Source organism: Hyla sarda, unplaced genomic scaffold, assembly GCF_029499605.1.
Source record: "Hyla sarda isolate aHylSar1 unplaced genomic scaffold, aHylSar1.hap1 scaffold_1709, whole genome shotgun sequence".
In the NCBI taxonomy this organism is placed as follows: domain Eukaryota; kingdom Metazoa; phylum Chordata; class Amphibia; order Anura; family Hylidae; genus Hyla; species Hyla sarda.
The window spans coordinates 1-69,434 of NW_026608349.1; the positions used below are offsets into that span (position 1 = coordinate 1).

The 69,434-nt window shown below is 43.3% G+C and overlaps 39 pseudogenes; all 39 read left to right on the top strand.

Moving 5' to 3' along the window:
* The first annotated feature begins 1,633 nt into the window (after positions 1-1,633).
* LOC130312245 (U2 spliceosomal RNA) lies at positions 1,634-1,898 on the top strand (annotated as a pseudogene).
* A 1,481-nt stretch (positions 1,899-3,379) lies between these two features.
* On the top strand, positions 3,380-3,645 carry LOC130312247 (U2 spliceosomal RNA; annotated as a pseudogene).
* A 1,474-nt stretch (positions 3,646-5,119) lies between these two features.
* On the top strand, positions 5,120-5,383 carry LOC130312220 (U2 spliceosomal RNA; annotated as a pseudogene).
* A 1,480-nt stretch (positions 5,384-6,863) lies between these two features.
* On the top strand, positions 6,864-7,127 carry LOC130312231 (U2 spliceosomal RNA; annotated as a pseudogene).
* Positions 7,128-8,607: 1,480 nt separating this feature from the next.
* On the top strand, positions 8,608-8,871 carry LOC130312243 (U2 spliceosomal RNA; annotated as a pseudogene).
* A 1,471-nt stretch (positions 8,872-10,342) lies between these two features.
* On the top strand, positions 10,343-10,606 carry LOC130312250 (U2 spliceosomal RNA; annotated as a pseudogene).
* Positions 10,607-12,082: 1,476 nt separating this feature from the next.
* On the top strand, positions 12,083-12,346 carry LOC130312209 (U2 spliceosomal RNA; annotated as a pseudogene).
* Positions 12,347-14,276: 1,930 nt separating this feature from the next.
* On the top strand, positions 14,277-14,540 carry LOC130312210 (U2 spliceosomal RNA; annotated as a pseudogene).
* Positions 14,541-16,459: 1,919 nt separating this feature from the next.
* Positions 16,460-16,723, top strand: LOC130312211 (U2 spliceosomal RNA; annotated as a pseudogene).
* Positions 16,724-18,203: 1,480 nt separating this feature from the next.
* LOC130312212 (U2 spliceosomal RNA) lies at positions 18,204-18,467 on the top strand (annotated as a pseudogene).
* Positions 18,468-19,941: 1,474 nt separating this feature from the next.
* LOC130312213 (U2 spliceosomal RNA) lies at positions 19,942-20,205 on the top strand (annotated as a pseudogene).
* Positions 20,206-21,684: 1,479 nt separating this feature from the next.
* LOC130312214 (U2 spliceosomal RNA) lies at positions 21,685-21,948 on the top strand (annotated as a pseudogene).
* Positions 21,949-23,425: 1,477 nt separating this feature from the next.
* LOC130312248 (U2 spliceosomal RNA) lies at positions 23,426-23,690 on the top strand (annotated as a pseudogene).
* A 1,480-nt stretch (positions 23,691-25,170) lies between these two features.
* LOC130312215 (U2 spliceosomal RNA) lies at positions 25,171-25,434 on the top strand (annotated as a pseudogene).
* Positions 25,435-26,907: 1,473 nt separating this feature from the next.
* LOC130312216 (U2 spliceosomal RNA) lies at positions 26,908-27,171 on the top strand (annotated as a pseudogene).
* Positions 27,172-28,653: 1,482 nt separating this feature from the next.
* On the top strand, positions 28,654-28,917 carry LOC130312217 (U2 spliceosomal RNA; annotated as a pseudogene).
* A 1,485-nt stretch (positions 28,918-30,402) lies between these two features.
* On the top strand, positions 30,403-30,666 carry LOC130312218 (U2 spliceosomal RNA; annotated as a pseudogene).
* Positions 30,667-32,142: 1,476 nt separating this feature from the next.
* Positions 32,143-32,406, top strand: LOC130312221 (U2 spliceosomal RNA; annotated as a pseudogene).
* A 1,482-nt stretch (positions 32,407-33,888) lies between these two features.
* Positions 33,889-34,152, top strand: LOC130312222 (U2 spliceosomal RNA; annotated as a pseudogene).
* Positions 34,153-35,635: 1,483 nt separating this feature from the next.
* Positions 35,636-35,899, top strand: LOC130312223 (U2 spliceosomal RNA; annotated as a pseudogene).
* Positions 35,900-37,376: 1,477 nt separating this feature from the next.
* On the top strand, positions 37,377-37,640 carry LOC130312249 (U2 spliceosomal RNA; annotated as a pseudogene).
* A 1,486-nt stretch (positions 37,641-39,126) lies between these two features.
* Positions 39,127-39,390, top strand: LOC130312224 (U2 spliceosomal RNA; annotated as a pseudogene).
* Positions 39,391-40,864: 1,474 nt separating this feature from the next.
* On the top strand, positions 40,865-41,128 carry LOC130312208 (U2 spliceosomal RNA; annotated as a pseudogene).
* A 1,488-nt stretch (positions 41,129-42,616) lies between these two features.
* Positions 42,617-42,880, top strand: LOC130312225 (U2 spliceosomal RNA; annotated as a pseudogene).
* A 1,477-nt stretch (positions 42,881-44,357) lies between these two features.
* On the top strand, positions 44,358-44,621 carry LOC130312226 (U2 spliceosomal RNA; annotated as a pseudogene).
* Positions 44,622-46,106: 1,485 nt separating this feature from the next.
* LOC130312227 (U2 spliceosomal RNA) lies at positions 46,107-46,370 on the top strand (annotated as a pseudogene).
* Positions 46,371-47,868: 1,498 nt separating this feature from the next.
* On the top strand, positions 47,869-48,132 carry LOC130312228 (U2 spliceosomal RNA; annotated as a pseudogene).
* Positions 48,133-49,609: 1,477 nt separating this feature from the next.
* Positions 49,610-49,873, top strand: LOC130312229 (U2 spliceosomal RNA; annotated as a pseudogene).
* A 1,475-nt stretch (positions 49,874-51,348) lies between these two features.
* On the top strand, positions 51,349-51,612 carry LOC130312230 (U2 spliceosomal RNA; annotated as a pseudogene).
* Positions 51,613-53,097: 1,485 nt separating this feature from the next.
* LOC130312232 (U2 spliceosomal RNA) lies at positions 53,098-53,361 on the top strand (annotated as a pseudogene).
* A 1,482-nt stretch (positions 53,362-54,843) lies between these two features.
* On the top strand, positions 54,844-55,107 carry LOC130312233 (U2 spliceosomal RNA; annotated as a pseudogene).
* Positions 55,108-56,582: 1,475 nt separating this feature from the next.
* Positions 56,583-56,846, top strand: LOC130312234 (U2 spliceosomal RNA; annotated as a pseudogene).
* Positions 56,847-58,324: 1,478 nt separating this feature from the next.
* Positions 58,325-58,588, top strand: LOC130312236 (U2 spliceosomal RNA; annotated as a pseudogene).
* Positions 58,589-60,077: 1,489 nt separating this feature from the next.
* On the top strand, positions 60,078-60,342 carry LOC130312246 (U2 spliceosomal RNA; annotated as a pseudogene).
* A 1,491-nt stretch (positions 60,343-61,833) lies between these two features.
* On the top strand, positions 61,834-62,097 carry LOC130312237 (U2 spliceosomal RNA; annotated as a pseudogene).
* A 1,487-nt stretch (positions 62,098-63,584) lies between these two features.
* On the top strand, positions 63,585-63,848 carry LOC130312238 (U2 spliceosomal RNA; annotated as a pseudogene).
* A 1,485-nt stretch (positions 63,849-65,333) lies between these two features.
* On the top strand, positions 65,334-65,597 carry LOC130312239 (U2 spliceosomal RNA; annotated as a pseudogene).
* A 1,468-nt stretch (positions 65,598-67,065) lies between these two features.
* On the top strand, positions 67,066-67,329 carry LOC130312240 (U2 spliceosomal RNA; annotated as a pseudogene).
* Positions 67,330-68,809: 1,480 nt separating this feature from the next.
* LOC130312241 (U2 spliceosomal RNA) lies at positions 68,810-69,073 on the top strand (annotated as a pseudogene).
* Positions 69,074-69,434: the final 361 nt, after the last annotated feature.

Here is a 69,434-nt window from a genome sequence, read left to right on the forward strand (position 1 = left end):
TGACTTGTGAGCACATACTGATACATACGTTCCCTATCTGGGGACCATAAATTAAATGGATTTTTGAGAAAGGGAGCTGATTTGGAAGCTTGCTTCTGTCGCCCTATGCATTGACCCGATGTGGCAGTATCTTCGGGTAGTGAACAGTGCACCACCCCATTCCAGTGTTAAACAAGAAAGATTCTCATTTAATCCTCCGTGGGTGAGAATTTGAGTTTGAGAATTGGAGACCAAAATGATGAGTTGCACTGACTGGTTTATGAACGTCTATTCATTTAGCGTTTTAATGACCATGTTTGCACACTGATTGGTGTAAAAAAATAAAATAAAACTAAATAATAATAATCTAGCACACCTGTGCAGGTTTGACATGACATGACAGGTAGCTGTCTTGTGGGTGGTGCTGAATCCTGTTAAATGACATGAGGGTCTCATGCCTATACACAAGGGTGTGTCATTGCTGTTGCTTGACCATGCATTGGTTTCTGTGGTCAGTGAATGATAAAAACAAAATTTACCATCCATTGATGGATGGGAAATCCGCCATGAGGCATTTGTTTTTAGAAACTGCTGCTCACAACCAATGTTGCAATGGAGTGTCTCCATCTGCTGGTGGTATTGGAAAGGCATTAGTGCTATGACAGGGTCTGAAGAAGAAGAAGAAGAAGAAGAAGAAGAAGACGGAAAAAAATATATATAAAAAGAAAAAGAGAGAGAGAGAGAGAGACTGACTTAGTGAGCGAGTGAGTGAGAGAGTGAGAGTGAGTGAGAGTGAATGAGTGAGTGAGTGATTGAGTGAGTGAGTGAGTGAGTGAGAACAAATGAGTTAAAGCAAGTGAGTGAGAGAGATCGAATGAATGAAAGTCTGAATGACAGAAAGAAAAAAGGATGAAGAAAGAAGCATGAAGAAAAAAAAATGTATATGGAGTTGCTGACATGAGTGCAATCTACAAAGCCGTTGAGGCTGATCCTCATGGGAGGATTATTGCACCAGGACCCTTAGCACTTTTAAAATGCCATTCAATGCCACGGGCTAGATGTAAACTGCAGATGACCATGTTGTGGTAGTTACCATGGATACCCAAGTGATGTGTGAGCTAACACATAGGCCCAACAGATTCCAAGAAGGCCAGAATCACCAGCGGCACCACCATCGATTGTCAGGTCACCCGGATTCAGCAAATACCAGAGTCCAAAATGATGCAGGTTTATACTGTTAATTTTCAGTTTATCGTTACAGTTGGTGTTATTCCATGTCGGAAGGGACGCAGCTACAGCCAGTGGGGTAACTAGAGACAGGCAGGCAGCTATGTGCAACAAAGGTAGGCGTGTTGTTTTCATATGCAGATCTGAAATATTGTCTTATATGCAAGAGGAGGAGTGATGGGGGTTCAGGCAAAAGCCAGGCTATGGATTGCATTGCTAAATGCTCCATCAGAGTGCAATGGTCGCCTGTCCTTTTTTTAAGTGATGATGTGGGTTTAGCCTGTGCTGTATGTATGTATGGGTGGCTGACTGCCACCCACCCAGAAAGTGTATGGGAGGCTGGTTGGCTGCCAGCCTTCCTTCCATTCCTATGAGTAATGTGAGTGCTCATGAAGGGGACATGGTTGGGTCCACCCCTTTCCCGGTTATCCCCTCTAGGCCTTTTGGCTTAGATCAAGTGTAAAAAAAGAAAGGATCTTGCGACAGATCGCATCCTGAGGCACGTTTTTTTTTTGTGTGAATACTTGCACTTGGGTGACTTGTGAGCACATACTGATACATACGTTCCCTATCTGGGGACCATAAATTAAATGGATTTTTGAGAAAGGGAGCTGATTTGGAAGCTTGCTTCTGTCGCCCTATGCATTGACCCGATGTGGCAGTATCTTCGGGTAGTGAACAGTGCACCACCCCATTCCAGTGTTAAACAAGAAAGATTCTCATTTAATCCTCCGTGGGTGAGAATTTGAGTTTGAGAATTGGAGACCAAAATGATGAGTTGCACTGACTGGTTTATGAACGTCTGTTCATTTAGCGTTTTAATGACCATGTTTGCACACTGATTGGTGTAAAAAAATAAAATAAAACTAAATAATAATAATCTAGCACACCTGTGCAGGTTTGACATGACATGACAGGTAGCTGTCTTGTGGGTGGTGCTGAATCCTGTTAAATGACATGAGGGTCTCATGCCTATACACAAGGGTGTGTCATTGCTGTTGCTTGACCATGCATTGGTTTCTGTGGTCAGTGAATGATAAAAACAAAATTTACCATCCATTGATGGATGGGAAATCCGCCATGAGGCATTTGTTTTTAGAAACTGCTGCTCACAACCAATGTTGCAATGGAGTGTCTCCATCTGCTGGTGGTATTGGAAAGGCATTAGTGCTATGACAGGGTCTGAAGAAGAAGAAGAAGAAGAAGAAGAAGAAGAAGAAGAAGACGGAAAAAAATATATATAAAAAGAAAAAGAGAGAGAGAGAGAGAGACTGACTTAGTGAGCGAGTGAGTGAGTGAGAGTGAGTGAGAGTGAATGAGTGAGTGAGTGATTGAGTGAGTGAGTGAGTGAGTGAGAACAAATGAGTTAAAGCAAGTGAGTGAGAGAGATCGAATGAATGAAAGTCTGAATGACAGAAAGAAAAAAGGATGAAGAAAGAAGCATGAAGAAAAAAAAATGTATATGGAGTTGCTGACATGAGTGCAATCTACAAAGCCGTTGAGGCTGATCCTCATGGGAGGATTATTGCACCAGGACCCTTAGCACTTTTAAAATGCCATTCAATGCCACGGGCTAGATGTAAACTGCAGATGACCATGTTGTGGTAGTTACCATGGATACCCAAGTGATGTGTGAGCTAACACATAGGCCCAACAGATTCCAAGAAGGCCAGAATCACCAGCGGCACCACCATCGATTGTCAGGTCACCCGGATTCAGCAAATACCAGAGTCCAAAATGATGCAGGTTTATACTGTTAATTTTCAGTTTATCGTTACAGTTGGTGTTATTCCATGTCGGAAGGGACGCAGCTACAGCCAGTGGGGTAACTAGAGACAGGCAGGCAGCTATGTGCAACAAAGGTAGGCGTGTTGTTTTCATATGCAGATCTGAAATATTGTCTTATATGCAAGAGGAGGAGTGATGGGGGTTCAGGCAAAAGCCAGGCTATGGATTGCATTGCTAAATGCTCCATCAGAGTGCAATGGTCGCCTGTCCTTTTTTTAAGTGATGATGTGGGTTTAGCCTGTGCTGTATGTATGTATGGGTGGCTGACTGCCACCCACCCAGAAAGTGTATGGGAGGCTGGTTGGCTGCCAGCCTTCCTTCCATTCCTATGAGTAATGTGAGTGCTCATGAAGGGGACATGGTTGGGTCCACCCCTTTCCCGGTTATCCCCTCTAGGCCTTTTGGCTTAGATCAAGTGTAAAAAAAGAAAGGATCTTGCGACAGATCGCATCCTGAGGCACGTTTTTTTTTTTGTGTGAATTCTTGCACTTGGGTGACTTGTGAGCACATACTGATACATACGTTCCCTATCTGGGGACCATAAATTAAATGGATTTTTGAGAAAGGGAGCTGATTTGGAAGCTTGCTTCTGTCGCCCTATGCATTGACCCGATGTGGCAGTATCTTCGGGTAGTGAACAGTGCACCACCCCATTCCAGTGTTAAACAAGAAAGATTCTCATTTAATCCTCCGTGGGTGAGAATTTGAGTTTGAGAATTGGAGACCAAAATGATGAGTTGCACTGACTGGTTTATGAACGTCTATTCATTTAGCGTTTTAATGACCATGTTTGCACACTGATTGGTGTAAAAAAATAAAATAAAACTAAATAATAATAATCTAGCACACCTGTGCAGGTTTGACATGACATGACAGGTAGCTGTCTTGTGGGTGGTGCTGAATCCTGTTAAATGACATGAGGGTCTCATGCCTATACACAAGGGTGTGTCATTGCTGTTGCTTGACCATGCATTGGTTTCTGTGGTCAGTGAATGATAAAAACAAAATTTACCATCCATTGATGGATGGGAAATCCGCCATGAGGCATTTGTTTTTAGAAACTGCTGCTCACAACCAATGTTGCAATGGAGTGTCTCCATCTGCTGGTGGTATTGGAAAGGCATTAGTGCTATGACAGGGTCTGAAGAAGAAGAAGAAGAAGAAGAAGAAGAAGAAGAAGACGGAAAAAAATATATATAAAAAGAAAAAGAGAGAGAGAGAGAGAGACTGACTTAGTGAGCGAGTGAGTGAGAGAGTGAGAGTGAGTGAGAGTGAATGAGTGAGTGAGTGATTGAGTGAGTGAGTGAGAACAAATGAGTTAAAGCAAGTGAGTGAGAGAGATCGAATGAATGAAAGTCTGAATGACAGAAAGAAAAAAGGATGAAGAAAGAAGCATGAAGAAAAAAAAATGTATATGGAGTTGCTGACATGAGTGCAATCTACAAAGCCGTTGAGGCTGATCCTCATGGGAGGATTATTGCACCAGGACCCTTAGCACTTTTAAAATGCCATTCAATGCCACGGGCTAGATGTAAACTGCAGATGACCATGTTGTGGTAGTTACCATGGATACCCAAGTGATGTGTGAGCTAACACATAGGCCCAACAGATTCCAAGAAGGCCAGAATCACCAGCGGCACCACCATCGATTGTCAGGTCACCCGGATTCAGCAAATACCAGAGTCCAAAATGATGCAGGTTTATACTGTTAATTTTCAGTTTATCGTTACAGTTGGTGTTATTCCATGTCGGAAGGGACGCAGCTACAGCCAGTGGGGTAACTAGAGACAGGCAGGCAGCTATGTGCAACAAAGGTAGGCGTGTTGTTTTCATATGCAGATCTGAAATATTGTCTTATATGCAAGAGGAGGAGTGATGGGGGTTCAGGCAAAAGCCAGGCTATGGATTGCATTGCTAAATGCTCCATCAGAGTGCAATGGTCGCCTGTCCTTTTTTTAAGTGATGATGTGGGTTTAGCCTGTGCTGTATGTATGTATGGGTGGCTGACTGCCACCCACCCAGAAAGTGTATGGGAGGCTGGTTGGCTGCCAGCCTTCCTTCCATTCCTATGAGTAATGTGAGTGCTCATGAAGGGGACATGGTTGGGTCCACCCCTTTCCCGGTTATCCCCTCTAGGCCTTTTGGCTTAGATCAAGTGTAAAAAAAGAAAGGATCTTGCGACAGATCGCATCCTGAGGCACGTTTTTTTTTGTGTGAATACTTGCACTTGGGTGACTTGTGAGCACATACTGATACATACGTTCCCTATCTGGGGACCATAAATTAAATGGATTTTTGAGAAAGGGAGCTGATTTGGAAGCTTGCTTCTGTCGCCCTATGCATTGACCCGATGTGGCAGTATCTTCGGGTAGTGAACAGTGCACCACCCCATTCCAGTGTTAAACAAGAAAGATTCTCATTTAATCCTCCGTGGGTGAGAATTTGAGTTTGAGAATTGGAGACCAAAATGATGAGTTGCACTGACTGGTTTATGAACGTCTATTCATTTAGCGTTTTAATGACCATGTTTGCACACTGATTGGTGTAAAAAAATAAAATAAAACTAAATAATAATAATCTAGCACACCTGTGCAGGTTTGACATGACATGACAGGTAGCTGTCTTGTGGGTGGTGCTGAATCCTGTTAAATGACATGAGGGTCTCATGCCTATACACAAGGGTGTGTCATTGCTGTTGCTTGACCATGCATTGGTTTCTGTGGTCAGTGAATGATAAAAACAAAATTTACCATCCATTGATGGATGGGAAATCCGCCATGAGGCATTTGTTTTTAGAAACTGCTGCTCACAACCAATGTTGCAATGGAGTGTCTCCATCTGCTGGTGGTATTGGAAAGGCATTAGTGCTATGACAGGGTCTGAAGAAGAAGAAGAAGAAGAAGAAGAAGAAGAAGAAGAAGAAGACGGAAAAAAATATATATAAAAAGAAAAAGAGAGAGAGAGAGAGAGACTGACTTAGTGAGCGAGTGAGTGAGAGAGTGAGAGTGAGTGAGAGTGAATGAGTGAGTGAGTGATTGAGTGAGTGAGTGAGAACAAATGAGTTAAAGCAAGTGAGTGAGAGAGATCGAATGAATGAAAGTCTGAATGACAGAAAGAAAAAAGGATGAAGAAAGAAGCATGAAGAAAAAAAAATGTATATGGAGTTGCTGACATGAGTGCAATCTACAAAGCCGTTGAGGCTGATCCTCATGGGAGGATTATTGCACCAGGACCCTTAGCACTTTTAAAATGCCATTCAATGCCACGGGCTAGATGTAAACTGCAGATGACCATGTTGTGGTAGTTACCATGGATACCCAAGTGATGTGTGAGCTAACACATAGGCCCAACAGATTCCAAGAAGGCCAGAATCACCAGCGGCACCACCATCGATTGTCAGGTCACCCGGATTCAGCAAATACCAGAGTCCAAAATGATGCAGGTTTATACTGTTAATTTTCAGTTTATCGTTACAGTTGGTGTTATTCCATGTCGGAAGGGACGCAGCTACAGCCAGTGGGGTAACTAGAGACAGGCAGGCAGCTATGTGCAACAAAGGTAGGCGTGTTGTTTTCATATGCAGATCTGAAATATTGTCTTATATGCAAGAGGAGGAGTGATGGGGGTTCAGGCAAAAGCCAGGCTATGGATTGCATTGCTAAATGCTCCATCAGAGTGCAATGGTCGCCTGTCCTTTTTTTAAGTGATGATGTGGGTTTAGCCTGTGCTGTATGTATGTATGGGTGGCTGACTGCCACCCACCCAGAAAGTGTATGGGAGGCTGGTTGGCTGCCAGCCTTCCTTCCATTCCTATGAGTAATGTGAGTGCTCATGAAGGGGACATGGTTGGGTCCACCCCTTTCCCGGTTATCCCCTCTAGGCCTTTTGGCTTAGATCAAGTGTAAAAAAAGAAAGGATCTTGCGACAGATCGCATCCTGAGGCACGTTTTTTTTTGTGTGAATACTTGCACTTGGGTGACTTGTGAGCACATACTGATACATACGTTCCCTATCTGGGGACCATAAATTAAATGGATTTTTGAGAAAGGGAGCTGATTTGGAAGCTTGCTTCTGTCGCCCTATGCATTGACCCGATGTGGCAGTATCTTCGGGTAGTGAACAGTGCACCACCCCATTCCAGTGTTAAACAAGAAAGATTCTCATTTAATCCTCCGTGGGTGAGAATTTGAGTTTGAGAATTGGAGACCAAAATGATGAGTTGCACTGACTGGTTTATGAACGTCTATTCATTTAGCGTTTTAATGACCATGTTTGCACACTGATTGGTGTAAAAAAATAAAATAAAACTAAATAATAATAATCTAGCACACCTGTGCAGGTTTGACATGACATGACAGGTAGCTGTCTTGTGGGTGGTGCTGAATCCTGTTAAATGACATGAGGGTCTCATGCCTATACACAAGGGTGTGTCATTGCTGTTGCTTGACCATGCATTGGTTTCTGTGGTCAGTGAATGATAAAAACAAAATTTACCATCCATTGATGGATGGGAAATCCGCCATGAGGCATTTGTTTTTAGAAACTGCTGCTCACAACCAATGTTGCAATGGAGTGTCTCCATCTGCTGGTGGTATTGGAAAGGCATTAGTGCTATGACAGGGTCTGAAGAAGAAGAAGAAGAAGAAGAAGAAGAAGAAGAAGACGGAAAAAAATATATATAAAAAGAAAAAGAGAGAGAGAGAGAGAGAGACTGACTTAGTGAGCGAGTGAGTGAGAGAGTGAGAGTGAGTGAGAGTGAATGAGTGAGTGAGTGATTGAGTGAGTGAGTGAGTGAGAACAAATGAGTTAAAGCAAGTGAGTGAGAGAGATCGAATGAATGAAAGTCTGAATGACAGAAAGAAAAAAGGATGAAGAAAGAAGCATGAAGAAAAAAAAATGTATATGGAGTTGCTGACATGAGTGCAATCTACAAAGCCGTTGAGGCTGATCCTCATGGGAGGATTATTGCACCAGGACCCTTAGCACTTTTAAAATGCCATTCAATGCCACGGGCTAGATGTAAACTGCAGATGACCATGTTGTGGTAGTTACCATGGATACCCAAGTGATGTGTGAGCTAACACATAGGCCCAACAGATTCCAAGAAGGCCAGAATCACCAGCGGCACCACCATCGATTGTCAGGTCACCCGGATTCAGCAAATACCAGAGTCCAAAATGATGCAGGTTTATACTGTTAATTTTCAGTTTATCGTTACAGTTGGTGTTATTCCATGTCGGAAGGGACGCAGCTACAGCCAGTGGGGTAACTAGAGACAGGCAGGCAGCTATGTGCAACAAAGGTAGGCGTGTTGTTTTCATATGCAGATCTGAAATATTGTCTTATATGCAAGAGGAGGAGTGATGGGGGTTCAGGCAAAAGCCAGGCTATGGATTGCATTGCTAAATGCTCCATCAGAGTGCAATGGTCGCCTGTCCTTTTTTTAAGTGATGATGTGGGTTTAGCCTGTGCTGTATGTATGTATGGGTGGCTGACTGCCACCCACCCAGAAAGTGTATGGGAGGCTGGTTGGCTGCCAGCCTTCCTTCCATTCCTATGAGTAATGTGAGTGCTCATGAAGGGGACATGGTTGGGTCCACCCCTTTCCCGGTTATCCCCTCTAGGCCTTTTGGCTTAGATCAAGTGTAAAAAAAGAAAGGATCTTGCGACAGATCGCATCCTGAGGCACGTTTTTTTTTGTGTGAATACTTGCACTTGGGTGACTTGTGAGCACATACTGATACATACGTTCCCTATCTGGGGACCATAAATTAAATGGATTTTTGAGAAAGGGAGCTGATTTGGAAGCTTGCTTCTGTCGCCCTATGCATTGACCCGATGTGGCAGTATCTTCGGGTAGTGAACAGTGCACCACCCCATTCCAGTGTTAAACAAGAAAGATTCTCATTTAATCCTCCGTGGGTGAGAATTTGAGTTTGAGAATTGGAGACCAAAATGATGAGTTGCACTGACTGGTTTATGAACGTCTATTCATTTAGCGTTTTAATGACCATGTTTGCACACTGATTGGTGTAAAAAAATAAAATAAAACTAAATAATAATAATCTAGCACACCTGTGCAGGTTTGACATGACATGACAGGTAGCTGTCTTGTGGGTGGTGCTGAATCCTGTTAAATGACATGAGGGTCTCATGCCTATACACAAGGGTGTGTCATTGCTGTTGCTTGACCATGCATTGGTTTCTGTGGTCAGTGAATGATAAAAACAAAATTTACCATCCATTGATGGATGGGAAATCCGCCATGAGGCATTTGTTTTTAGAAACTGCTGCTCACAACCAATGTTGCAATGGAGTGTCTCCATCTGCTGGTGGTATTGGAAAGGCATTAGTGCTATGACAGGGTCTGAAGAAGAAGAAGAAGAAGAAGAAGAAGAAGACGGAAAAAAATATATATAAAAAGAAAAAGAGAGAGAGAGAGAGAGACTGACTTAGTGAGCGAGTGAGTGAGAGAGTGAGAGTGAGTGAGAGTGAATGAGTGAGTGAGTGATTGAGTGAGTGAGTGAGAAGAACAAATGAGTTAAAGCAAGTGAGTGAGAGAGATCGAATGAATGAAAGTCTGAATGACAGAAAGAAAAAAGGATGAAGAAAGAAGCATGAAGAAAAAAAAATGTATATGGAGTTGCTGACATGAGTGCAATCTACAAAGCCGTTGAGGCTGATCCTCATGGGAGGATTATTGCACCAGGACCCTTAGCACTTTTAAAATGCCATTCAATGCCACGGGCTAGATGTAAACTGCAGATGACCATGTTGTGGTAGTTACCATGGATACCCAAGTGATGTGTGAGCTAACACATAGGCCCAACAGATTCCAAGAAGGCCAGAATCACCAGCGGCACCACCATCGATTGTCAGGTCACCCGGATTCAGCAAATACCAGAGTCCAAAATGATGCAGGTTTATACTGTTAATTTTCAGTTTATCGTTACAGTTGGTGTTATTCCATGTCGGAAGGGACGCAGCTACAGCCAGTGGGGTAACTAGAGACAGGCAGGCAGCTATGTGCAACAAAGGTAGGCGTGTTGTTTTCATATGCAGATCTGAAATATTGTCTTATATGCAAGAGGAGGAGTGATGGGGGTTCAGGCAAAAGCCAGGCTATGGATTGCATTGCTAAATGCTCCATCAGAGTGCAATGGTCGCCTGTCCTTTTTTTAAGTGATGATGTGGGTTTAGCCTGTGCTGTATGTATGTATGGGTGGCTGACTGCCACCCACCCAGAAAGTGTATGGGAGGCTGGTTGGCTGCCAGCCTTCCTTCCATTCCTATGAGTAATGTGAGTGCTCATGAAGGGGACATGGTTGGGTCCACCCCTTTCCCGGTTATCCCCTCTAGGCCTTTTGGCTTAGATCAAGTGTAAAAAAAGAAAGGATCTTGCGACAGATCGCATCCTGAGGCACGTTTTTTTTTGTGTGAATACTTGCACTTGGGTGACTTGTGAGCACATACTGATACATACGTTCCCTATCTGGGGACCATAAATTAAATGGATTTTTGAGAAAGGGAGCTGATTTGGAAGCTTGCTTCTGTCGCCCTATGCATTGACCCGATGTGGCAGTATCTTCGGGTAGTGAACAGTGCACCACCCCATTCCAGTGTTAAACAAGAAAGATTCTCATTTAATCCTCCGTGGGTGAGAATTTGAGTTTGAGAATTGGAGACCAAAATGATGAGTTGCACTGACTGGTTTATGAACGTCTATTCATTTAGCGTTTTAATGACCATGTTTGCACACTGATTGGTGTAAAAAAATAAAATAAAACTAAATAATAATAATCTAGCACACCTGTGCAGGTTTGACATGACATGACAGGTAGCTGTCTTGTGGGTGGTGCTGAATCCTGTTAAATGACATGAGGGTCTCATGCCTATACACAAGGGTGTGTCATTGCTGTTGCTTGACCATGCATTGGTTTCTGTGGTCAGTGAATGATAAAAACAAAATTTACCATCCATTGATGGATGGGAAATCCGCCATGAGGCATTTGTTTTTAGAAACTGCTGCTCACAACCAATGTTGCAATGGAGTGTCTCCATCTGCTGGTGGTATTGGAAAGGCATTAGTGCTATGACAGGGTCTGAAGAAGAAGAAGAAGAAGAAGAAGAAGAAGACGGAAAAAAATATATATAAAAAGAAAAAGAGAGAGAGAGAGAGAGACTGACTTAGTGAGCGAGTGAGTGAGAGAGTGAGAGTGAGTGAGAGTGAATGAGTGAGTGAGTGATTGAGTGAGTGAGTGAGTGAGTGAGAACAAATGAGTTAAAGCAAGTGAGTGAGAGAGATCGAATGAATGAAAGTCTGAATGACAGAAAGAAAAAAGGATGAAGAAAGAAGCATGAAGAAAAAAAAATGTATATGGAGTTGCTGACATGAGTGCAATCTACAAAGCCGTTGAGGCTGATCCTCATGGGAGGATTATTGCACCAGGACCCTTAGCACTTTTAAAATGCCATTCAATGCCACGGGCTAGATGTAAACTGCAGATGACCATGTTGTGGTAGTTACCATGGATACCCAAGTGATGTGTGAGCTAACACATAGGCCCAACAGATTCCAAGAAGGCCAGAATCACCAGCGGCACCACCATCGATTGTCAGGTCACCCGGATTCAGCAAATACCAGAGTCCAAAATGATGCAGGTTTATACTGTTAATTTTCAGTTTATCGTTACAGTTGGTGTTATTCCATGTCGGAAGGGACGCAGCTACAGCCAGTGGGGTAACTAGAGACAGGCAGGCAGCTATGTGCAACAAAGGTAGGCGTGTTGTTTTCATATGCAGATCTGAAATATTGTCTTATATGCAAGAGGAGGAGTGATGGGGGTTCAGGCAAAAGCCAGGCTATGGATTGCATTGCTAAATGCTCCATCAGAGTGCAATGGTCGCCTGTCCTTTTTTTAAGTGATGATGTGGGTTTAGCCTGTGCTGTATGTATGTATGGGTGGCTGACTGCCACCCACCCAGAAAGTGTATGGGAGGCTGGTTGGCTGCCAGCCTTCCTTCCATTCCTATGAGTAATGTGAGTGCTCATGAAGGGGACATGGTTGGGTCCACCCCTTTCCTGGTTATCCCCTCTAGGCCTTTTGGCTTAGATCAAGTGTAAAAAAAGAAAGGATCTTGCGACAGATCGCATCCTGAGGCACGTTTTTTTTTGTGTGAATACTTGCACTTGGGTGACTTGTGAGCACATACTGATACATACGTTCCCTATCTGGGGACCATAAATTAAATGGATTTTTGAGAAAGGGAGCTGATTTGGAAGCTTGCTTCTGTCGCCCTATGCATTGACCCGATGTGGCAGTATCTTCGGGTAGTGAACAGTGCACCACCCCATTCCAGTGTTAAACAAGAAAGATTCTCATTTAATCCTCCGTGGGTGAGAATTTGAGTTTGAGAATTGGAGACCAAAATGATGAGTTGCACTGACTGGTTTATGAACGTCTATTCATTTAGCGTTTTAATGACCATGTTTGCACACTGATTGGTGTAAAAAAATAAAATAAAACTAAATAATAATAATCTAGCACACCTGTGCAGGTTTGACATGACATGACAGGTAGCTGTCTTGTGGGTGGTGCTGAATCCTGTTAAATGACATGAGGGTCTCATGCCTATACACAAGGGTGTGTCATTGCTGTTGCTTGACCATGCATTGGTTTCTGTGGTCAGTGAATGATAAAAACAAAATTTACCATCCATTGATGGATGGGAAATCCGCCATGAGGCATTTGTTTTTAGAAACTGCTGCTCACAACCAATGTTGCAATGGAGTGTCTCCATCTGCTGGTGGTATTGGAAAGGCATTAGTGCTATGACAGGGTCTGAAGAAGAAGAAGAAGAAGAAGACGGAAAAAAATATATATAAAAAGAAAAAGAGAGAGAGAGAGAGAGACTGACTTAGTGAGCGAGTGAGTGAGAGAGTGAGAGTGAGTGAGAGTGAATGAGTGAGTGAGTGATTGAGTGAGTGAGTGAGTGAGTGAGTGAGAACAAATGAGTTAAAGCAAGTGAGTGAGAGAGATCGAATGAATGAAAGTCTGAATGACAGAAAGAAAAAAGGATGAAGAAAGAAGCATGAAGAAAAAAAAATGTATATGGAGTTGCTGACATGAGTGCAATCTACAAAGCCGTTGAGGCTGATCCTCATGGGAGGATTATTGCACCAGGACCCTTAGCACTTTTAAAATGCCATTCAATGCCACGGGCTAGATGTAAACTGCAGATGACCATGTTGTGGTAGTTACCATGGATACCCAAGTGATGTGTGAGCTAACACATAGGCCCAACAGATTCCAAGAAGGCCAGAATCACCAGCGGCACCACCATCGATTGTCAGGTCACCCGGATTCAGCAAATACCAGAGTCCAAAATGATGCAGGTTTATACTGTTAATTTTCAGTTTATCGTTACAGTTGGTGTTATTCCATGTCGGAAGGGACGCAGCTACAGCCAGTGGGGTAACTAGAGACAGGCAGGCAGCTATGTGCAACAAAGGTAGGCGTGTTGTTTTCATATGCAGATCTGAAATATTGTCTTATATGCAAGAGGAGGAGTGATGGGGGTTCAGGCAAAAGCCAGGCTATGGATTGCATTGCTAAATGCTCCATCAGAGTGCAATGGTCGCCTGTCCTTTTTTTAAGTGATGATGTGGGTTTAGCCTGTGCTGTATGTATGTATGGGTGGCTGACTGCCACCCACCCAGAAAGTGTATGGGAGGCTGGTTGGCTGCCAGCCTTCCTTCCATTCCTATGAGTAATGTGAGTGCTCATTAGTGTTGAGCGGCATAGGCCATATTCGAATTCGCGAATATTCGCGAATATATGGACGAATATTCGTCATATATTCGCCAATATTCGCACATTCGTTATATTCTCGCTTTATTTTCGCGTATGCGAAAATGAACATATGTGAATATTAGCATGCAAAAATTTGCATATGCGAAAATTCGCATATGCGAAAGTTAGCATATGCTAATTTTCGCATATGCGAATTTTCGCACGCCAGTCTCACACAGTAGTATTAGAACCTTCTTTACACCACACAAGCTGGAAGCAGAGAGGGAGGATCACTGTGATGTGTACTGTGAAGAAAAAATAAATAAAAAAAACCGAATATTCGTAATTACGAATATATAGCGCTATAATCGCGAAATTCGCGAATTCGCGAATATGCGATATTCGCGAATAATATTCGAATTGCGAATATTCGCGAGCAACACTAGTGCTCTTGAAGGGGACATGGTTGGGTCCACCCCTTTCCCGGTTATCCCCTCTAGGCCTTTTGGCTTAGATCAAGTGTAAAAAAAGAAAGGATCTTGCGACAGATCGCATCCTGAGGCACGTTTTTTTTTGTGTGAATACTTGCACTTGGGTGACTTGTGAGCACATACTGATACATACGTTCCCTATCTGGGGACCATAAATTAAATGGATTTTTGAGAAAGGGAGCTGATTTGGAAGCTTGCTTCTGTCGCCCTATGCATTGACCCGATGTGGCAGTATCTTCGGGTAGTGAACAGTGCACCACCCCATTCCAGTGTTAAACAAGAAAGATTCTCATTTAATCCTCCGTGGGTGAGAATTTGAGTTTGAGAATTGGAGACCAAAATGATGAGTTGCACTGACTGGTTTATGAACGTCTATTCATTTAGCGTTTTAATGACCATGTTTGCACACTGATTGGTGTAAAAAAATAAAATAAAACTAAATAATAATAATCTAGCACACCTGTGCAGGTTTGACGTGACATGACAGGTAGCTGTCTTGTGGGTGGTGCTGAATCCTGTTAAATGACATGAGGGTCTCATGCCTATACACAAGGGTGTGTCATTGCTGTTGCTTGACCATGCATTGGTTTCTGTGGTCAGTGAATGATAAAAACAAAATTTACCATCCATTGATGGATGGGAAATCCGCCATGAGGCATTTGTTTTTAGAAACTGCTGCTCACAACCAATGTTGCAATGGAGTGTCTCCATCTGCTGGTGGTATTGGAAAGGCATTAGTGCTATGACAGGGTCTGAAGAAGAAGAAGAAGAAGAAGAAAAAGAAGACGGAAAAAAATATATATAAAAAGAAAAAGAGAGAGAGAGACTGACTTAGTGAGCGAGTGAGTGAGAGAGTGAGAGTGAGTGAGAGTGAATGAGTGAGTGAGTGATTGAGTGAGTGAGTGAGAACAAATGAGTTAAAGCAAGTGAGTGAGAGAGATCGAATGAATGAAAGTCTGAATGACAGAAAGAAAAAAGGATGAAGAAAGAAGCATGAAGAAAAAAAAATGTATATGGAGTTGCTGACATGAGTGCAATCTACAAAGCCGTTGAGGCTGATCCTCATGGGAGGATTATTGCACCAGGACCCTTAGCACTTTTAAAATGCCATTCAATGCCACGGGCTAGATGTAAACTGCAGATGACCATGTTGTGGTAGTTACCATGGATACCCAAGTGATGTGTGAGCTAACACATAGGCCCAACAGATTCCAAGAAGGCCAGAATCACCAGCGGCACCACCATCGATTGTCAGGTCACCCGGATTCAGCAAATACCAGAGTCCAAAATGATGCAGGTTTATACTGTTAATTTTCAGTTTATCGTTACAGTTGGTGTTATTCCATGTCGGAAGGGACGCAGCTACAGCCAGTGGGGTAACTAGAGACAGGCAGGCAGCTATGTGCAACAAAGGTAGGCGTGTTGTTTTAATGCAGATCTGAAATATTGTCTTATATGCAAGAGGAGGAGTGATGGGGGTTCAGGCAAAAGCCAGGCTATGGATTGCATTGCTAAATGCTCCATCAGAGTGCAATGGTCGCCTGTCCTTTTTTTAAGTGATGATGTGGGTTTAGCCTGTGCTGTATGTATGTATGGGTGGCTGACTGCCACCCACCCAGAAAGTGTATGGGAGGCTGGTTGGCTGCCAGCCTTCCTTCCATTCCTATGAGTAATGTGAGTGCTCATTAGTGTTGAGCGGCATAGGCCATATTCGAATTCGCGAATATTCGCGAATATATGGACGAATATTCGTCATATATTCGCCAATATTCGCACATTCGTTATATTCTCGCTTTATTTTCGCGTATGCGAAAATGAACATATGTGAATATTAGCATGCAAAAATTTGCATATGCGAAAATTCGCATATGCGAAAATTAGCATATGCTAATTTTCGCATATGCGAATTTTCGCACGCCAGTCTCACACAGTAGTATTAGAACCTTCTTTACACCACACAAGCTGGAAGCAGAGAGGGAGGATCACTGTGATGTGTACTGTGAAGAAAAAATAAATAAAAATAACCGAATATTCGTAATTACGAATATATAGCGCTATATTCGCGAAATTCGCGAATTCGCGAATATGCGATATTCGCGAATAATATTCGAATTGCGAATATTCGCGAGCAACACTAGTGCTCATGAAGGGGACATGGTTGGGTCCACCCCTTTCCCGGTTATCCCCTCTAGGCCTTTTGGCTTAGATCAAGTGTAAAAAAAGAAAGGATCTTGCGACAGATCGCATCCTGAGGCACGTTTTTTTTTGTGTGAATACTTGCACTTGGGTGACTTGTGAGCACATACTGATACATACGTTCCCTATCTGGGGACCATAAATTAAATGGATTTTTGAGAAAGGGAGCTGATTTGGAAGCTTGCTTCTGTCGCCCTATGCATTGACCCGATGTGGCAGTATCTTCGGGTAGTGAACAGTGCACCACCCCATTCCAGTGTTAAACAAGAAAGATTCTCATTTAATCCTCCGTGGGTGAGAATTTGAGTTTGAGAATTGGAGACCAAAATGATGAGTTGCACTGACTGGTTTATGAACGTCTATTCATTTAGCGTTTTAATGACCATGTTTGCACACTGATTGGTGTAAAAAAATAAAATAAAACTAAATAATAATAATCTAGCACACCTGTGCAGGTTTGACATGACATGACAGGTAGCTGTCTTGTGGGTGGTGCTGAATCCTGTTAAATGACATGAGGGTCTCATGCCTATACACAAGGGTGTGTCATTGCTGTTGCTTGACCATGCATTGGTTTCTGTGGTCAGTGAATGATAAAAACAAAATTTACCATCCATTGATGGATGGGAAATCCGCCATGAGGCATTTGTTTTTAGAAACTGCTGCTCACAACCAATGTTGCAATGGAGTGTCTCCATCTGCTGGTGGTATTGGAAAGGCATTAGTGCTATGACAGGGTCTGAAGAAGAAGAAGAAGAAGAAGAAGAAGAAGAAGAAGACGGAAAAAAATATATATAAAAAGAAAAAGAGAGAGAGAGAGAGAGAGACTGACTTAGTGAGCGAGTGAGTGAGAGAGTGAGAGTGAGTGAGAGTGAATGAGTGAGTGAGTGATTGAGTGAGTGAGTGAGTGAGAACAAATGAGTTAAAGCAAGTGAGTGAGAGAGATCGAATGAATGAAAGTCTGAATGACAGAAAGAAAAAAGGATGAAGAAAGAAGCATGAAGAAAAAAAAATGTATATGGAGTTGCTGACATGAGTGCAATCTACAAAGCCGTTGAGGCTGATCCTCATGGGAGGATTATTGCACCAGGACCCTTAGCACTTTTAAAATGCCATTCAATGCCACGGGCTAGATGTAAACTGCAGATGACCATGTTGTGGTAGTTACCATGGATACCCAAGTGATGTGTGAGCTAACACATAGGCCCAACAGATTCCAAGAAGGCCAGAATCACCAGCGGCACCACCATCGATTGTCAGGTCACCCGGATTCAGCAAATACCAGAGTCCAAAATGATGCAGGTTTATACTGTTAATTTTCAGTTTATCGTTACAGTTGGTGTTATTCCATGTCGGAAGGGACGCAGCTACAGCCAGTGGGGTAACTAGAGACAGGCAGGCAGCTATGTGCAACAAAGGTAGGCGTGTTGTTTTCATATGCAGATCTGAAATATTGTCTTATATGCAAGAGGAGGAGTGATGGGGGTTCAGGCAAAAGCCAGGCTATGGATTGCATTGCTAAATGCTCCATCAGAGTGCAATGGTCGCCTGTCCTTTTTTTAAGTGATGATGTGGGTTTAGCCTGTGCTGTATGTATGTATGGGTGGCTGACTGCCACCCACCCAGAAAGTGTATGGGAGGCTGGTTGGCTGCCAGCCTTCCTTCCATTCCTATGAGTAATGTGAGTGCTCATGAAGGGGACATGGTTGGGTCCACCCCTTTCCCGGTTATCCCCTCTAGGCCTTTTGGCTTAGATCAAGTGTAAAAAAAGAAAGGATCTTGCGACAGATCGCATCCTGAGGCACGTTTTTTTTTGTGTGAATACTTGCACTTGGGTGACTTGTGAGCACATACTGATACATACGTTCCCTATCTGGGGACCATAAATTAAATGGATTTTTGAGAAAGGGAGCTGATTTGGAAGCTTGCTTCTGTCGCCCTATGCATTGACCCGATGTGGCAGTATCTTCGGGTAGTGAACAGTGCACCACCCCATTCCAGTGTTAAACAAGAAAGATTCTCATTTAATCCTCCGTGGGTGAGAATTTGAGTTTGAGAATTGGAGACCAAAATGATGAGTTGCACTGACTGGTTTATGAACGTCTATTCATTTAGCGTTTTAATGACCATGTTTGCACACTGATTGGTGTAAAAAAATAAAATAAAACTAAATAATAATAATCTAGCACACCTGTGCAGGTTTGACATGACATGACAGGTAGCTGTCTTGTGGGTGGTGCTGAATCCTGTTAAATGACATGAGGGTCTCATGCCTATACACAAGGGTGTGTCATTGCTGTTGCTTGACCATGCATTGGTTTCTGTGGTCAGTGAATGATAAAAACAAAATTTACCATCCATTGATGGATGGGAAATCCGCCATGAGGCATTTGTTTTTAGAAACTGCTGCTCACAACCAATGTTGCAATGGAGTGTCTCCATCTGCTGGTGGTATTGGAAAGGCATTAGTGCTATGACAGGGTCTGAAGAAGAAGAAGAAGAAGAAGAAGAAGAAGAAGAAGACGGAAAAAAATATATATAAAAAGAAAAAGAGAGAGAGAGAGAGAGACTGACTTAGTGAGCGAGTGAGTGAGAGAGTGAGAGTGAGTGAGAGTGAATGAGTGAGTGAGTGATTGAGTGAGTGAGTGAGAACAAATGAGTTAAAGCAAGTGAGTGAGAGAGATCGAATGAATGAAAGTCTGAATGACAGAAAGAAAAAAGGATGAAGAAAGAAGCATGAAGAAAAAAAAATGTATATGGAGTTGCTGACATGAGTGCAATCTACAAAGCCGTTGAGGCTGATCCTCATGGGAGGATTATTGCACCAGGACCCTTAGCACTTTTAAAATGCCATTCAATGCCACGGGCTAGATGTAAACTGCAGATGACCATGTTGTGGTAGTTACCATGGATACCCAAGTGATGTGTGAGCTAACACATAGGCCCAACAGATTCCAAGAAGGCCAGAATCACCAGCGGCACCACCATCGATTGTCAGGTCACCCGGATTCAGCAAATACCAGAGTCCAAAATGATGCAGGTTTATACTGTTAATTTTCAGTTTATCGTTACAGTTGGTGTTATTCCATGTCGGAAGGGACGCAGCTACAGCCAGTGGGGTAACTAGAGACAGGCAGGCAGCTATGTGCAACAAAGGTAGGCGTGTTGTTTTCATATGCAGATCTGAAATATTGTCTTATATGCAAGAGGAGGAGTGATGGGGGTTCAGGCAAAAGCCAGGCTATGGATTGCATTGCTAAATGCTCCATCAGAGTGCAATGGTCGCCTGTCCTTTTTTTAAGTGATGATGTGGGTTTAGCCTGTGCTGTATGTATGTATGGGTGGCTGACTGCCACCCACCCAGAAAGTGTATGGGAGGCTGGTTGGCTGCCAGCCTTCCTTCCATTCCTATGAGTAATGTGAGTGCTCATGAAGGGGACATGGTTGGGTCCACCCCTTTCCCGGTTATCCCCTCTAGGCCTTTTGGCTTAGATCAAGTGTAAAAAAAGAAAGGATCTTGCGACAGATCGCATCCTGAGGCACGTTTTTTTTTGTGTGAATACTTGCACTTGGGTGACTTGTGAGCACATACTGATACATACGTTCCCTATCTGGGGACCATAAATTAAATGGATTTTTGAGAAAGGGAGCTGATTTGGAAGCTTGCTTCTGTCGCCCTATGCATTGACCCGATGTGGCAGTATCTTCGGGTAGTGAACAGTGCACCACCCCATTCCAGTGTTAAACAAGAAAGATTCTCATTTAATCCTCCGTGGGTGAGAATTTGAGTTTGAGAATTGGAGACCAAAATGATGAGTTGCACTGACTGGTTTATGAACGTCTATTCATTTAGCGTTTTAATGACCATGTTTGCACACTGATTGGTGTAAAAAAATAAAATAAAACTAAATAATAATAATCTAGCACACCTGTGCAGGTTTGACATGACATGACAGGTAGCTGTCTTGTGGGTGGTGCTGAATCCTGTTAAATGACATGAGGGTCTCATGCCTATACACAAGGGTGTGTCATTGCTGTTGCTTGACCATGCATTGGTTTCTGTGGTCAGTGAATGATAAAAACAAAATTTACCATCCATTGATGGATGGGAAATCCGCCATGAGGCATTTGTTTTTAGAAACTGCTGCTCACAACCAATGTTGCAATGGAGTGTCTCCATCTGCTGGTGGTATTGGAAAGGCATTAGTGCTATGACAGGGTCTGAAGAAGAAGAAGAAGAAGAAGAAGAAGAAGAAGACGGAAAAAAATATATATAAAAAGAAAAAGAGAGAGAGAGAGAGAGACTGACTTAGTGAGCGAGTGAGTGAGAGAGTGAGAGTGAGTGAGAGTGAATGAGTGAGTGAGTGATTGAGTGAGTGAGTGAGTGAGTGAGAACAAATGAGTTAAAGCAAGTGAGTGAGAGAGATCGAATGAATGAAAGTCTGAATGACAGAAAGAAAAAAGGATGAAGAAAGAAGCATGAAGAAAAAAAAATGTATATGGAGTTGCTGACATGAGTGCAATCTACAAAGCCGTTGAGGCTGATCCTCATGGGAGGATTATTGCACCAGGACCCTTAGCACTTTTAAAATGCCATTCAATGCCACGGGCTAGATGTAAACTGCAGATGACCATGTTGTGGTAGTTACCATGGATACCCAAGTGATGTGTGAGCTAACACATAGGCCCAACAGATTCCAAGAAGGCCAGAATCACCAGCGGCACCACCATCGATTGTCAGGTCACCCGGATTCAGCAAATACCAGAGTCCAAAATGATGCAGGTTTATACTGTTAATTTTCAGTTTATCGTTACAGTTGGTGTTATTCCATGTCGGAAGGGACGCAGCTACAGCCAGTGGGGTAACTAGAGACAGGCAGGCAGCTATGTGCAACAAAGGTAGGCGTGTTGTTTTCATATGCAGATCTGAAATATTGTCTTATATGCAAGAGGAGGAGTGATGGGGGTTCAGGCAAAAGCCAGGCTATGGATTGCATTGCTAAATGCTCCATCAGAGTGCAATGGTCGCCTGTCCTTTTTTTAAGTGATGATGTGGGTTTAGCCTGTGCTGTATGTATGTATGGGTGGCTGACTGCCACCCACCCAGAAAGTGTATGGGAGGCTGGTTGGCTGCCAGCCTTCCTTCCATTCCTATGAGTAATGTGAGTGCTCATGAAGGGGACATGGTTGGGTCCACCCCTTTCCCGGTTATCCCCTCTAGGCCTTTTGGCTTAGATCAAGTGTAAAAAAAGAAAGGATCTTGCGACAGATCGCATCCTGAGGCACGTTTTTTTTTGTGTGAATACTTGCACTTGGGTGACTTGTGAGCACATACTGATACATACGTTCCCTATCTGGGGACCATAAATTAAATGGATTTTTGAGAAAGGGAGCTGATTTGGAAGCTTGCTTCTGTCGCCCTATGCATTGACCCGATGTGGCAGTATCTTCGGGTAGTGAACAGTGCACCACCCCATTCCAGTGTTAAACAAGAAAGATTCTCATTTAATCCTCCGTGGGTGAGAATTTGAGTTTGAGAATTGGAGACCAAAATGATGAGTTGCACTGACTGGTTTATGAACGTCTATTCATTTAGCGTTTTAATGACCATGTTTGCACACTGATTGGTGTAAAAAAATAAAATAAAACTAAATAATAATAATCTAGCACACCTGTGCAGGTTTGACATGACATGACAGGTAGCTGTCTTGTGGGTGGTGCTGAATCCTGTTAAATGACATGAGGGTCTCATGCCTATACACAAGGGTGTGTCATTGCTGTTGCTTGACCATGCATTGGTTTCTGTGGTCAGTGAATGATAAAAACAAAATTTACCATCCATTGATGGATGGGAAATCCGCCATGAGGCATTTGTTTTTAGAAACTGCTGCTCACAACCAATGTTGCAATGGAGTGTCTCCATCTGCTGGTGGTATTGGAAAGGCATTAGTGCTATGACAGGGTCTGAAGAAGAAGAAGAAGAAGAAGAAGAAGACGGAAAAAAATATATATAAAAAGAAAAAGAGAGAGAGAGAGAGAGACTGACTTAGTGAGCGAGTGAGTGAGAGAGTGAGAGTGAGTGAGAGTGAATGAGTGAGTGAGTGATTGAGTGAGTGAGTGAGTGAGTGAGTGAGAACAAATGAGTTAAAGCAAGTGAGTGAGAGAGATCGAATGAATGAAAGTCTGAATGACAGAAAGAAAAAAGGATGAAGAAAGAAGCATGAAGAAAAAAAAATGTATATGGAGTTGCTGACATGAGTGCAATCTACAAAGCCGTTGAGGCTGATCCTCATGGGAGGATTATTGCACCAGGACCCTTAGCACTTTTAAAATGCCATTCAATGCCACGGGCTAGATGTAAACTGCAGATGACCATGTTGTGGTAGTTACCATGGATACCCAAGTGATGTGTGAGCTAACACATAGGCCCAACAGATTCCAAGAAGGCCAGAATCACCAGCGGCACCACCATCGATTGTCAGGTCACCCGGATTCAGCAAATACCAGAGTCCAAAATGATGCAGGTTTATACTGTTAATTTTCAGTTTATCGTTACAGTTGGTGTTATTCCATGTCGGAAGGGACGCAGCTACAGCCAGTGGGGTAACTAGAGACAGGCAGGCAGCTATGTGCAACAAAGGTAGGCGTGTTGTTTTCATATGCAGATCTGAAATATTGTCTTATATGCAAGAGGAGGAGTGATGGGGGTTCAGGCAAAAGCCAGGCTATGGATTGCATTGCTAAATGCTCCATCAGAGTGCAATGGTCGCCTGTCCTTTTTTTAAGTGATGATGTGGGTTTAGCCTGTGCTGTATGTATGTATGGGTGGCTGACTGCCACCCACCCAGAAAGTGTATGGGAGGCTGGTTGGCTGCCAGCCTTCCTTCCATTCCTATGAGTAATGTGAGTGCTCATGAAGGGGACATGGTTGGGTCCACCCCTTTCCCGGTTATCCCCTCTAGGCCTTTTGGCTTAGATCAAGTGCAAAAAAAGAAAGGATCTTGCGACAGATCGCATCCTGAGGCACGTTTTTTTTTTGTGTGAATACTTGCACTTGGGTGACTTGTGAGCACATACTTATACATACGTTCCCTATCTGGGGACCATAAATTAAATGGATTTTTGAGAAAGGGAGCTGATTTGGAAGCTTGCTTCTGTCGCCCTATGCATTGACCCGATGTGGCAGTATCTTCGGGTAGTGAACAGTGCACCACCCCATTCCAGTGTTAAACAAGAAAGATTCTCATTTAATCCTCCGTGGGTGAGAATTTGAGTTTGAGAATTGGAGACCAAAATGATGAGTTGCACTGACTGGTTTATGAACGTCTATTCATTTAGCGTTTTAATGACCATGTTTGCACACTGATTGGTGTAAAAAAATAAAATAAAACTAAATAATAATAATCTAGCACACCTGTGCAGGTTTGACATGACATGACAGGTAGCTGTCTTGTGGGTGGTGCTGAATCCTGTTAAATGACATGAGGGTCTCATGCCTATACACAAGGGTGTGTCATTGCTGTTGCTTGACCATGCATTGGTTTCTGTGGTCAGTGAATGATAAAAACAAAATTTACCATCCATTGATGGATGGGAAATCCGCCATGAGGCATTTGTTTTTAGAAACTGCTGCTCACAACCAATGTTGCAATGGAGTGTCTCCATCTGCTGGTGGTATTGGAAAGGCATTAGTGCTATGACAGGGTCTGAAGAAGAAGAAGAAGAAGAAGAAGAAGAAGACGGAAAAAAATATATATAAAAAGAAAAAGAGAGAGAGAGAGAGAGACTGACTTAGTGAGCGAGTGAGTGAGAGAGTGAGAGTGAGTGAGAGTGAATGAGTGAGTGAGTGATTGAGTGAGTGAGTGAGTGAGTGAGTGAGAACAAATGAGTTAAAGCAAGTGAGTGAGAGAGATCGAATGAATGAAAGTCTGAATGACAGAAAGAAAAAAGGATGAAGAAAGAAGCATGAAGAAAAAAAAATGTATATGGAGTTGCTGACATGAGTGCAATCTACAAAGCCGTTGAGGCTGATCCTCATGGGAGGATTATTGCACCAGGACCCTTAGCACTTTTAAAATGCCATTCAATGCCACGGGCTAGATGTAAACTGCAGATGACCATGTTGTGGTAGTTACCATGGATACCCAAGTGATGTGTGAGCTAACACATAGGCCCAACAGATTCCAAGAAGGCCAGAATCACCAGCGGCACCACCATCGATTGTCAGGTCACCCGGATTCAGCAAATACCAGAGTCCAAAATGATGCAGGTTTATACTGTTAATTTTCAGTTTATCGTTACAGTTGGTGTTATTCCATGTCGGAAGGGACGCAGCTACAGCCAGTGGGGTAACTAGAGACAGGCAGGCAGCTATGTGCAACAAAGGTAGGCGTGTTGTTTTCATATGCAGATCTGAAATATTGTCTTATATGCAAGAGGAGGAGTGATGGGGGTTCAGGCAAAAGCCAGGCTATGGATTGCATTGCTAAATGCTCCATCAGAGTGCAATGGTCGCCTGTCCTTTTTTTAAGTGATGATGTGGGTTTAGCCTGTGCTGTATGTATGTATGGGTGGCTGACTGCCACCCACCCAGAAAGTGTATGGGAGGCTGGTTGGCTGCCAGCCTTCCTTCCATTCCTATGAGTAATGTGAGTGCTCATGAAGGGGACATGGTTGGGTCCACCCCTTTCCCGGTTATCCCCTCTAGGCCTTTTGGCTTAGATCAAGTGTAAAAAAAGAAAGGATCTTGCGACAGATCGCATCCTGAGGCACGTTTTTTTTTGTGTGAATACTTGCACTTGGGTGACTTGTGAGCACATACTGATACATACGTTCCCTATCTGGGGACCATAAATTAAATGGATTTTTGAGAAAGGGAGCTGATTTGGAAGCTTGCTTCTGTCGCCCTATGCATTGACCCGATGTGGCAGTATCTTCGGGTAGTGAACAGTGCACCACCCCATTCCAGTGTTAAACAAGAAAGATTCTCATTTAATCCTCCGTGGGTGAGAATTTGAGTTTGAGAATTGGAGACCAAAATGATGAGTTGCACTGACTGGTTTATGAACGTCTATTCATTTAGCGTTTTAATGACCATGTTTGCACACTGATTGGTGTAAAAAAATAAAATAAAACTAAATAATAATAATCTAGCACACCTGTGCAGGTTTGACATGACATGACAGGTAGCTGTCTTGTGGGTGGTGCTGAATCCTGTTAAATGACATGAGGGTCTCATGCCTATACACAAGGGTGTGTCATTGCTGTTGCTTGACCATGCATTGGTTTCTGTGGTCAGTGAATGATAAAAACAAAATTTACCATCCATTGATGGATGGGAAATCCGCCATGAGGCATTTGTTTTTAGAAACTGCTGCTCACAACCAATGTTGCAATGGAGTGTCTCCATCTGCTGGTGGTATTGGAAAGGCATTAGTGCTATGACAGGGTCTGAAGAAGAAGAAGAAGAAGAAGAAGAAGACGGAAAAAAATATATATAAAAAGAAAAAGAGAGAGAGAGAGAGAGACTGACTTAGTGAGCGAGTGAGTGAGAGAGTGAGAGTGAGTGAGAGTGAATGAGTGAGTGAGTGATTGAGTGAGTGAGTGAGTGAGTGAGAACAAATGAGTTAAAGCAAGTGAGTGAGAGAGATCGAATGAATGAAAGTCTGAATGACAGAAAGAAAAAAGGATGAAGAAAGAAGCATGAAGAAAAAAAAATGTATATGGAGTTGCTGACATGAGTGCAATCTACAAAGCCGTTGAGGCTGATCCTCATGGGAGGATTATTGCACCAGGACCCTTAGCACTTTTAAAATGCCATTCAATGCCACGGGCTAGATGTAAACTGCAGATGACCATGTTGTGGTAGTTACCATGGATACCCAAGTGATGTGTGAGCTAACACATAGGCCCAACAGATTCCAAGAAGGCCAGAATCACCAGCGGCACCACCATCGATTGTCAGGTCACCCGGATTCAGCAAATACCAGAGTCCAAAATGATGCAGGTTTATACTGTTAATTTTCAGTTTATCGTTACAGTTGGTGTTATTCCATGTCGGAAGGGACGCAGCTACAGCCAGTGGGGTAACTAGAGACAGGCAGGCAGCTATGTGCAACAAAGGTAGGCGTGTTGTTTTCATATGCAGATCTGAAATATTGTCTTATATGCAAGAGGAGGAGTGATGGGGGTTCAGGCAAAAGCCAGGCTATGGATTGCATTGCTAAATGCTCCATCAGAGTGCAATGGTCGCCTGTCCTTTTTTTAAGTGATGATGTGGGTTTAGCCTGTGCTGTATGTATGTATGGGTGGCTGACTGCCACCCACCCAGAAAGTGTATGGGAGGCTGGTTGGCTGCCAGCCTTCCTTCCATTCCTATGAGTAATGTGAGTGCTCATGAAGGGGACATGGTTGGGTCCACCCCTTTCCCGGTTATCCCCTCTAGGCCTTTTGGCTTAGATCAAGTGTAAAAAAAGAAAGGATCTTGCGACAGATCGCATCCTGAGGCACGTTTTTTTTTGTGTGAATACTTGCACTTGGGTGACTTGTGAGCACATACTGATACATACGTTCCCTATCTGGGGACCATAAATTAAATGGATTTTTGAGAAAGGGAGCTGATTTGGAAGCTTGCTTCTGTCGCCCTATGCATTGACCCGATGTGGCAGTATCTTCGGGTAGTGAACAGTGCACCACCCCATTCCAGTGTTAAACAAGAAAGATTCTCATTTAATCCTCCGTGGGTGAGAATTTGAGTTTGAGAATTGGAGACCAAAATGATGAGTTGCACTGACTGGTTTATGAACGTCTATTCATTTAGCGTTTTAATGACCATGTTTGCACACTGATTGGTGTAAAAAAATAAAATAAAACTAAATAATAATAATCTAGCACACCTGTGCAGGTTTGACATGACATGACAGGTAGCTGTCTTGTGGGTGGTGCTGAATCCTGTTAAATGACATGAGGGTCTCATGCCTATACACAAGGGTGTGTCATTGCTGTTGCTTGACCATGCATTGGTTTCTGTGGTCAGTGAATGATAAAAACAAAATTTACCATCCATTGATGGATGGGAAATCCGCCATGAGGCATTTGTTTTTAGAAACTGCTGCTCACAATCAATGTTGCAATGGAGTGTCTCCATCTGCTGGTGGTATTGGAAAGGCATTAGTGCTATGACAGGGTCTGAAGAAGAAGAAGAAGAAGAAGAAGAAGAAGAAGAAGACGGAAAAAAATATATATAAAAAGAAAAAGAGAGAGAGAGAGAGAGACTGACTTAGTGAGCGAGTGAGTGAGAGAGTGAGAGTGAGTGAGAGTGAATGAGTGAGTGAGTGATTGAGTGAGTGAGTGAGTGAGTGAGAACAAATGAGTTAAAGCAAGTGAGTGAGAGAGATCGAATGAATGAAAGTCTGAATGACAGAAAGAAAAAAGGATGAAGAAAGAAGCATGAAGAAAAAAAAATGTATATGGAGTTGCTGACATGAGTGCAATCTACAAAGCCGTTGAGGCTGATCCTCATGGGAGGATTATTGCACCAGGACCCTTAGCACTTTTAAAATGCCATTCAATGCCACGGGCTAGATGTAAACTGCAGATGACCATGTTGTGGTAGTTACCATGGATACCCAAGTGATGTGTGAGCTAACACATAGGCCCAACAGATTCCAAGAAGGCCAGAATCACCAGCGGCACCACCATCGATTGTCAGGTCACCCGGATTCAGCAAATACCAGAGTCCAAAATGATGCAGGTTTATACTGTTAATTTTCAGTTTATCGTTACAGTTGGTGTTATTCCATGTCGGAAGGGACGCAGCTACAGCCAGTGGGGTAACTAGAGACAGGCAGGCAGCTATGTGCAACAAAGGTAGGCGTGTTGTTTTCATATGCAGATCTGAAATATTGTCTTATATGCAAGAGGAGGAGTGATGGGGGTTCAGGCAAAAGCCAGGCTATGGATTGCATTGCTAAATGCTCCATCAGAGTGCAATGGTCGCCTGTCCTTTTTTTAAGTGATGATGTGGGTTTAGCCTGTGCTGTATGTATGTATGGGTGGCTGACTGCCACCCACCCAGAAAGTGTATGGGAGGCTGGTTGGCTGCCAGCCTTCCTTCCATTCCTATGAGTAATGTGAGTGCTCATGAAGGGGACATGGTTGGGTCCACCCCTTTCCCGGTTATCCCCTCTAGGCCTTTTGGCTTAGATCAAGTGTAAAAAAAGAAAGGATCTTGCGACAGATCGCATCCTGAGGCACGTTTTTTTTTGTGTGAATACTTGCACTTGGGTGACTTGTGAGCACATACTGATACATACGTTCCCTATCTGGGGACCATAAATTAAATGGATTTTTGAGAAAGGGAGCTGATTTGGAAGCTTGCTTCTGTCGCCCTATGCATTGACCCGATGTGGCAGTATCTTCGGGTAGTGAACAGTGCACCACCCCATTCCAGTGTTAAACAAGAAAGATTCTCATTTAATCCTCCGTGGGTGAGAATTTGAGTTTGAGAATTGGAGACCAAAATGATGAGTTGCACTGACTGGTTTATGAACGTCTATTCATTTAGCGTTTTAATGACCATGTTTGCACACTGATTGGTGTAAAAAAATAAAATAAAACTAAATAATAATAATCTAGCACACCTGTGCAGGTTTGACATGACATGACAGGTAGCTGTCTTGTGGGTGGTGCTGAATCCTGTTAAATGACATGAGGGTCTCATGCCTATACACAAGGGTGTGTCATTGCTGTTGCTTGACCATGCATTGGTTTCTGTGGTCAGTGAATGATAAAAACAAAATTTACCATCCATTGATGGATGGGAAATCCGCCATGAGGCATTTGTTTTTAGAAACTGCTGCTCACAACCAATGTTGCAATGGAGTGTCTCCATCTGCTGGTGGTATTGGAAAGGCATTAGTGCTATGACAGGGTCTGAAGAAGAAGAAGAAGAAGAAGAAGAAGAAGAAGAAGAAGACGGAAAAAAATATATATAAAAAGAAAAAGAGAGAGAGAGAGAGAGACTGACTTAGTTAGCGAGTGAGTGAGAGAGTGAGAGTGAGTGAGAGTGAATGAGTGAGTGAGTGATTGAGTGAGTGAGTGAGTGAGTGAGAACAAATGAGTTAAAGCAAGTGAGTGAGAGAGATCGAATGAATGAAAGTCTGAATGACAGAAAGAAAAAAGGATGAAGAAAGAAGCATGAAGAAAAAAAAATGTATATGGAGTTGCTGACATGAGTGCAATCTACAAAGCCGTTGAGGCTGATCCTCATGGGAGGATTATTGCACCAGGACCCTTAGCACTTTTAAAATGCCATTCAATGCCACGGGCTAGATGTAAACTGCAGATGACCATGTTGTGGTAGTTACCATGGATACCCAAGTGATGTGTGAGCTAACACATAGGCCCAACAGATTCCAAGAAGGCCAGAATCACCAGCGGCACCACCATCGATTGTCAGGTCACCCGGATTCAGCAAATACCAGAGTCCAAAATGATGCAGGTTTATACTGTTAATTTTCAGTTTATCGTTACAGTTGGTGTTATTCCATGTCGGAAGGGACGCAGCTACAGCCAGTGGGGTAACTAGAGACAGGCAGGCAGCTATGTGCAACAAAGGTAGGCGTGTTGTTTTCATATGCAGATCTGAAATATTGTCTTATATGCAAGAGGAGGAGTGATGGGGGTTCAGGCAAAAGCCAGGCTATGGATTGCATTGCTAAATGCTCCATCAGAGTGCAATGGTCGCCTGTCCTTTTTTTAAGTGATGATGTGGGTTTAGCCTGTGCTGTATGTATGTATGGGTGGCTGACTGCCACCCACCCAGAAAGTGTATGGAAGGCTGGTTGGCTGCCAGCCTTCCTTCCATTCCTATGAGTAATGTGAGTGCTCATGAAGGGGACATGGTTGGGTCCACCCCTTTCCCGGTTATCCCCTCTAGGCCTTTTGGCTTAGATCAAGTGTAAAAAAAGAAAGGATCTTGCGACAGATCGCATCCTGAGGCACGTTTTTTTTTGTGTGAATACTTGCACTTGGGTGACTTGTGAGCACATACTGATACATACGTTCCCTATCTGGGGACCATAAATTAAATGGATTTTTGAGAAAGGGAGCTGATTTGGAAGCTTGCTTCTGTCGCCCTATGCATTGACCCGATGTGGCAGTATCTTCGGGTAGTGAACAGTGCACCACCCCATTCCAGTGTTAAACAAGAAAGATTCTCATTTAATCCTCCGTGGGTGAGAATTTGAGTTTGAGAATTGGAGACCAAAATGATGAGTTGCACTGACTGGTTTATGAACGTCTATTCATTTAGCGTTTTAATGACCATGTTTGCACACTGATTGGTGTAAAAAAATAAAATAAAACTAAATAATAATAATCTAGCACACCTGTGCAGGTTTGACATGACATGACAGGTAGCTGTCTTGTGGGTGGTGCTGAATCCTGTTAAATGACATGAGGGTCTCATGCCTATACACAAGGGTGTGTCATTGCTGTTGCTTGACCATGCATTGGTTTCTGTGGTCAGTGAATGATAAAAACAAAATTTACCATCCATTGATGGATGGGAAATCCGCCATGAGGCATTTGTTTTTAGAAACTGCTGCTCACAACCAATGTTGCAATGGAGTGTCTCCATCTGCTGGTGGTATTGGAAAGGCATTAGTGCTATGACAGGGTCTGAAGAAGAAGAAGAAGAAGAAGAAGAAGAAGACGGAAAAAAATATATATAAAAAGAAAAAGAGAGAGAGAGAGAGAGACTGACTTAGTGAGCGAGTGAGTGAGAGAGTGAGAGTGAGTGAGAGTGAATGAGTGAGTGAGTGATTGAGTGAGTGAGTGAGTGAGTGAGAACAAATGAGTTAAAGCAAGTGAGTGAGAGAGATCGAATGAATGAAAGTCTGAATGACAGAAAGAAAAAAGGATGAAGAAAGAAGCATGAAGAAAAAAAAATGTATATGGAGTTGCTGACATGAGTGCAATCTACAAAGCCGTTGAGGCTGATCCTCATGGGAGGATTATTGCACCAGGACCCTTAGCACTTTTAAAATGCCATTCAATGCCACGGGCTAGATGTAAACTGCAGATGACCATGTTGTGGTAGTTACCATGGATACCCAAGTGATGTGTGAGCTAACACATAGGCCCAACAGATTCCAAGAAGGCCAGAATCACCAGCGGCACCACCATCGATTGTCAGGTCACCCGGATTCAGCAAATACCAGAGTCCAAAATGATGCAGGTTTATACTGTTAATTTTCAGTTTATCGTTACAGTTGGTGTTATTCCATGTCGGAAGGGACGCAGCTACAGCCAGTGGGGTAACTAGAGACAGGCAGGCAGCTATGTGCAACAAAGGTAGGCGTGTTGTTTTCATATGCAGATCTGAAATATTGTCTTATATGCAAGAGGAGGAGTGATGGGGGTTCAGGCAAAAGCCAGGCTATGGATTGCATTGCTAAATGCTCCATCAGAGTGCAATGGTCGCCTGTCCTTTTTTTAAGTGATGATGTGGGTTTAGCCTGTGCTGTATGTATGTATGGGTGGCTGACTGCCACCCACCCAGAAAGTGTATGGGAGGCTGGTTGGCTGCCAGCCTTCCTTCCATTCCTATGAGTAATGTGAGTGCTCATGAAGGGGACATGGTTGGGTCCACCCCTTTCCCGGTTATCCCCTCTAGGCCTTTTGGCTTAGATCAAGTGTAAAAAAAGAAAGGATCTTGCGACAGATCGCATCCTGAGGCACGTTTTTTTTTGTGTGAATACTTGCACTTGGGTGACTTGTGAGCACATACTGATACATACGTTCCCTATCTGGGGACCATAAATTAAATGGATTTTTGAGAAAGGGAGCTGATTTGGAAGCTTGCTTCTGTCGCCCTATGCATTGACCCGATGTGGCAGTATCTTCGGGTAGTGAACAGTGCACCACCCCATTCCAGTGTTAAACAAGAAAGATTCTCATTTAATCCTCCGTGGGTGAGAATTTGAGTTTGAGAATTGGAGACCAAAATGATGAGTTGCACTGACTGGTTTATGAACGTCTATTCATTTAGCGTTTTAATGACCATGTTTGCACACTGATTGGTGTAAAAAAATAAAATAAAACTAAATAATAATAATCTAGCACACCTGTGCAGGTTTGACATGACATGACAGGTAGCTGTCTTGTGGGTGGTGCTGAATCCTGTTAAATGACATGAGGGTCTCATGCCTATACACAAGGGTGTGTCATTGCTGTTGCTTGACCATGCATTGGTTTCTGTGGTCAGTGAATGATAAAAACAAAATTTACCATCCATTGATGGATGGGAAATCCGCCATGAGGCATTTGTTTTTAGAAACTGCTGCTCACAACCAATGTTGCAATGGAGTGTCTCCATCTGCTGGTGGTATTGGAAAGGCATTAGTGCTATGACAGGGTCTGAAGAAGAAGAAGAAGAAGAAGAAGAAGAAGAAGAAGACGGAAAAAAATATATATAAAAAGAAAAAGAGAGAGAGAGAGAGAGACTGACTTAGTGAGCGAGTGAGTGAGAGAGTGAGAGTGAGTGAGAGTGAATGAGTGAGTGAGTGATTGAGTGAGTGAGTGAGTGAGTGAGAACAAATGAGTTAAAGCAAGTGAGTGAGAGAGATCGAATGAATGAAAGTCTGAATGACAGAAAGAAAAAAGGATGAAGAAAGAAGCATGAAGAAAAAAAAATGTATATGGAGTTGCTGACATGAGTGCAATCTACAAAGCCGTTGAGGCTGATCCTCATGGGAGGATTATTGCACCAGGACCCTTAGCACTTTTAAAATGCCATTCAATGCCACGGGCTAGATGTAAACTGCAGATGACCATGTTGTGGTAGTTACCATGGATACCCAAGTGATGTGTGAGCTAACACATAGGCCCAACAGATTCCAAGAAGGCCAGAATCACCAGCGGCACCACCATCGATTGTCAGGTCACCCGGATTCAGCAAATACCAGAGTCCAAAATGATGCAGGTTTATACTGTTAATTTTCAGTTTATCGTTACAGTTGGTGTTATTCCATGTCGGAAGGGACGCAGCTACAGCCAGTGGGGTAACTAGAGACAGGCAGGCAGCTATGTGCAACAAAGGTAGGCGTGTTGTTTTCATATGCAGATCTGAAATATTGTCTTATATGCAAGAGGAGGAGTGATGGGGGTTCAGGCAAAAGCCAGGCTATGGATTGCATTGCTAAATGCTCCATCAGAGTGCAATGGTCGCCTGTCCTTTTTTTAAGTGATGATGTGGGTTTAGCCTGTGCTGTATGTATGTATGGGTGGCTGACTGCCACCCACCCAGAAAGTGTATGGGAGGCTGGTTGGCTGCCAGCCTTCCTTCCATTCCTATGAGTAATGTGAGTGCTCATGAAGGGGACATGGTTGGGTCCACCCCTTTCCCGGTTATCCCCTCTAGGCCTTTTGGCTTAGATCAAGTGTAAAAAAAGAAAGGATCTTGCGACAGATCGCATCCTGAGGCACGTTTTTTTTTGTGTGAATACTTGCACTTGGGTGACTTGTGAGCACATACTGATACATACGTTCCCTATCTGGGGACCATAAATTAAATGGATTTTTGAGAAAGGGAGCTGATTTGGAAGCTTGCTTCTGTCGCCCTATGCATTGACCCGATGTGGCAGTATCTTCGGGTAGTGAACAGTGCACCACCCCATTCCAGTGTTAAACAAGAAAGATTCTCATTTAATCCTCCGTGGGTGAGAATTTGAGTTTGAGAATTGGAGACCAAAATGATGAGTTGCACTGACTGGTTTATGAACGTCTATTCATTTAGCGTTTTAATGACCATGTTTGCACACTGATTGGTGTAAAAAAATAAAATAAAACTAAATAATAATAATCTAGCACACCTGTGCAGGTTTGACATGACATGACAGGTAGCTGTCTTGTGGGTGGTGCTGAATCCTGTTAAATGACATGAGGGTCTCATGCCTATACACAAGGGTGTGTCATTGCTGTTGCTTGACCATGCATTGGTTTCTGTGGTCAGTGAATGATAAAAACAAAATTTACCATCCATTGATGGATGGGAAATCCGCCATGAGGCATTTGTTTTTAGAAACTGCTGCTCACAACCAATGTTGCAATGGAGTGTCTCCATCTGCTGGTGGTATTGGAAAGGCATTAGTGCTATGACAGGGTCTGAAGAAGAAGAAGAAGAAGAAGAAGAAGAAGAAGACGGAAAAAAATATATATAAAAAGAAAAAGAGAGAGAGAGAGAGAGACTGACTTAGTGAGCGAGTGAGTGAGAGAGTGAGAGTGAGTGAGAGTGAATGAGTGAGTGAGTGATTGAGTGAGTGAGTGAGTGAGTGAGTGAGAACAAATGAGTTAAAGCAAGTGAGTGAGAGAGATCGAATGAATGAAAGTCTGAATGACAGAAAGAAAAAAGGATGAAGAAAGAAGCATGAAGAAAAAAAAATGTATATGGAGTTGCTGACATGAGTGCAATCTACAAAGCCGTTGAGGCTGATCCTCATGGGAGGATTATTGCACCAGGACCCTTAGCACTTTTAAAATGCCATTCAATGCCACGGGCTAGATGTAAACTGCAGATGACCATGTTGTGGTAGTTACCATGGATACCCAAGTGATGTGTGAGCTAACACATAGGCCCAACAGATTCCAAGAAGGCCAGAATCACCAGCGGCACCACCATCGATTGTCAGGTCACCCGGATTCAGCAAATACCAGAGTCCAAAATGATGCAGGTTTATACTGTTAATTTTCAGTTTATCGTTACAGTTGGTGTTATTCCATGTCGGAAGGGACGCAGCTACAGCCAGTGGGGTAACTAGAGACAGGCAGGCAGCTATGTGCAACAAAGGTAGGCGTGTTGTTTTCATATGCAGATCTGAAATATTGTCTTATATGCAAGAGGAGGAGTGATGGGGGTTCAGGCAAAAGCCAGGCTATGGATTGCATTGCTAAATGCTCCATCAGAGTGCAATGGTCGCCTGTCCTTTTTTTAAGTGATGATGTGGGTTTAGCCTGTGCTGTATGTATGTATGGGTGGCTGACTGCCACCCACCCAGAAAGTGTATGGGAGGCTGGTTGGCTGCCAGCCTTCCTTCCATTCCTATGAGTAATGTGAGTTCTCATGAAGGGGACATGGTTGGGTCCACCCCTTTCCCGGTTATCCCCTCTAGGCCTTTTGGCTTAGATCAAGTGTAAAAAAAGAAAGGATCTTGCGACAGATCGCATCCTGAGGCACGTTTTTTTTTGTGTGAATACTTGCACTTGGGTGACTTGTGAGCACATACTGATACATACGTTCCCTATCTGGGGACCATAAATTAAATGGATTTTTGAGAAAGGGAGCTGATTTGGAAGCTTGCTTCTGTCGCCCTATGCATTGACCCGATGTGGCAGTATCTTCGGGTAGTGAACAGTGCACCACCCCATTCCAGTGTTAAACAAGAAAGATTCTCATTTAATCCTCCGTGGGTGAGAATTTGAGTTTGAGAATTGGAGACCAAAATGATGAGTTGCACTGACTGGTTTATGAACGTCTATTCATTTAGCGTTTTAATGACCATGTTTGCACACTGATTGGTGTAAAAAAATAAAATAAAACTAAATAATAATAATCTAGCACACCTGTGCAGGTTTGACATGACATGACAGGTAGCTGTCTTGTGGGTGGTGCTGAATCCTGTTAAATGACATGAGGGTCTCATGCCTATACACAAGGGTGTGTCATTGCTGTTGCTTGACCATGCATTGGTTTCTGTGGTCAGTGAATGATAAAAACAAAATTTACCATCCATTGATGGATGGGAAATCCGCCATGAGGCATTTGTTTTTAGAAACTGCTGCTCACAACCAATGTTGCAATGGAGTGTCTCCATCTGCTGGTGGTATTGGAAAGGCATTAGTGCTATGACAGGGTCTGAAGAAGAAGAAGAAGAAGAAGAAGAAGACGGAAAAAAATATATATAAAAAGAAAAAGAGAGAGAGAGAGAGAGACTGACTTAGTGAGCGAGTGAGTGAGAGAGTGAGAGTGAGTGAGAGTGAATGAGTGAGTGAGTGATTGAGTGAGTGAGTGAGTGAGTGAGTGAGAACAAATGAGTTAAAGCAAGTGAGTGAGAGAGATCGAATGAATGAAAGTCTGAATGACAGAAAGAAAAAAGGATGAAGAAAGAAGCATGAAGAAAAAAAAATGTATATGGAGTTGCTGACATGAGTGCAATCTACAAAGCCGTTGAGGCTGATCCTCATGGGAGGATTATTGCACCAGGACCCTTAGCACTTTTAAAATGCCATTCAATGCCACGGGCTAGATGTAAACTGCAGATGACCATGTTGTGGTAGTTACCATGGATACCCAAGTGATGTGTGAGCTAACACATAGGCCCAACAGATTCCAAGAAGGCCAGAATCACCAGCGGCACCACCATCGATTGTCAGGTCACCCGGATTCAGCAAATACCAGAGTCCAAAATGATGCAGGTTTATACTGTTAATTTTCAGTTTATCGTTACAGTTGGTGTTATTCCATGTCGGAAGGGACGCAGCTACAGCCAGTGGGGTAACTAGAGACAGGCAGGCAGCTATGTGCAACAAAGGTAGGCGTGTTGTTTTCATATGCAGATCTGAAATATTGTCTTATATGCAAGAGGAGGAGTGATGGGGGTTCAGGCAAAAGCCAGGCTATGGATTGCATTGCTAAATGCTCCATCAGAGTGCAATGGTCGCCTGTCCTTTTTTTAAGTGATGATGTGGGTTTAGCCTGTGCTGTATGTATGTATGGGTGGCTGACTGCCACCCACCCAGAAAGTGTATGGGAGGCTGGTTGGCTGCCAGCCTTCCTTCCATTCCTATGAGTAATGTGAGTGCTCATGAAGGGGACATGGTTGGGTCCACCCCTTTCCCGGTTATCCCCTCTAGGCCTTTTGGCTTAGTTCAAGTGTAAAAAAAGAAAGGATCTTGCGACAGATCGCATCCTGAGGCACGTTTTTTTTTGTGTGAATACTTGCACTTGGGTGACTTGTGAGCACATACTGATACATACGTTCCCTATCTGGGGACCATAAATTAAATGGATTTTTGAGAAAGGGAGCTGATTTGGAAGCTTGCTTCTGTCGCCCTATGCATTGACCCGATGTGGCAGTATCTTCGGGTAGTGAACAGTGCACCACCCCATTCCAGTGTTAAACAAGAAAGATTCTCATTTAATCCTCCGTGGGTGAGAATTTGAGTTTGAGAATTGGAGACCAAAATGATGAGTTGCACTGACTGGTTTATGAACGTCTATTCATTTAGCGTTTTAATGACCATGTTTGCACACTGATTGGTGTAAAAAAATAAAATAAAACTAAATAATAATAATCTAGCACACCTGTGCAGGTTTGACATGACATGACAGGTAGCTGTCTTGTGGGTGGTGCTGAATCCTGTTAAATGACATGAGGGTCTCATGCCTATACACAAGGGTGTGTCATTGCTGTTGCTTGACCATGCATTGGTTTCTGTGGTCAGTGAATGATAAAAACAAAATTTACCATCCATTGATGGATGGGAAATCCGCCATGAGGCATTTGTTTTTAGAAACTGCTGCTCACAACCAATGTTGCAATGGAGTGTCTCCATCTGCTGGTGGTATTGGAAAGGCATTAGTGCTATGACAGGGTCTGAAGAAGAAGAAGAAGAAGAAGAAGAAGAAGAAGAAGACGGAAAAAAATATATATAAAAAGAAAAAGAGAGAGAGAGAGAGAGACTGACTTAGTGAGCGAGTGAGTGAGAGAGTGAGAGTGAGTGAGAGTGAATGAGTGAGTGAGTGATTGAGTGAGTGAGTGAGTGAGTGAGTGAGAACAAATGAGTTAAAGCAAGTGAGTGAGAGAGATCGAATGAATGAAAGTCTGAATGACAGAAAGAAAAAAGGATGAAGAAAGAAGCATGAAGAAAAAAAAATGTATATGGAGTTGCTGACATGAGTGCAATCTACAAAGCCGTTGAGGCTGATCCTCATGGGAGGATTATTGCACCAGGACCCTTAGCACTTTTAAAATGCCATTCAATGCCACGGGCTAGATGTAAACTGCAGATGACCATGTTGTGGTAGTTACCATGGATACCCAAATGATGTGTGAGCTAACACATAGGCCCAACAGATTCCAAGAAGGCCAGAATCACCAGCGGCACCACCATCGATTGTCAGGTCACCCGGATTCAGCAAATACCAGAGTCCAAAATGATGCAGGTTTATACTGTTAATTTTCAGTTTATCGTTACAGTTGGTGTTATTCCATGTCGGAAGGGACGCAGCTACAGCCAGTGGGGTAACTAGAGACAGGCAGGCAGCTATGTGCAACAAAGGTAGGCGTGTTGTTTTCATATGCAGATCTGAAATATTGTCTTATATGCAAGAGGAGGAGTGATGGGGGTTCAGGCAAAAGCCAGGCTATGGATTGCATTGCTAAATGCTCCATCAGAGTGCAATGGTCGCCTGTCCTTTTTTTAAGTGATGATGTGGGTTTAGCCTGTGCTGTATGTATGTATGGGTGGCTGACTGCCACCCACCCAGAAAGTGTATGGGAGGCTGGTTGGCTGCCAGCCTTCCTTCCATTCCTATGAGTAATGTGAGTGCTCATGAAGGGGACATGGTTGGGTCCACCCCTTTCCCGGTTATCCCCTCTAGGCCTTTTGGCTTAGATCAAGTGTAAAAAAAGAAAGGATCTTGCGACAGATCGCATCCTGAGGCACGTTTTTTTTTGTGTGAATACTTGCACTTGGGTGACTTGTGAGCACATACTGATACATACGTTCCCTATCTGGGGACCATAAATTAAATGGATTTTTGAGAAAGGGAGCTGATTTGGAAGCTTGCTTCTGTCGCCCTATGCATTGACCCGATGTGGCAGTATCTTCGGGTAGTGAACAGTGCACCACCCCATTCCAGTGTTAAACAAGAAAGATTCTCATTTAATCCTCCGTGGGTGAGAATTTGAGTTTGAGAATTGGAGACCAAAATGATGAGTTGCACTGACTGGTTTATGAACGTCTATTCATTTAGCGTTTTAATGACCATGTTTGCACACTGATTGGTGTAAAAAAATAAAATAAAACTAAATAATAATAATCTAGCACACCTGTGCAGGTTTGACATGACATGACAGGTAGCTGTCTTGTGGGTGGTGCTGAATCCTGTTAAATGACATGAGGGTCTCATGCCTATACACAAGGGTGTGTCATTGCTGTTGCTTGACCATGCATTGGTTTCTGTGGTCAGTGAATGATAAAAACAAAATTTACCATCCATTGATGGATGGGAAATCCGCCATGAGGCATTTGTTTTTAGAAACTGCTGCTCACAACCAATGTTGCAATGGAGTGTCTCCATCTGCTGGTGGTATTGGAAAGGCATTAGTGCTATGACAGGGTCTGAAGAAGAAGAAGAAGAAGAAGAAGACGGAAAAAAATATATATAAAAAGAAAAAGAGAGAGAGAGAGAGAGACTGACTTAGTGAGCGAGTGAGTGAGAGAGTGAGAGTGAGTGAGAGTGAATGAGTGAGTGAGTGATTGAGTGAGTGAGTGAGTGAGTGAGTGAGAACAAATGAGTTAAAGCAAGTGAGTGAGAGAGATCGAATGAATGAAAGTCTGAATGACAGAAAGAAAAAAGGATGAAGAAAGAAGCATGAAGAAAAAAAAATGTATATGGAGTTGCTGACATGAGTGCAATCTACAAAGCCGTTGAGGCTGATCCTCATGGGAGGATTATTGCACCAGGACCCTTAGCACTTTTAAAATGCCATTCAATGCCACGGGCTAGATGTAAACTGCAGATGACCATGTTGTGGTAGTTACCATGGATACCCAAGTGATGTGTGAGCTAACACATAGGCCCAACAGATTCCAAGAAGGCCAGAATCACCAGCGGCACCACCATCGATTGTCAGGTCACCCGGATTCAGCAAATACCAGAGTCCAAAATGATGCAGGTTTATACTGTTAATTTTCAGTTTATCGTTACAGTTGGTGTTATTCCATGTCGGAAGGGACGCAGCTACAGCCAGTGGGGTAACTAGAGACAGGCAGGCAGCTATGTGCAACAAAGGTAGGCGTGTTGTTTTCATATGCAGATCTGAAATATTGTCTTATATGCAAGAGGAGGAGTGATGGGGGTTCAGGCAAAAGCCAGGCTATGGATTGCATTGCTAAATGCTCCATCAGAGTGCAATGGTCGCCTGTCCTTTTTTTAAGTGATGATGTGGGTTTAGCCTGTGCTGTATGTATGTATGGGTGGCTGACTGCCACCCACCCAGAAAGTGTATGGGAGGCTGGTTGGCTGCCAGCCTTCCTTCCATTCCTATGAGTAATGTGAGTGCTCATGAAGGGGACATGGTTGGGTCCACCCCTTTCCCGGTTATCCCCTCTAGGCCTTTTGGCTTAGATCAAGTGTAAAAAAAGAAAGGATCTTGCGACAGATTGCATCCTGAGGCACGTTTTTTTTTGTGTGAATACTTGCACTTGGGTGACTTGTGAGCACATACTGATACATACGTTCCCTATCTGGGGACCATAAATTAAATGGATTTTTGAGAAAGGGAGCTGATTTGGAAGCTTGCTTCTGTCGCCCTATGCATTGACCCGATGTGGCAGTATCTTCGGGTAGTGAACAGTGCACCACCCCATTCCAGTGTTAAACAAGAAAGATTCTCATTTAATCCTCCGTGGGTGAGAATTTGAGTTTGAGAATTGGAGACCAAAATGATGAGTTGCACTGACTGGTTTATGAACGTCTATTCATTTAGCGTTTTAATGACCATGTTTGCACACTGATTGGTGTAAAAAAATAAAATAAAACTAAATAATAATAATCTAGCACACCTGTGCAGGTTTGACATGACATGACAGGTAGCTGTCTTGTGGGTGGTGCTGAATCCTGTTAAATGACATGAGGGTCTCATGCCTATACACAAGGGTGTGTCATTGCTGTTGCTTGACCATGCATTGGTTTCTGTGGTCAGTGAATGATAAAAACAAAATTTACCATCCATTGATGGATGGGAAATCCGCCATGAGGCATTTGTTTTTAGAAACTGCTGCTCACAACCAATGTTGCAATGGAGTGTCTCCATCTGCTGGTGGTATTGGAAAGGCATTAGTGCTATGACAGGGTCTGAAGAAGAAGAAGAAGAAGAAGAAGAAGAAGAAGAAGAAGAAGACGGAAAAAAATATATATAAAAAGAAAAAGAGAGAGAGAGAGAGAGACTGACTTAGTGAGCGAGTGAGTGAGAGAGTGAGAGTGAGTGAGAGTGAATGAGTGAGTGAGTGATTGAGTGAGTGAGTGAGTGAGTGAGAACAAATGAGTTAAAGCAAGTGAGTGAGAGAGATCGAATGAATGAAAGTCTGAATGACAGAAAGAAAAAAGGATGAAGAAAGAAGCATGAAGAAAAAAAAATGTATATGGAGTTGCTGACATGAGTGCAATCTACAAAGCCGTTGAGGCTGATCCTCATGGGAGGATTATTGCACCAGGACCCTTAGCACTTTTAAAATGCCATTCAATGCCACGGGCTAGATGTAAACTGCAGATGACCATGTTGTGGTAGTTACCATGGATACCCAAGTGATGTGTGAGCTAACACATAGGCCCAACAGATTCCAAGAAGGCCAGAATCACCAGCGGCACCACCATCGATTGTCAGGTCACCCGGATTCAGCAAATACCAGAGTCCAAAATGATGCAGGTTTATACTGTTAATTTTCAGTTTATCGTTACAGTTGGTGTTATTCCATGTCGGAAGGGACGCAGCTACAGCCAGTGGGGTAACTAGAGACAGGCAGGCAGCTATGTGCAACAAAGGTAGGCGTGTTGTTTTCATATGCAGATCTGAAATATTGTCTTATATGCAAGAGGAGGAGTGATGGGGGTTCAGGCAAAAGCCAGGCTATGGATTGCATTGCTAAATGCTCCATCAGAGTGCAATGGTCGCCTGTCCTTTTTTTAAGTGATGATGTGGGTTTAGCCTGTGCTGTATGTATGTATGGGTGGCTGACTGCCACCCACCCAGAAAGTGTATGGGAGGCTGGTTGGCTGCCAGCCTTCCTTCCATTCCTATGAGTAATGTGAGTGCTCATGAAGGGGACATGGTTGGGTCCACCCCTTTCCCGGTTATCCCCTCTAGGCCTTTTGGCTTAGATCAAGTGTAAAAAAAGAAAGGATCTTGCGACAGATCGCATCCTGAGGCACGTTTTTTTTTGTGTGAATACTTGCACTTGGGTGACTTGTGAGCACATACTGATACATACGTTCCCTATCTGGGGACCATAAATTAAATGGATTTTTGAGAAAGGGAGCTGATTTGGAAGCTTGCTTCTGTCGCCCTATGCATTGACCCGATGTGGCAGTATCTTCGGGTAGTGAACAGTGCACCACCCCATTCCAGTGTTAAACAAGAAAGATTCTCATTTAATCCTCCATGGGTGAGAATTTGAGTTTGAGAATTGGAGACCAAAATGATGAGTTGCACTGACTGGTTTATGAACGTCTATTCATTTAGCGTTTTAATGACCATGTTTGCACACTGATTGGTGTAAAAAAATAAAATAAAACTAAATAATAATAATCTAGCACACCTGTGCAGGTTTGACATGACATGACAGGTAGCTGTCTTGTGGGTGGTGCTGAATCCTGTTAAATGACATGAGGGTCTCATGCCTATACACAAGGGTGTGTCATTGCTGTTGCTTGACCATGCATTGGTTTCTGTGGTCAGTGAATGATAAAAACAAAATTTACCATCCATTGATGGATGGGAAATCCGCCATGAGGCATTTGTTTTTCGAAACTGCTGCTCACAACCAATGTTGCAATGGAGTGTCTCCATCTGCTGGTGGTATTGGAAAGGCATTAGTGCTATGACAGGGTCTGAAGAAGAAGAAGAAGAAGAAGAAGAAGAAGAAGAAGACGGAAAAAAATATATATAAAAAGAAAAAGAGAGAGAGAGAGAGAGACTGACTTAGTGAGCGAGTGAGTGAGAGTGAGTGAGAGTGAATGAGTGAGTGAGTGATTGAGTGAGTGAGTGAGTGAGTGAGTGAGAACAAATGAGTTAAAGCAAGTGAGTGAGAGAGATCGAATGAATGAAAGTCTGAATGACAGAAAGAAAAAAGGATGAAGAAAGAAGCATGAAGAAAAAAAATGTATATGGAGTTGCTGACATGAGTGCAATCTACAAAGCCGTTGAGGCTGATCCTCATGGGAGGATTATTGCACCAGGACCCTTAGCACTTTTAAAATGCCATTCAATGCCACGGGCTAGATGTAAACTGCAGATGACCATGTTGTGGTAGTTACCATGGATACCCAAGTGATGTGTGAGCTAACACATAGGCCCAACAGATTCCAAGAAGGCCAGAATCACCAGCGGCACCACCATCGATTGTCAGGTCACCCGGATTCAGCAAATACCAGAGTCCAAAATGATGCAGGTTTATACTGTTAATTTTCAGTTTATCGTTACAGTTGGTGTTATTCCATGTCGGAAGGGACGCAGCTACAGCCAGTGGGGTAACTAGAGACAGGCAGGCAGCTATGTGCAACAAAGGTAGGCGTGTTGTTTTCATATGCAGATCTGAAATATTGTCTTATATGCAAGAGGAGGAGTGATGGGGGTTCAGGCAAAAGCCAGGCTATGGATTGCATTGCTAAATGCTCCATCAGAGTGCAATGGTCGCCTGTCCTTTTTTTAAGTGATGATGTGGGTTTAGCCTGTGCTGTATGTATGTATGGGTGGCTGACTGCCACCCACCCAGAAAGTGTATGGGAGGCTGGTTGGCTGCCAGCCTTCCTTCCATTCCTATGAGTAATGTGAGTGCTCATGAAGGGGACATGGTTGGGTCCACCCCTTTCCCGGTTATCCCCTCTAGGCCTTTTGGCTTAGATCAAGTGTAAAAAAAGAAAGGATCTTGCGACAGATCGCATCCTGAGGCACGTTTTTTTTTGTGTGAATACTTGCACTTGGGTGACTTGTGAGCACATACTGATACATACGTTCCCTATCTGGGGACCATAAATTAAATGGATTTTTGAGAAAGGGAGCTGATTTGGAAGCTTGCTTCTGTCGCCCTATGCATTGACCCGATGTGGCAGTATCTTCGGGTAGTGAACAGTGCACCACCCCATTCCAGTGTTAAACAAGAAAGATTCTCATTTAATCCTCCGTGGGTGAGAATTTGAGTTTGAGAATTGGAGACCAAAATGATGAGTTGCACTGACTGGTTTATGAACGTCTATTCATTTAGCGTTTTAATGACCATGTTTGCACACTGATTGGTGTAAAAAAATAAAATAAAACTAAATAATAATAATCTAGCACACCTGTGCAGGTTTGACATGACATGACAGGTAGCTGTCTTGTGGGTGGTGCTGAATCCTGTTAAATGACATGAGGGTCTCATGCCTATACACAAGGGTGTGTCATTGCTGTTGCTTGACCATGCATTGGTTTCTGTGGTCAGTGAATGATAAAAACAAAATTTACCATCCATTGATGGATGGGAAATCCGCCATGAGGCATTTGTTTTTAGAAACTGCTGCTCACAACCAATGTTGCAATGGAGTGTCTCCATCTGCTGGTGGTATTGGAAAGGCATTAGTGCTATGACAGGGTCTGAAGAAGAAGAAGAAGAAGAAGAAGAAGAAGAAGAAGAAGACGGAAAAAAATATATATAAAAAGAAAAAGAGAGAGAGAGAGAGAGACTGACTTAGTTAGCGAGTGAGTGAGAGAGTGAGAGTGAGTGAGAGTGAATGAGTGAGTGAGTGATTGAGTGAGTGAGTGAGTGAGTGAGAACAAATGAGTTAAAGCAAGTGAGTGAGAGAGATCGAATGAATGAAAGTCTGAATGACAGAAAGAAAAAAGGATGAAGAAAGAAGCATGAAGAAAAAAAAATGTATATGGAGTTGCTGACATGAGTGCAATCTACAAAGCCGTTGAGGCTGATCCTCATGGGAGGATTATTGCACCAGGACCCTTAGCACTTTTAAAATGCCATTCAATGCCACGGGCTAGATGTAAACTGCAGATGACCATGTTGTGGTAGTTACCATGGATACCCAAGTGATGTGTGAGCTAACACATAGGCCCAACAGATTCCAAGAAGGCCAGAATCACCAGCGGCACCACCATCGATTGTCAGGTCACCCGGATTCAGCAAATACCAGAGTCCAAAATGATGCAGGTTTATACTGTTAATTTTCAGTTTATCGTTACAGTTGGTGTTATTCCATGTCGGAAGGGACGCAGCTACAGCCAGTGGGGTAACTAGAGACAGGCAGGCAGCTATGTGCAACAAAGGTAGGCGTGTTGTTTTCATATGCAGATCTGAAATATTGTCTTATATGCAAGAGGAGGAGTGATGGGGGTTCAGGCAAAAGCCAGGCTATGGATTGCATTGCTAAATGCTCCATCAGAGTGCAATGGTCGCCTGTCCTTTTTTTAAGTGATGATGTGGGTTTAGCCTGTGCTGTATGTATGTATGGGTGGCTGACTGCCACCCACCCAGAAAGTGTATGGAAGGCTGGTTGGCTGCCAGCCTTCCTTCCATTCCTATGAGTAATGTGAGTGCTCATGAAGGGGACATGGTTGGGTCCACCCCTTTCCCGGTTATCCCCTCTAGGCCTTTTGGCTTAGATCAAGTGTAAAAAAAGAAAGGATCTTGCGACAGATCGCATCCTGAGGCACGTTTTTTTTTGTGTGAATACTTGCACTTGGGTGACTTGTGAGCACATACTGATACATACGTTCCCTATCTGGGGACCATAAATTAAATGGATTTTTGAGAAAGGGAGCTGATTTGGAAGCTTGCTTCTGTCGCCCTATGCATTGACCCGATGTGGCAGTATCTTCGGGTAGTGAACAGTGCACCACCCCATTCCAGTGTTAAACAAGAAAGATTCTCATTTAATCCTCCGTGGGTGAGAATTTGAGTTTGAGAATTGGAGACCAAAATGATGAGTTGCACTGACTGGTTTATGAACGTCTATTCATTTAGCGTTTTAATGACCATGTTTGCACACTGATTGGTGTAAAAAAATAAAATAAAACTAAATAATAATAATCTAGCACACCTGTGCAGGTTTGACATGACATGACAGGTAGCTGTCTTGTGGGTGGTGCTGAATCCTGTTAAATGACATGAGGGTCTCATGCCTATACACAAGGGTGTGTCATTGCTGTTGCTTGACCATGCATTGGTTTCTGTGGTCAGTGAATGATAAAAACAAAATTTACCATCCATTGATGGATGGGAAATCCGCCATGAGGCATTTGTTTTTAGAAACTGCTGCTCACAACCAATGTTGCAATGGAGTGTCTCCATCTGCTGGTGGTATTGGAAAGGCATTAGTGCTATGACAGGGTCTGAAGAAGAAGAAGAAGAAGAAGAAGAAGAAGAAGAAGAAGAAGAAGAAGACGGAAAAAAATATATATAAAAAGAAAAAGAGAGAGAGAGAGAGAGACTGACTTAGTGAGCGAGTGAGTGAGAGAGTGAGAGTGAGTGAGAGTGAATGAGTGAGTGAGTGATTGAGTGAGTGAGTGAGTGAGTGAGTGAGAACAAATGAGTTAAAGCAAGTGAGTGAGAGAGATCGAATGAATGAAAGTCTGAATGACAGAAAGAAAAAAGGATGAAGAAAGAAGCATGAAGAAAAAAAAATGTATATGGAGTTGCTGACATGAGTGCAATCTACAAAGCCGTTGAGGCTGATCCTCATGGGAGGATTATTGCACCAGGACCCTTAGCACTTTTAAAATGCCATTCAATGCCACGGGCTAGATGTAAACTGCAGATGACCATGTTGTGGTAGTTACCATGGATACCCAAGTGATGTGTGAGCTAACACATAGGCCCAACAGATTCCAAGAAGGCCAGAATCACCAGCGGCACCACCATCGATTGTCAGGTCACCCGGATTCAGCAAATACCAGAGTCCAAAATGATGCAGGTTTATACTGTTAATTTTCAGTTTATCGTTACAGTTGGTGTTATTCCATGTCGGAAGGGACGCAGCTACAGCCAGTGGGGTAACTAGAGACAGGCAGGCAGCTATGTGCAACAAAGGTAGGCGTGTTGTTTTCATATGCAGATCTGAAATATTGTCTTATATGCAAGAGGAGGAGTGATGGGGGTTCAGGCAAAAGCCAGGCTATGGATTGCATTGCTAAATGCTCCATCAGAGTGCAATGGTCGCCTGTCCTTTTTTTAAGTGATGATGTGGGTTTAGCCTGTGCTGTATGTATGTATGGGTGGCTGACTGCCACCCACCCAGAAAGTGTATGGGAGGCTGGTTGGCTGCCAGCCTTCCTTCCATTCCTATGAGTAATGTGAGTGCTCATGAAGGAGACATGGTTGGGTCCACCCCTTTCCCGGTTATCCCCTCTAGGCCTTTTGGCTTAGATCAAGTGTAAAAAAAGAAAGGATCTTGCGACAGATCGCATCCTGAGGCACGTTTTTTTTTGTGTGAATACTTGCACTTGGGTGACTTGTGAGCACATACTGATACATACGTTCCCTATCTGGGGACCATAAATTAAATGGATTTTTGAGAAAGGGAGCTGATTTGGAAGCTTGCTTCTGTCGCCCTATGCATTGACCCGATGTGGCAGTATCTTCGGGTAGTGAACAGTGCACCACCCCATTCCAGTGTTAAACAAGAAAGATTCTCATTTAATCCTCCGTGGGTGAGAATTTGAGTTTGAGAATTGGAGACCAAAATGATGAGTTGCACTGACTGGTTTATGAACGTCTATTCATTTAGCGTTTTAATGACCATGTTTGCACACTGATTGGTGTAAAAAAATAAAATAAAACTAAATAATAATAATCTAGCACACCTGTGCAGGTTTGACATGACATGACAGGTAGCTGTCTTGTGGGTGGTGCTGAATCCTGTTAAATGACATGAGGGTCTCATGCCTATACACAAGGGTGTGTCATTGCTGTTGCTTGACCATGCATTGGTTTCTGTGGTCAGTGAATGATAAAAACAAAATTTACCATCCATTGATGGATGGGAAATCCGCCATGAGGCATTTGTTTTTAGAAACTGCTGCTCACAACCAATGTTGCAATGGAGTGTCTCCATCTGCTGGTGGTATTGGAAAGGCATTAGTGCTATGACAGGGTCTGAAGAAGAAGAAGAAGAAGAAGAAGAAGACGGAAAAAAATATATATAAAAAGAAAAAGAGAGAGAGAGAGAGAGACTGACTTAGTGAGCGAGTGAGTGAGAGAGTGAGAGTGAGTGAGAGTGAATGAGTGAGTGAGTGATTGAGTGAGTGAGTGAGTGAGTGAGAACAAATGAGTTAAAGCAAGTGAGTGAGAGAGATCGAATGAATGAAAGTCTGAATGACAGAAAGAAAAAAGGATGAAGAAAGAAGCATGAAGAAAAAAAAATGTATATGGAGTTGCTGACATGAGTGCAATCTACAAAGCCGTTGAGGCTGATCCTCATGGGAGGATTATTGCACCAGGACCCTTAGCACTTTTAAAATGCCATTCAATGCCACGGGCTAGATGTAAACTGCAGATGACCATGTTGTGGTAGTTACCATGGATACCCAAGTGATGTGTGAGCTAACACATAGGCCCAACAGATTCCAAGAAGGCCAGAATCACCAGCGGCACCACCATCGATTGTCAGGTCACCCGGATTCAGCAAATACCAGAGTCCAAAATGATGCAGGTTTATACTGTTAATTTTCAGTTTATCGTTACAGTTGGTGTTATTCCATGTCGGAAGGGACGCAGCTACAGCCAGTGGGGTAACTAGAGACAGGCAGGCAGCTATGTGCAACAAAGGTAGGCGTGTTGTTTTCATATGCAGATCTGAAATATTGTCTTATATGCAAGAGGAGGAGTGATGGGGGTTCAGGCAAAAGCCAGGCTATGGATTGCATTGCTAAATGCTCCATCAGAGTGCAATGGTCGCCTGTCCTTTTTTTAAGTGATGATGTGGGTTTAGCCTGTGCTGTATGTATGTATGTATGGGTGGCTGACTGCCACCCACCCAGAAAGTGTATGGGAGGCTGGTTGGCTGCCAGCCTTCCTTCCATTCCTATGAGTAATGTGAGTGCTCATGAAGGGGACATGGTTGGGTCCACCCCTTTCCCGGTTATCCCCTCTAGGCCTTTTGGCTTAGATCAAGTGTAAAAAAAGAAAGGATCTTGCGACAGATCGCATCCTGAGGCACGTTTTTTTTTGTGTGAATACTTGCACTTGGGTGACTTGTGAGCACATACTGATACATACGTTCCCTATCTGGGGACCATAAATTAAATGGATTTTTGAGAAAGGGAGCTGATTTGGAAGCTTGCTTCTGTCGCCCTATGCATTGACCCGATGTGGCAGTATCTTCGGGTAGTGAACAGTGCACCACCCCATTCCAGTGTTAAACAAGAAAGATTCTCATTTAATCCTCCGTGGGTGAGAATTTGAGTTTGAGAATTGGAGACCAAAATGATGAGTTGCACTGACTGGTTTATGAACGTCTATTCATTTAGCGTTTTAATGACCATGTTTGCACACTGATTGGTGTAAAAAAATAAAATAAAACTAAATAATAATAATCTAGCACACCTGTGCAGGTTTGACATGACATGACAGGTAGCTGTCTTGTGGGTGGTGCTGAATCCTGTTAAATGACATGAGGGTCTCATGCCTATACACAAGGGTGTGTCATTGCTGTTGCTTGACCATGCATTGGTTTCTGTGGTCAGTGAATGATAAAAACAAAATTTACCATCCATTGATGGATGGGAAATCCGCCATGAGGCATTTGTTTTTAGAAACTGCTGCTCACAACCAATGTTGCAATGGAGTGTCTCCATCTGCTGGTGGTATTGGAAAGGCATTAGTGCTATGACAGGGTCTGAAGAAGAAGAAGAAGAAGAAGAAGAAGAAGACGGAAAAAAATATATATAAAAAGAAAAAGAGAGAGAGAGAGAGAGACTGACTTAGTGAGCGAGTGAGTGAGAGAGTGAGAGTGAGTGAGAGTGAATGAGTGAGTGAGTGATTGAGTGAGTGAGTGAGTGAGTGAGAACAAATGAGTTAAAGCAAGTGAGTGAGAGAGATCGAATGAATGAAAGTCTGAATGACAGAAAGAAAAAAGGATGAAGAAAGAAGCATGAAGAAAAAAAAATGTATATGGAGTTGCTGACATGAGTGCAATCTACAAAGCCGTTGAGGCTGATCCTCATGGGAGGATTATTGCACCAGGACCTTAGCACTTTTAAAATGCCATTCAATGCCACGGGCTAGATGTAAACTGCAGATGACCATGTTGTGGTAGTTACCATGGATACCCAAGTGATGTGTGAGCTAACACATAGGCCCAACAGATTCCAAGAAGGCCAGAATCACCAGCGGCACCACCATCGATTGTCAGGTCACCCGGATTCAGCAAATACCAGAGTCCAAAATGATGCAGGTTTATACTGTTAATTTTCAGTTTATCGTTACAGTTGGTGTTATTCCATGTCGGAAGGGACGCAGCTACAGCCAGTGGGGTAACTAGAGACAGGCAGGCAGCTATGTGCAACAAAGGTAGGCGTGTTGTTTTCATATGCAGATCTGAAATATTGTCTTATATGCAAGAGGAGGAGTGATGGGGGTTCAGGCAAAAGCCAGGCTATGGATTGCATTGCTAAATGCTCCATCAGAGTGCAATGGTCGCCTGTCCTTTTTTTAAGTGATGATGTGGGTTTAGCCTGTGCTGTATGTATGTATGGGTGGCTGACTGCCACCCACCCAGAAAGTGTATGGGAGGCTGGTTGGCTGCCAGCCTTCCTTCCATTCCTATGAGTAATGTGAGTGCTCATGAAGGGGACATGGTTGGGTCCACCCCTTTCCCGGTTATCCCCTCTAGGCCTTTTGGCTTAGATCAAGTGTAAAAAAAGAAAGGATCTTGCGACAGATCGCATCCTGAGGCACGTTTTTTTTTGTGTGAATACTTGCACTTGGGTGACTTGTGAGCACATACTGATACATACGTTCCCTATCTGGGGACCATAAATTAAATGGATTTTTGAGAAAGGGAGCTGATTTGGAAGCTTGCTTCTGTCGCCCTATGCATTGACCCGATGTGGCAGTATCTTCGGGTAGTGAACAGTGCACCACCCCATTCCAGTGTTAAACAAGAAAGATTCTCATTTAATCCTCCGTGGGTGAGAATTTGAGTTTGAGAATTGGAGACCAAAATGATGAGTTGCACTGACTGGTTTATGAACGTCTATTCATTTAGCGTTTTAATGACCATGTTTGCACACTGATTGGTGTAAAAAAATAAAATAAAACTAAATAATAATAATCTAGCACACCTGTGCAGGTTTGACATGACATGACAGGTAGCTGTCTTGTGGGTGGTGCTGAATCCTGTTAAATGACATGAGGGTCTCATGCCTATACACAAGGGTGTGTCATTGCTGTTGCTTGACCATGCATTGGTTTCTGTGGTCAGTGAATGATAAAAACAAAATTTACCATCCATTGATGGATGGGAAATCCGCCATGAGGCATTTGTTTTTAGAAACTGCTGCTCACAACCAATGTTGCAATGGAGTGTCTCCATCTGCTGGTGGTATTGGAAAGGCATTAGTGCTATGACAGGGTCTGAAGAAGAAGAAGAAGAAGAAGAAGAAGAAGAAGAAGAAGACGGAAAAAAATATATATAAAAAGAAAAAGAGAGAGAGAGAGAGAGACTGACTTAGTGAGCGAGTGAGTGAGAGAGTGAGAGTGAGTGAGAGTGAATGAGTGAGTGAGTGATTGAGTGAGTGAGTGAGTGAGTGAGAACAAATGAGTTAAAGCAAGTGAGTGAGAGAGATCGAATGAATGAAAGTCTGAATGACAGAAAGAAAAAAGGATGAAGAAAGAAGCATGAAGAAAAAAAAATGTATATGGAGTTGCTGACATGAGTGCAATCTACAAAGCCGTTGAGGCTGATCCTCATGGGAGGATTATTGCACCAGGACCCTTAGCACTTTTAAAATGCCATTCAATGCCACGGGCTAGATGTAAACTGCAGATGACCATGTTGTGGTAGTTACCATGGATACCCAAGTGATGTGTGAGCTAACACATAGGCCCAACAGATTCCAAGAAGGCCAGAATCACCAGCGGCACCACCATCGATTGTCAGGTCACCCGGATTCAGCAAATACCAGAGTCCAAAATGATGCAGGTTTATACTGTTAATTTTCAGTTTATCGTTACAGTTGGTGTTATTCCATGTCGGAAGGGACGCAGCTACAGCCAGTGGGGTAACTAGAGACAGGCAGGCAGCTATGTGCAACAAAGGTAGGCGTGTTGTTTTCATATGCAGATCTGAAATATTGTCTTATATGCAAGAGGAGGAGTGATGGGGGTTCAGGCAAAAGCCAGGCTATGGATTGCATTGCTAAATGCTCCATCAGAGTGCAATGGTCGCCTGTCCTTTTTTTAAGTGATGATGTGGGTTTAGCCTGTGCTGTATGTATGTATGGGTGGCTGACTGCCACCCACCCAGAAAGTGTATGGGAGGCTGGTTGGCTGCCAGCCTTCCTTCCATTCCTATGAGTAATGTGAGTGCTCATGAAGGGGACATGGTTGGGTCCACCCCTTTCCCGGTTATCCCCTCTAGGCCTTTTGGCTTAGATCAAGTGTAAAAAAAGAAAGGATCTTGCGACAGATCGCATCCTGAGGCACGTTTTTTTTTGTGTGAATACTTGCACTTGGGTGACTTGTGAGCACATACTGATACATACGTTCCCTATCTGGGGACCATAAATTAAATGGATTTTTGAGAAAGGGAGCTGATTTGGAAGCTTGCTTCTGTCGCCCTATGCATTGACCCGATGTGGCAGTATCTTCGGGTAGTGAACAGTGCACCACCCCATTCCAGTGTTAAACAAGAAAGATTCTCATTTAATCCTCCGTGGGTGAGAATTTGAGTTTGAGAATTGGAGACCAAAATGATGAGTTGCACTGACTGGTTTATGAACGTCTATTCATTTAGCGTTTTAATGACCATGTTTGCACACTGATTGGTGTAAAAAAATAAAATAAAACTAAATAATAATAATCTAGCACACCTGTGCAGGTTTGACATGACATGACAGGTAGCTGTCTTGTGGGTGGTGCTGAATCCTGTTAAATGACATGAGGGTCTCATGCCTATACACAAGGGTGTGTCATTGCTGTTGCTTGACCATGCATTGGTTTCTGTGGTCAGTGAATGATAAAAACAAAATTTACCATCCATTGATGGATGGGAAATCCGCCATGAGGCATTTGTTTTTAGAAACTGCTGCTCACAACCAATGTTGCAATGGAGTGTCTCCATCTGCTGGTGGTATTGGAAAGGCATTAGTGCTATGACAGGGTCTGAAGAAGAAGAAGAAGAAGAAGAAGAAGAAGAAGAAGACGGAAAAAAATATATATAAAAAGAAAAAGAGAGAGAGAGAGAGAGACTGACTTAGTGAGCGAGTGAGTGAGAGAGTGAGAGTGAGTGAGAGTGAATGAGTGAGTGAGTGATTGAGTGAGTGAGTGAGTGAGTGAGAACAAATGAGTTAAAGCAAGTGAGTGAGAGAGATCGAATGAATGAAAGTCTGAATGACAGAAAGAAAAAAGGATGAAGAAAGAAGCATGAAGAAAAAAAAATGTATATGGAGTTGCTGACATGAGTGCAATCTACAAAGCCGTTGAGGCTGATCCTCATGGGAGGATTATTGCACCAGGACCCTTAGCACTTTTAAAATGCCATTCAATGCCACGGGCTAGATGTAAACTGCAGATGACCATGTTGTGGTAGTTACCATGGATACCCAAGTGATGTGTGAGCTAACACATAGGCCCAACAGATTCCAAGAAGGCCAGAATCACCAGCGGCACCACCATCGATTGTCAGGTCACCCGGATTCAGCAAATACCAGAGTCCAAAATGATGCAGGTTTATACTGTTAATTTTCAGTTTATCGTTACAGTTGGTGTTATTCCATGTCGGAAGGGACGCAGCTACAGCCAGTGGGGTAACTAGAGACAGGCAGGCAGCTATGTGCAACAAAGGTAGGCGTGTTGTTTTCATATGCAGATCTGAAATATTGTCTTATATGCAAGAGGAGGAGTGATGGGGGTTCAGGCAAAAGCCAGGCTATGGATTGCATTGCTAAATGCTCCATCAGAGTGCAATGGTCGCCTGTCCTTTTTTTAAGTGATGATGTGGGTTTAGCCTGTGCTGTATGTATGTATGGGTGGCTGACTGCCACCCACCCAGAAAGTGTATGGGAGGCTGGTTGGCTGCCAGCCTTCCTTCCATTCCTATGAGTAATGTGAGTGCTCATGAAGGGGACATGGTTGGGTCCACCCCTTTCCCGGTTATCCCCTCTAGGCCTTTTGGCTTAGATCAAGTGTAAAAAAAGAAAGGATCTTGCGACAGATCGCATCCTGAGGCACGTTTTTTTTTGTGTGAATACTTGCACTTGGGTGACTTGTGAGCACATACTGATACATACGTTCCCTATCTGGGGACCATAAATTAAATGGATTTTTGAGAAAGGGAGCTGATTTGGAAGCTTGCTTCTGTCGCCCTATGCATTGACCCGATGTGGCAGTATCTTCGGGTAGTGAACAGTGCACCACCCCATTCCAGTGTTAAACAAGAAAGATTCTCATTTAATCCTCCGTGGGTGAGAATTTGAGTTTGAGAATTGGAGACCAAAATGATGAGTTGCACTGACTGGTTTATGAACGTCTATTCATTTAGCGTTTTAATGACCATGTTTGCACACTGATTGGTGTAAAAAAATAAAATAAAACTAAATAATAATAATCTAGCACACCTGTGCAGGTTTGACATGACATGACAGGTAGCTGTCTTGTGGGTGGTGCTGAATCCTGTTAAATGACATGAGGGTCTCATGCCTATACACAAGGGTGTGTCATTGCTGTTGCTTGACCATGCATTGGTTTCTGTGGTCAGTGAATGATAAAAACAAAATTTACCATCCATTGATGGATGGGAAATCCGCCATGAGGCATTTGTTTTTAGAAACTGCTGCTCACAACCAATGTTGCAATGGAGTGTCTCCATCTGCTGGTGGTATTGGAAAGGCATTAGTGCTATGACAGGGTCTGAAGAAGAAGAAGAAGAAGAAGAAGAAGAAGAAGACGGAAAAAAATATATATAAAAATAAAAAGAGAGAGAGAGAGACTGACTTAGTGAGCGAGTGAGTGAGAGAGTGAGAGTGAGTGAGAGTGAATGAGTGAGTGAGTGATTGAGTGAGTGAGTGAGTGAGTGAGAACAAATGAGTTAAAGCAAGTGAGTGAGAGAGATCGAATGAATGAAAGTCTGAATGACAGAAAGAAAAAAGGATGAAGAAAGAAGCATGAAGAAAAAAAAATGTATATGGAGTTGCTGACATGAGTGCAATCTACAAAGCCGTTGAGGCTGATCCTCATGGGAGGATTATTGCACCAGGACCCTTAGCACTTTTAAAATGCCATTCAATGCCACGGGCTAGATGTAAACTGCAGATGACCATGTTGTGGTAGTTACCATGGATACCCAAGTGATGTGTGAGCTAACACATAGGCCCAACAGATTCCAAGAAGGCCAGAATCACCAGCGGCACCACCATCGATTGTCAGGTCACCCGGATTCAGCAAATACCAGAGTCCAAAATGATGCAGGTTTATACTGTTAATTTTCAGTTTATCGTTACAGTTGGTGTTATTCCATGTCGGAAGGGACGCAGCTACAGCCAGTGGGGTAACTAGAGACAGGCAGGCAGCTATGTGCAACAAAGGTAGGCGTGTTGTTTTCATATGCAGATCTGAAATATTGTCTTATATGCAAGAGGAGGAGTGATGGGGGTTCAGGCAAAAGCCAGGCTATGGATTGCATTGCTAAATGCTCCATCAGAGTGCAATGGTCGCCTGTCCTTTTTTTAAGTGATGATGTGGGTTTAGCCTGTGCTGTATGTATGTATGGGTGGCTGACTGCCACCCACCCAGAAAGTGTATGGGAGGCTGGTTGGCTGCCAGCCTTCCTTCCATTCCTATGAGTAATGTGAGTGCTCATGAAGGGGACATGGTTGGGTCCACCCCTTTCCCGGTTATCCCCTCTAGGCCTTTTGGCTTAGATCAAGTGTAAAAAAAGAAAGGATCTTGCGACAGATCGCATCCTGAGGCACGTTTTTTTTTGTGTGAATACTTGCACTTGGGTGACTTGTGAGCACATACTGATACATACGTTCCCTATCTGGGGACCATAAATTAAATGGATTTTTGAGAAAGGGAGCTGATTTGGAAGCTTGCTTCTGTCGCCCTATGCATTGACCCGATGTGGCAGTATCTTCGGGTAGTGAACAGTGCACCACCCCATTCCAGTGTTAAACAAGAAAGATTCTCATTTAATCCTCCGTGGGTGAGAATTTGAGTTTGAGAATTGGAGACCAAAATGATGAGTTGCACTGACTGGTTTATGAACGTCTATTCATTTAGCGTTTTAATGACCATGTTTGCACACTGATTGGTGTAAAAAAATAAAATAAAACTAAATAATAATAATCTAGCACACCTGTGCAGGTTTGACATGACATGACAGGTAGCTGTCTTGTGGGTGGTGCTGAATCCTGTTAAATGACATGAGGGTCTCATGCCTATACACAAGGGTGTGTCATTGCTGTTGCTTGACCATGCATTGGTTTCTGTGGTCAGTGAATGATAAAAACAAAATTTACCATCCATTGATGGATGGGAAATCCGCCATGAGGCATTTGTTTTTAGAAACTGCTGCTCACAACCAATGTTGCAATGGAGTGTCTCCATCTGCTGGTGGTATTGGAAAGGCATTAGTGCTATGACAGGGTCTGAAGAAGAAGAAGAAGAAGAAGAAGAAGAAGAAGAAGACGGAAAAAAATATATATAAAAATAAAAAGAGAGAGAGAGAGACTGACTTAGTGAGCGAGTGAGTGAGAGAGTGATAGTGAGTGAGAGTGAATGAGTGAGTGAGTGATTGAGTGAGTGAGTGAGTGAGTGAGAACAAATGAGTTAAAGCAAGTGAGTGAGAGAGATCGAATGAATGAAAGTCTGAATGACAGAAAGAAAAAAGGATGAAGAAAGAAGCATGAAGAAAAAAAAATGTATATGGAGTTGCTGACATGAGTGCAATCTACAAAGCCGTTGAGGCTGATCCTCATGGGAGGATTATTGCACCAGGACCCTTAGCACTTTTAAAATGCCATTCAATGCCACGGGCTAGATGTAAACTGCAGATGACCATGTTGTGGTAGTTACCATGGATACCCAAGTGATGTGTGAGCTAACACATAGGCCCAACAGATTCCAAGAAGGCCAGAATCACCAGCGGCACCACCATCGATTGTCAGGTCACCCGGATTCAGCAAATACCAGAGTCCAAAATGATGCAGGTTTATACTGTTAATTTTCAGTTTATCGTTACAGTTGGTGTTATTCCATGTCGGAAGGGACGCAGCTACAGCCAGTGGGGTAACTAGAGACAGGCAGGCAGCTATGTGCAACAAAGGTAGGCGTGTTGTTTTCATATGCAGATCTGAAATATTGTCTTATATGCAAGAGGAGGAGTGATGGGGGTTCAGGCAAAAGCCAGGCTATGGATTGCATTGCTAAATGCTCCATCAGAGTGCAATGGTCGCCTGTCCTTTTTTTAAGTGATGATGTGGGTTTAGCCTGTGCTGTATGTATGTATGGGTGGCTGACTGCCACCCACCCAGAAAGTGTATGGGAGGCTGGTTGGCTGCCAGCCTTCCTTCCATTCCTATGAGTAATGTGAGTGCTCATGAAGGGGACATGGTTGGGTCCACCCCTTTCCCGGTTATCCCCTCTAGGCCTTTTGGCTTAGATCAAGTGTAAAAAAAGAAAGGATCTTGCGACAGATCGCATCCTGAGGCACGTTTTTTTTTGTGTGAATACTTGCACTTGGGTGACTTGTGAGCACATACTGATACATACGTTCCCTATCTGGGGACCATAAATTAAATGGATTTTTGAGAAAGGGAGCTGATTTGGAAGCTTGCTTCTGTCGCCCTATGCATTGACCCGATGTGGCAGTATCTTCGGGTAGTGAACAGTGCACCACCCCATTCCAGTGTTAAACAAGAAAGATTCTCATTTAATCCTCCGTGGGTGAGAATTTGAGTTTGAGAATTGGAGACCAAAATGATGAGTTGCACTGACTGGTTTATGAACGTCTATTCATTTAGCGTTTTAATGACCATGTTTGCACACTGATTGGTGTAAAAAAATAAAATAAAACTAAATAATAATAATCTAGCACACCTGTGCAGGTTTGACATGACATGACAGGTAGCTGTCTTGTGGGTGGTGCTGAATCCTGTTAAATGACATGAGGGTCTCATGCCTATACACAAGGGTGTGTCATTGCTGTTGCTTGACCATGCATTGGTTTCTGTGGTCAGTGAATGATAAAAACAAAATTTACCATCCATTGATGGATGGGAAATCCGCCATGAGGCATTTGTTTTTAGAAACTGCTGCTCACAACCAATGTTGCAATGGAGTGTCTCCATCTGCTGGTGGTATTGGAAAGGCATTAGTGCTATGACAGGGTCTGAAGAAGAAGAAGAAGAAGAAGAAGAAGAAGAAGAAGAAGACGGAAAAAAATATATATAAAAAGAAAAAGAGAGAGAGAGAGAGAGACTGACTTAGTGAGCGAGTGAGTGAGAGAGTGAGAGTGAGTGAGAGTGAATGAGTGAGTGAGTGATTGAGTGAGTGAGTGAGTGAGTGAGTGAGAACAAATGAGTTAAAGCAAGTGAGTGAGAGAGATCGAATGAATGAAAGTCTGAATGACAGAAAGAAAAAAGGATGAAGAAAGAAGCATGAAGAAAAAAAAATGTATATGGAGTTGCTGACATGAGTGCAATCTACAAAGCCGTTGAGGCTGATCCTCATGGGAGGATTATTGCACCAGGACCCTTAGCACTTTTAAAATGCCATTCAATGCCACGGGCTAGATGTAAACTGCAGATGACCATGTTGTGGTAGTTACCATGGATACCCAAGTGATGTGTGAGCTAACACATAGGCCCAACAGATTCCAAGAAGGCCAGAATCACCAGCGGCACCACCATCGATTGTCAGGTCACCCGGATTCAGCAAATACCAGAGTCCAAAATGATGCAGGTTTATACTGTTAATTTTCAGTTTATCGTTACAGTTGGTGTTATTCCATGTCGGAAGGGACGCAGCTACAGCCAGTGGGGTAACTAGAGACAGGCAGGCAGCTATGTGCAACAAAGGTAGGCGTGTTGTTTTCATATGCAGATCTGAAATATTGTCTTATATGCAAGAGGAGGAGTGATGGGGGTTCAGGCAAAAGCCAGGCTATGGATTGCATTGCTAAATGCTCCATCAGAGTGCAATGGTCGCCTGTCCTTTTTTTAAGTGATGATGTGGGTTTAGCCTGTGCTGTATGTATGTATGGGTGGCTGACTGCCACCCACCCAGAAAGTGTATGGGAGGCTGGTTGGCTGCCAGCCTTCCTTCCATTCCTATGAGTAATGTGAGTGCTCATGAAGGGGACATGGTTGGGTCCACCCCTTTCCCGGTTATCCCCTCTAGGCCTTTTGGCTTAGATCAAGTGTAAAAAAAGAAAGGATCTTGCGACAGATCGCATCCTGAGGCACGTTTTTTTTTTGTGTGAATACTTGCACTTGGGTGACTTGTGAGCACATACTGATACATACGTTCCCTATCTGGGGACCATAAATTAAATGGATTTTTGAGAAAGGGAGCTGATTTGGAAGCTTGCTTCTGTCGCCCTATGCATTGACCCGATGTGGCAGTATCTTCGGGTAGTGAACAGTGCACCACCCCATTCCAGTGTTAAACAAGAAAGATTCTCATTTAATCCTCCGTGGGTGAGAATTTGAGTTTGAGAATTGGAGACCAAAATGATGAGTTGCACTGACTGGTTTATGAACGTCTATTCATTTAGCGTTTTAATGACCATGTTTGCACACTGATTGGTGTAAAAAAATAAAATAAAACTAAATAATAATAATCTAGCACACCTGTGCAGGTTTGACATGACATGACAGGTAGCTGTCTTGTGGGTGGTGCTGAATCCTGTTAATTGACATGAGGGTCTCATGCCTATACACAAGGGTGTGTCATTGCTGTTGCTTGACCATGCATTGGTTTCTGTGGTCAGTGAATGATAAAAACAAAATTTACCATCCATTGATGGATGGGAAATCCGCCATGAGGCATTTGTTTTTAGAAACTGCTGCTCACAACCAATGTTGCAATGGAGTGTCTCCATCTGCTGGTGGTATTGGAAAGGCATTAGTGCTATGACAGGGTCTGAAGAAGAAGAAGAAGAAGAAGAAGAAGAAGAAGAAGAAGAAGAAGACGGAAAAAAATATATATAAAAAGAAAAAGAGAGAGAGAGAGAGAGACTGACTTAGTGAGCGAGTGAGTGAGAGAGTGAGAGTGAGTGAGAGTGAATGAGTGAGTGAGTGATTGAGTGAGTGAGTGAGTGAGTGAGAACAAATGAGTTAAAGCAAGTGAGTGAGAGAGATCGAATGAATGAAAGTCTGAATGACAGAAAGAAAAAAGGATGAAGAAAGAAGCATGAAGAAAAAAAAATGTATATGGAGTTGCTGACATGAGTGCAATCTACAAAGCCGTTGAGGCTGATCCTCATGGGAGGATTATTGCACCAGGACCCTTAGCACTTTTAAAATGCCATTCAATGCCACGGGCTAGATGTAAACTGCAGATGACCATGTTGTGGTAGTTACCATGGATACCCAAGTGATGTGTGAGCTAACACATAGGCCCAACAGATTCCAAGAAGGCCAGAATCACCAGCGGCACCACCATCGATTGTCAGGTCACCCGGATTCAGCAAATACCAGAGTCCAAAATGATGCAGGTTTATACTGTTAATTTTCAGTTTATCGTTACAGTTGGTGTTATTCCATGTCGGAAGGGACGCAGCTACAGCCAGTGGGGTAACTAGAGACAGGCAGGCAGCTATGTGCAACAAAGGTAGGCGTGTTGTTTTCATATGCAGATCTGAAATATTGTCTTATATGCAAGAGGAGGAGTGATGGGGGTTCAGGCAAAAGCCAGGCTATGGATTGCATTGCTAAATGCTCCATCAGAGTGCAATGGTCGCCTGTCCTTTTTTTAAGTGATGATGTGGGTTTAGCCTGTGCTGTATGTATGTATGGGTGGCTGACTGCCACCCACCCAGAAAGTGTATGGGAGGCTGGTTGGCTGCCAGCCTTCCTTCCATTCCTATGAGTAATGTGAGTGCTCATGAAGGGGACATGGTTGGGTCCACCCCTTTCCCGGTTATCCCCTCTAGGCCTTTTGGCTTAGATCAAGTGTAAAAAAAGAAAGGATCTTGCGACAGATCGCATCCTGAGGCACGTTTTTTTTTGTGTGAATACTTGCACTTGGGTGACTTGTGAGCACATACTGATACATACGTTCCCTATCTGGGGACCATAAATTAAATGGATTTTTGAGAAAGGGAGCTGATTTGGAAGCTTGCTTCTGTCGCCCTATGCATTGACCCGATGTGGCAGTATCTTCGGGTAGTGAACAGTGCACCACCCCATTCCAGTGTTAAACAAGAAAGATTCTCATTTAATCCTCCGTGGGTGAGAATTTGAGTTTGAGAATTGGAGACCAAAATGATGAGTTGCACTGACTGGTTTATGAACGTCTATTCATTTAGCGTTTTAAGGACCATGTTTGCACACTGATTGGTGTAAAAAAATAAAATAAAACTAAATAATAATAATCTAGCACACCTGTGCAGGTTTGACATGACATGACAGGTAGCTGTCTTGTGGGTGGTGCTGAATCCTGTTAAATGACATGAGGGTCTCATGCCTATACACAAGGGTGTGTCATTGCTGTTGCTTGACCATGCATTGGTTTCTGTGGTCAGTGAATGATAAAAACAAAATTTACCATCCATTGATGGATGGGAAATCCGCCATGAGGCATTTGTTTTTAGAAACTGCTGCTCACAACCAATGTTGCAATGGAGTGTCTCCATCTGCTGGTGGTATTGGAAAGGCATTAGTGCTATGACAGGGTCTGAAGAAGAAGAAGAAGAAGAAGAAGAAGAAGAAGACGGAAAAAAATATATATAAAAAGAAAAAGAGAGAGAGAGAGAGAGACTGACTTAGTGAGCGAGTGAGTGAGAGAGTGAGAGTGAGTGAGAGTGAATGAGTGAGTGAGTGATTGAGTGAGTGAGTGAGTGAGTGAGTGAGTGAGAACAAATGAGTTAAAGCAAGTGAGTGAGAGAGATCGAATGAATGAAAGTCTGAATGACAGAAAGAAAAAAGGATGAAGAAAGAAGCATGAAGAAAAAAAAATGTATATGGAGTTGCTGACATGAGTGCAATCTACAAAGCCGTTGAGGCTGATCCTCATGGGAGGATTATTGCACCAGGACCCTTAGCACTTTTAAAATGCCATTCAATGCCACGGGCTAGATGTAAACTGCAGATGACCATGTTGTGGTAGTTACCATGGATACCCAAGTGATGTGTGAGCTAACACATAGGCCCAACAGATTCCAAGAAGGCCAGAATCACCAGCGGCACCACCATCGATTGTCAGGTCACCCGGATTCAGCAAATACCAGAGTCCAAAATGATGCAGGTTTATACTGTTAATTTTCAGTTTATCGTTACAGTTGGTGTTATTCCATGTCGGAAGGGACGCAGCTACAGCCAGTGGGGTAACTAGAGACAGGCAGGCAGCTATGTGCAACAAAGGTAGGCGTGTTGTTTTCATATGCAGATCTGAAATATTGTCTTATATGCAAGAGGAGGAGTGATGGGGGTTCAGGCAAAAGCCAGGCTATGGATTGCATTGCTAAATGCTCCATCAGAGTGCAATGGTCGCCTGTCCTTTTTTTAAGTGATGATGTGGGTTTAGCCTGTGCTGTATGTATGTATGGGTGGCTGACTGCCACCCACCCAGAAAGTGTATGGGAGGCTGGTTGGCTGCCAGCCTTCCTTCCATTCCTATGAGTAATGTGAGTGCTCATGAAGGGGACATGGTTGGGTCCACCCCTTTCCCGGTTATCCCCTCTAGGCCTTTTGGCTTAGATCAAGTGTAAAAAAAGAAAGGATCTTGCGACAGATCGCATCCTGAGGCACGTTTTTTTTTGTGTGAATACTTGCACTTGGGTGACTTGTGAGCACATACTGATACATACGTTCCCTATCTGGGGACCATAAATTAAATGGATTTTTGAGAAAGGGAGCTGATTTGGAAGCTTGCTTCTGTCGCCCTATGCATTGACCCGATGTGGCAGTATCTTCGGGTAGTGAACAGTGCACCACCCCATTCCAGTGTTAAACAAGAAAGATTCTCATTTAATCCTCCGTGGGTGAGAATTTGAGTTTGAGAATTGGAGACCAAAATGATGAGTTGCACTGACTGGTTTATGAACGTCTATTCATTTAGCGTTTTAATGACCATGTTTGCCCACTGATTGGTGTAAAAAAATAAAATAAAACTAAATAATAATAATCTAGCACACCTGTGCAGGTTTGACATGACATGACAGGTAGCTGTCTTGTGGGTGGTGCTGAATCCTGTTAAATGACATGAGGGTCTCATGCCTATACACAAGGGTGTGTCATTGCTGTTGCTTGACCATGCATTGGTTTCTGTGGTCAGTGAATGATAAAAACAAAATTTACCATCCATTGATGGATGGGAAATCCGCCATGAGGCATTTGTTTTTAGAAACTGCTGCTCACAACCAATGTTGCAATGGAGTGTCTCCATCTGCTGGTGGTATTGGAAAGGCATTAGTGCTATGACAGGGTCTGAAGAAGAAGAAGAAGAAGAAGAAGAAGAAGAAGAAGAAGACGGAAAAAAATATATATAAAAAGAAAAAGAGAGAGAGAGAGACTGACTTAGTGAGCGAGTGAGTGAGAGAGTGAGAGTGAGTGAGAGTGAATGAGTGAGTGAGTGATTGAGTGAGTGAGTGAGTGAGTGAGTGAGAACAAATGAGTTAAAGCAAGTGAGTGAGAGAGATCGAATGAATGAAAGTCTGAATGACAGAAAGAAAAAAGGATGAAGAAAGAAGCATGAAGAAAAAAAAATGTATATGGAGTTGCTGACATGAGTGCAATCTACAAAGCCGTTGAGGCTGATCCTCATGGGAGGATTATTGCACCAGGACCCTTAGCACTTTTAAAATGCCATTCAATGCCACGGGCTAGATGTAAACTGCAGATGACCATGTTGTGGTAGTTACCATGGATACCCAAGTGATGTGTGAGCTAACACATAGGCCCAACAGATTCCAAGAAGGCCAGAATCACCAGCGGCACCACCATCGATTGTCAGGTCACCCGGATTCAGCAAATACCAGAGTCCAAAATGATGCAGGTTTATACTGTTAATTTTCAGTTTATCGTTACAGTTGGTGTTATTCCATGTCGGAAGGGACGCAGCTACAGCCAGTGGGGTAACTAGAGACAGGCAGGCAGCTATGTGCAACAAAGGTAGGCGTGTTGTTTTCATATGCAGATCTGAAATATTGTCTTATATGCAAGAGGAGGAGTGATGGGGGTTCAGGCAAAAGCCAGGCTATGGATTGCATTGCTAAATGCTCCATCAGAGTGCAATGGTCGCCTGTCCTTTTTTTAAGTGATGATGTGGGTTTAGCCTGTGCTGTATGTATGTATGGGTGGCTGACTGCCACCCACCCAGAAAGTGTATGGGAGGCTGGTTGGCTGCCAGCCTTCCTTCCATTCCTATGAGTAATGTGAGTGCTCATGAAGGGGGCATGGTTGGGTCCACCCCTTTCCCGGTTATCCCCTCTAGGCCTTTTGGCTTAGATCAAGTGTAAAAAAAGAAAGGATCTTGCGACAGATCGCATCCTGAGGCACGTTTTTTTTTGTGTGAATACTTGCACTTGGGTGACTTGTGAGCACATACTGATACATACGTTCCCTATCTGGGGACCATAAATTAAATGGATTTTTGAGAAAGGGAGCTGATTTGGAAGCTTGCTTCTGTCGCCCTATGCATTGACCCGATGTGGCAGTATCTTCGGGTAGTGAACAGTGCACCACCCCATTCCAGTGTTAAACAAGAAAGATTCTCATTTAATCCTCCGTGGGTGAGAATTTGAGTTTGAGAATTGGAGACCAAAATGATGAGTTGCACTGACTGGTTTATGAACGTCTATTCATTTAGCGTTTTAATGACCATGTTTGCACACTGATTGGTGTAAAAAAATAAAATAAAACTAAATAATAATAATCTAGCACACCTGTGCAGGTTTGACATGACATGACAGGTAGCTGTCTTGTGGGTGGTGCTGAATCCTGTTAAATGACATGAGGGTCTCATGCCTATACACAAGGGTGTGTCATTGCTGTTGCTTGACCATGCATTGGTTTCTGTGGTCAGTGAATGATAAAAACAAAATTTACCATCCATTGATGGATGGGAAATCCGCCATGAGGCATTTGTTTTTAGAAACTGCTGCTCACAACCAATGTTGCAATGGAGTGTCTCCATCTGCTGGTGGTATTGGAAAGGCATTAGTGCTATGACAGGGTCTGAAGAAGAAGAAGAAGAAGAAGAAGACGGAAAAAAATATATATAAAAAGAAAAAGAGAGAGAGAGAGAGACTGACTTAGTGAGCGAGTGAGTGAGAGAGTGAGAGTGAGTGAGAGTGAATGAGTGAGTGAGTGATTGAGTGAGTGAGTGAGTGAGTGAGAACAAATGAGTTAAAGCAAGTGAGTGAGAGAGATCGAATGAATGAAAGTCTGAATGACAGAAAGAAAAAAGGATGAAGAAAGAAGCATGAAGAAAAAAAAATGTATATGGAGTTGCTGACATGAGTGCAATCTACAAAGCCGTTGAGGCTGATCCTCATGGGAGGATTATTGCACCAGGACCCTTAGCACTTTTAAAATGCCATTCAATGCCACGGGCTAGATGTAAACTGCAGATGACCATGTTGTGGTAGTTACCATGGATACCCAAGTGATGTGTGAGCTAACACATAGGCCCAACAGATTCCAAGAAGGCCAGAATCACCAGCGGCACCACCATCGATTGTCAGGTCACCCGGATTCAGCAAATACCAGAGTCCAAAATGATGCAGGTTTATACTGTTAATTTTCAGTTTATCGTTACAGTTGGTGTTATTCCATGTCGGAAGGGACGCAGCTACAGCCAGTGGGGTAACTAGAGACAGGCAGGCAGCTATGTGCAACAAAGGTAGGCGTGTTGTTTTCATATGCAGATCTGAAATATTGTCTTATATGCAAGAGGAGGAGTGATGGGGGTTCAGGCAAAAGCCAGGCTATGGATTGCATTGCTAAATGCTCCATCAGAGTGCAATGGTCGCCTGTCCTTTTTTTAAGTGATGATGTGGGTTTAGCCTGTGCTGTATGTATGTATGGGTGGCTGACTGCCACCCACCCAGAAAGTGTATGGGAGGCTGGTTGGCTGCCAGCCTTCCTTCCATTCCTATGAGTAATGTGAGTGCTCATGAAGGGGACATGGTTGGGTCCACCCCTTTCCCGGTTATCCCCTCTAGGCCTTTTGGCTTAGATCAAGTGTAAAAAAAGAAAGGATCTTGCGACAGATCGCATCCTGAGGCACGTTTTTTTTTGTGTGAATACTTGCACTTGGGTGACTTGTGAGCACATACTGATACATACGTTCCCTATCTGGGGACCATAAATTAAATGGATTTTTGAGAAAGGGAGCTGATTTGGAAGCTTGCTTCTGTCGCCCTATGCATTGACCCGATGTGGCAGTATCTTCGGGTAGTGAACAGTGCACCACCCCATTCCAGTGTTAAACAAGAAAGATTCTCATTTAATCCTCCGTGGGTGAGAATTTGAGTTTGAGAATTGGAGACCAAAATGATGAGTTGCACTGACTGGTTTATGAACGTCTATTCATTTAGCGTTTTAAGGACCATGTTTGCACACTGATTGGTGTAAAAAAATAAAATAAAACTAAATAATAATAATCTAGCACACCTGTGCAGGTTTGACATGACATGACAGGTAGCTGTCTTGTGGGTGGTGCTGAATCCTGTTAAATGACATGAGGGTCTCATGCCTATACACAAGGGTGTGTCATTGCTGTTGCTTGACCATGCATTGGTTTCTGTGGTCAGTGAATGATAAAAACAAAATTTACCATCCATTGATGGATGGGAAATCCGCCATGAGGCATTTGTTTTTAGAAACTGCTGCTCACAACCAATGTTGCAATGGAGTGTCTCCATCTGCTGGTGGTATTGGAAAGGCATTAGTGCTATGACAGGGTCTGAAGAAGAAGAAGAAGAAGAAGAAGAAGAAGACGGAAAAAAATATATATAAAAAGAAAAAGAGAGAGAGAGAGAGAGACTGACTTAGTGAGCGAGTGAGTGAGAGAGTGAGAGTGAGTGAGAGTGAATGAGTGAGTGAGTGATTGAGTGAGTGAGTGAGTGAGTGAGTGAGAACAAATGAGTTAAAGCAAGTGAGTGAGAGAGATCGAATGAATGAAAGTCTGAATGACAGAAAGAAAAAAGGATGAAGAAAGAAGCATGAAGAAAAAAAAATGTATATGGAGTTGCTGACATGAGTGCAATCTACAAAGCCGTTGAGGCTGATCCTCATGGGAGGATTATTGCACCAGGACCCTTAGCACTTTTAAAATGCCATTCAATGCCACGGGCTAGATGTAAACTGCAGATGACCATGTTGTGGTAGTTACCATGGATACCCAAGTGATGTGTGAGCTAACACATAGGCCCAACAGATTCCAAGAAGGCCAGAATCACCAGCGGCACCACCATCGATTGTCAGGTCACCCGGATTCAGCAAATACCAGAGTCCAAAATGATGCAGGTTTATACTGTTAATTTTCAGTTTATCGTTACAGTTGGTGTTATTCCATGTCGGAAGGGACGCAGCTACAGCCAGTGGGGTAACTAGAGACAGGCAGGCAGCTATGTGCAACAAAGGTAGGCGTGTTGTTTTCATATGCAGATCTGAAATATTGTCTTATATGCAAGAGGAGGAGTGATGGGGGTTCAGGCAAAAGCCAGGCTATGGATTGCATTGCTAAATGCTCCATCAGAGTGCAATGGTCGCCTGTCCTTTTTTTAAGTGATGATGTGGGTTTAGCCTGTGCTGTATGTATGTATGGGTGGCTGACTGCCACCCACCCAGAAAGTGTATGGGAGGCTGGTTGGCTGCCAGCCTTCCTTCCATTCCTATGAGTAATGTGAGTGCTCATGAAGGGGACATGGTTGGGTCCACCCCTTTCCCGGTTATCCCCTCTAGGCCTTTTGGCTTAGATCAAGTGTAAAAAAAGAAAGGATCTTGCGACAGATCGCATCCTGAGGCACGTTTTTTTTTGTGTGAATACTTGCACTTGGGTGACTTGTGAGCACATACTGATACATACGTTCCCTATCTGGGGACCATAAATTAAATGGATTTTTGAGAAAGGGAGCTGATTTGGAAGCTTGCTTCTGTCGCCCTATGCATTGACCCGATGTGGCAGTATCTTCGGGTAGTGAACAGTGCACCACCCCATTCCAGTGTTAAACAAGAAAGATTCTCATTTAATCCTCCGTGGGTGAGAATTTGAGTTTGAGAATTGGAGACCAAAATGATGAGTTGCACTGACTGGTTTATGAACGTCTATTCATTTAGCGTTTTAATGACCATGTTTGCACACTGATTGGTGTAAAAAAATAAAATAAAACTAAATAATAATAATCTAGCACACCTGTGCAGGTTTGACATGACATGACAGGTAGCTGTCTTGTGGGTGGTGCTGAATCCTGTTAAATGACATGAGGGTCTCATGCCTATACACAAGGGTGTGTCATTGCTGTTGCTTGACCATGCATTGGTTTCTGTGGTCAGTGAATGATAAAAACAAAATTTAC